Source organism: Juglans microcarpa x Juglans regia, chromosome 6D, assembly GCF_004785595.1.
Source record: "Juglans microcarpa x Juglans regia isolate MS1-56 chromosome 6D, Jm3101_v1.0, whole genome shotgun sequence".
Classification (NCBI taxonomy): domain Eukaryota; kingdom Viridiplantae; phylum Streptophyta; class Magnoliopsida; order Fagales; family Juglandaceae; genus Juglans; species Juglans microcarpa x Juglans regia.
Window position 1 is genome coordinate 30083379 of NC_054604.1, and position 51538 is coordinate 30134916.

General features: G+C 39.0%; 4 protein-coding genes across 5 annotated transcripts in view; 3 read left to right on the top strand and 1 right to left on the bottom strand.

Annotated features, from left to right (window-relative positions):
* LOC121268885 (ABC transporter C family member 10-like) overlaps nucleotides 1-303 on the top strand; it is a 10231-nt gene extending 9928 nt beyond the window's left edge. Inside the window, exon 12 of the mRNA XM_041173151.1 lies at nucleotides 25-303. Coding sequence (XP_041029085.1) covers nucleotides 25-152 — 128 coding nt within the window. The 3' untranslated portion in view covers nucleotides 153-303. The remainder of the gene's footprint in view (nucleotides 1-24) is intronic.
* Nucleotides 304-22289: 21986 nt separating this feature from the next.
* On the top strand, nucleotides 22290-24166 carry LOC121268887 (6-phosphogluconate dehydrogenase, decarboxylating 3, chloroplastic-like). The gene is given in 2 exon segments (XM_041173152.1): nucleotides 22290-23126; nucleotides 23129-24166. Coding segments are annotated over 2 exon segments (1485 nt in total). The 5' UTR covers nucleotides 22290-22483; the 3' UTR covers nucleotides 23971-24166.
* LOC121268888 lies at nucleotides 23195-26911 on the bottom strand. Its single transcript, XM_041173153.1, has 2 exons — nucleotides 25689-26911; nucleotides 23195-25639 (listed from the first exon to the last, which is right to left on the bottom strand). The coding sequence occupies exon 1, from the start codon at nucleotides 26642-26644 to the stop codon at nucleotides 25769-25771; it is 876 nt and encodes a 291-aa protein (XP_041029087.1). The 5' UTR covers nucleotides 26645-26911; the 3' UTR covers nucleotides 23195-25639; nucleotides 25689-25768.
* A 7775-nt stretch (nucleotides 26912-34686) lies between these two features.
* On the top strand, nucleotides 34687-40382 carry LOC121268889 (BTB/POZ domain-containing protein POB1-like). 2 transcript variants are annotated; one of them, XM_041173154.1, is made up of 5 exons: nucleotides 34691-35493; nucleotides 37730-37851; nucleotides 37932-37995; nucleotides 38110-38389; nucleotides 39290-40382. In XM_041173154.1, the coding sequence occupies exons 1-5, from the start codon at nucleotides 35370-35372 to the stop codon at nucleotides 40098-40100; spliced, it is 1401 nt and encodes a 466-aa protein (XP_041029088.1). In that variant the 5' UTR covers nucleotides 34691-35369; the 3' UTR covers nucleotides 40101-40382. The 2 variants fall into 2 exon arrangements, with proteins under 2 accessions (XP_041029089.1, XP_041029088.1); XM_041173155.1 differs by lacking the exons at nucleotides 37730-37851; nucleotides 37932-37995 and having other exon boundaries at nucleotides 34687-35493.
* The last annotated feature ends 11156 nt before the right edge of the window (nucleotides 40383-51538 follow it).

Below are 51538 nucleotides of genomic sequence, written 5' to 3' on the forward strand. Positions count from 1 at the left end.
ATATTTTTCTTTGACATTAAGCAGGTAAAATAGTAGAATATGATGATCCGCTGAAGCTGATGAACAAGGAGGACTCGCTGTTTGGGCAGCTTGTCAAGGAATACTGGTCTCATTCTGCAAATGCCAGCATGTTCTCAGAAGATCTGCAGTGAAAGCTAATTAGCATTGGGATTGGATTATGCAAATGCAAAGTCATAATTTGCATAATATCACATGAATTTACGTCTAGCTATTCATTCAAAACCAATTCCCAGATTATCCAATACTGTATATATAATAAAAAAATATTAATAATTTTTTTTTTTTTTTGTGTAATTTTTTTTGGTCATATTAAAGAGGGAGTGCGAAAAGTGAAAGGCTTTCTCCAGTCATTTACTCCTTGCAGGCTTGGCATCTGACCGGTCAGAGAAATCGTCGACGCCATGGATGAACGTTGTTGTGAGAAAGTTTTGAGTTTTTTTAGCTTTTTGATCAAGAGAATAATGTAAAAATCGGAGAGAAAATCGTCAAAATCCCTTGCTTTGGCAGCCAGCGGAGAGAAAATCAAAGAGAAGAGAGAGAGAAATGGTGTAGTACTTCCGTGACAGAGCGAAGGGGAAGCTCGAGCAATACGAGGGACAGGGGAGAGAGGCAGTTGGAGGGTATTTTTTTATTAAGTAAAATATTCATTTGGTTTATGAACAGTACTCTACCAATTGTGAGTCTGTGACCGGTGATAGAATATTATTATGGTTAAAAGTCAAAAAAATTATGAATTTAGCTAAGAGCCATGGTAATTGTTACGCGTTAGAGCATCTACATCGGTTTCTTTAAAGTGTATTTTATCTTTAAATTTAAATAATTTTATTGAAAGTTAACCTGCATTAAATTAGCCAAGCCCTTTTCAAATAAAATTTGATTTACAGTAATTTCATATTTCTTTTTAAATATGAAAAGAACTGTTTCAAATCTAAACGAATTGTTTATTAATTTCGGTCATCTCTCTCTCCCGCAATTCTTTCTCTTTCTTCTTCTCTCTTCCTCTCCCGCGTTTCTTCTTCTCTTCTTCCCAATTTCTCTCTCGCGCTTCGTTCTCTTCTTCTATTTTTTTTTCTCTTCTTCTCTTCTTCCCTCTCCCACGTCTCTTCCTTCGGCTAAGTCTTCTAGTTTTTTTTTTTCTCTTCTTCCCTCTTTCTCTTCTCCCCCATTTCTCTTCTTCCACAACCATTCTCTCCGGCAACCATTCTCTTCTGCGACAGCACTCTCCAACACGGCATAGCAGCAGCTTTTCTCTAGCACGACAAGCACACGGTAAGATTCGAAACTCTAGCCGAAATTTTACTCTTGATTTTTATTGTTTGGGTTTGATTTTATTGATTTTGTTGATGTTGTTTGAGTTCTCCGAACTGTCGATTGAATTATTTGGAGCGTGGGTTGAGCTTCTTGAATTCCCCTAAAGTTTGAAACATGGTCTCGAGTAGTTTGAAACATGTTTGTAATTATGATCTCGGTACTTTCTGAGATCTCGCTTGTCTTCATGTTTGTAAAAGAATAGGATACCAAAATGTGAGGAGTGTGTTAAAAGAAGCAAGGAAAAAAAAATGATATCACATGATATCAGCTTAAACCAGCCTTGCAGCAGAACAAATACTTCCAAAAACTCAAAAATAATGCTACCGTTTGTGTCCTTCAGCATTTTGTTTTCAGCAGGTTCAGTCTTCTCTCTTCTTAGTCTCCTTTGCTTTTATGTTTGTGATGGAAACTTGGTTTGGGTGGAGAGAGAGGCAAATAGCTCTTTACATAGTATGTCAAAGTAATCCTAACCATCAAGAGACAACTTATAGATTTTCTCTAAAAACCAATAATCTTTATGAATCCGTCAGTTACCAAACTCAAAAGGCATGAGTTGAGAAAATTATAGACTCTACCTAACTTTAAACGAAAACAAGCAACTTAATTAGACATTAATTTTCATTTAATAACTTTATTTAGTATGGAGGAGTTGATGATGTGGTTGACAGGAACAAAGCTTTGTGAACCCAAAATTATATCTTGTAATAAATATAATTTTCCAAAACTTTGTTGGCCTACGCAGGTTGACTATAAATGTTCACATATTGTTAAGACAGAAAAAGGAGACTCATTTTGAACTGTTTCCAATTGTCAGACCATGAACAGATCAAATAAATGGAATTTCCAATTTACAAACAGAAAGGGAAGAGGAGGAAAAAAGACCCATAAATCTTCTCTCTCACATTAACACGTGACCTTTCCCTACACATATCGGCACAACCTTCAACAGTTATTTATTTGTTGATCACTTGCCTAACGAAATTCTGAACTGTGGGAATAGGGTGGAAGAGTTATAAAATACACTTGATAAATAAAAAAATTTCCCTACCATCGAACTGACCATTATCACAGAGGAAACAAACAATCCACATAACCACAGATAAATTGCAAAAACTGAGATCAGTGAAGCATTAGCAAGAAACAATAGCTTGTGAATAAATTACAAGATCAGGAAGAGATATGATTGACTTCAACAAATTTTTTCTTGTATTCCATTTTTCTGAATAGTTGCTCAGCTCATTCGAACGTATTTCTTGTTTGTAAATGTTAGCCCTGTTTGTAATGTTTAATATACCTACTTTTTTGAAATCAAGTATTGTCTTTAAGAAATGGTTTGATTAGACCTGCTTGCTTGAGATTATGTGTGAATACTTGAGATTGTGGTTATTGTTCAGTAGCAATATGTGCTTGAGTCTAGTCTTGATTTTTTACAATTATACTTGAATCAAGGATAGACACCACATTTGATGAAGATCACTTCTTTACCACTCTATTGCAAAGTGGTAAACAAGGGAGATCCACAACCTTAATGACTAGAAGTCTGATAATGTTGGACTCCAAGCAACACTATTGGAAGGTGAAAAAAAGCCACCTAGTAAGAAAACACAATGAGGTGTCTTTCATCGTAGAGGAGGACAATCTCCTCATGTCGGCTTGGCTCAATATTAGCATGGATGCTATACGAGGGACGGATAAAAAATATTCTCAAATGTGGGATAGAATTAGCAATTATTACAATGAGCATAAAAATACTAGCATAGCAAATCATTCTGGGGGGTTATTGACCAATCAATGGTCGGTGATTCAAAAATGCACAAATAAATTTTGTGCTGTTGTGGCTCAAGTAGAATATTTGCATCCAAGTGGTGCGACAGAGCAGGATAAGGTATGAGTTTCTAACTAAATTTCATTTTAAATTTTCTTGCTAAAATTATATTCTCACATTCTTGTTACATTCGCATATTTAGATTGAAAGAGCTAAAATCATGTACAGAGAGACTGAGAAGGCCACATACAACATGGAACATTGTTGTTGTCTATTGAAACACCAACCAAAATAGCAGCATCACACGTCCATGTTGTCAACTAGAAGGAAACCACGTGGAAAACTCCCTGCTATGGCGAAGTCAACTCCACTAGGAGACGACACGATAGATGACAACGTAGAGGTCATTTTTTAGAGGCCTCCAGGCAAGAAGACTGAGAAAGAAATGGAGAGAAAAGGAAGGCTGCAGAATCTTACGATGCAGAATTTGTTGAGGCCTTAACTTGCATGAAAAATGATAGAGCTGTTTTTATGTCTGAAAGAAGACAAGCGACTAGTAAATTGGATGCTGATAGGGTTCAATTACTAGTGAAGAAAAAAATGAGAAATGATACAGAGAATAGGAAGATCGATATGGAGATAATGAAGATGGATCTTGCTAGCATGAATGGAATGCAACGAGAGTATTTCTTGAATATTCAAAAAGAGGTTTTTGAGAAATCAAGGAAGCGATTTTCATCTCCATCTCAATGTTCATCTTTTGAAGATGTGTAGCCTTTTGTTGGTGGGGAGTTTTGGGGTTGAAGCCTATGCTATTTTGTGGTTTTTTTTTTTTATTTTGGATCACATATATGGGTGTGATGTTCATAGCTTTATATGTTGGTTACCACCCTATTCATTACTCTTATTTTGCATTAGTTGGTGATGATGTTTGTGAGAATTGGCTTAGTTGCATTGAAGATCGATGTAATTATTTTGATAATATTGATATCGTGTGATGAAATTTTGTTTATTAAATTGTGAAAATGAAAATGAATTTAATTGTTAGAGATTATAGGAGGTTATGAAAATAGAATTAATTAAAATATAAAAATTAATTATAAAAATACAAAAATAAAAAATAATAATATTTTATTATTATAGAGAGTGTGATAACTAATCCAATGTAGATTTTAAGTTATGAATGGTTAGCTAAAAGTGAAAAAGTTACATATTCTTCAAATTTTAAGGAATAAAATAGCCAATCCAATGTCAATGCTCTTAGTCACTATTTTATAACACACATCATACTTTTTATTTTTTTTCAACTTTATGCACATCAAAGCATCACCTTCAACTTCTCTCTTCCCTTAATATCTCTATCCGACCTCTTTTTCTCATTCCTCAAGTTCTCCTCGACCTCTCTTTCTTCTCAAGCTCTCTCAAAGACCTCTCTCTCTCTCCTCAAGCTCTCTCTCTCTCTTCAACTTTTCTCTCTCCTCAAACTCTCTTCTACCCCTCTCTCTCTCCTCAAGCTCTCATTAGCCTCTCTCTCTCCGACCTATCTTTTTTAAGTTTTGTTAAAAGAAAGAGAAGAACAATAAAATAAAATCTCACATGTCAGGCGTGCTTCGACTGCTGCCAAACAGTGTCTGATCCGAAAATTATTTCTTGGACTAATCCAATGTAGATATTTTGTAGACAAATGATCCAAATATTTACAAATATTAGCATTTACATAATCCAATGCCAATACTTTATGTGTTATAATCTCTAGTAAGGTTGTGTGAGTATTGCTAAAAGTCTAGCCTGATTAGAATAACCCTCAATCTCCAAAATAGAGGTCTGAAATTCAAAATCTCCGTTCTCCAACTCAAAAAAAAAAAAAAATTACGTGAGTATTATATTCGGGTGTAATGTCTAGTACAAGTTGTAAATAGAAAATAATTACGCAGTTCTTTTCTTAAAAAAATGGATTATACAAGTAAAGAATAGATTTTATTGTTTTTTATTTTTTATTTTTTTTACTTTTCATTTTGAGGCTCATTTTTTTTACGGAGTTTATGTAAAGATCGTCTATTTGAGGCTTTACAAATCATTACTCTTAAATCCAATGGTATGAAAAATAATTTAGTATTTTGAGTATCAGGAAGGACGTGCATGTTACTCATTTTTATTATAAAATATCATTTTATTAAACTTAATTATAGAAATATTAATTTTTATGGCATGTGATTTTATGATAAGTTATGAGATGAGAATATTGGGTTTTGAGAAAGTTGAGAAAAAAAAAGAATAAAAATATTATAAAATTAAAATATACTTTTTTAATGTACTTTTTATTTTAAAATTTGAAAATGTTGAATTAATTTTTGTGTTTTGTTTGAAAAAGTTCTAATAATTAGGTGATGACTGGATGAAAATGATAAGATTTGAAATTGAAAATTATTTATATTGAGTGATGTTTAGACGTTAATATGAGATGAGATCATCTCATTATTCAAACGGAGTCTAATTTCAATTTCTTAGTGTCTTAAGACGAGGTTTGGATAGTGACTCAATGAGTTGAAATAATATGAAAGTTGAAAGTTGAATAAAATATTGTTAGAATATTATTTTTGTTTTGAAATTTGAAAAAGTTGAATTGTTTATTATATTTTGTTTAGAAATTTGAGAAAGTTGTAATGATTATATAATATGAGGTGCAAAAAAGTTGAGAAGCTTTATGAATCCAAGCCAAAATTGTGGCCTCATTTGTTTTTATTAACCATCTTATTTCATCTTATCTAATCATTATAATTTTTTTAAATTTCTAAATAAAATATAATAAATAATTCAACTTTTACAAATACAAAATAATATTAAAAAAATTATATTCTAATAATATTTTGTTTAACTTTTAATTTTTATCCTATCTCATTTCATCTATATAACAAAACGACGCCCTTTTAACACTGCAAGAACCGTAATCCTGAGAATTGAGTTTGTGAGGAGTTACTCCACAACTTTTACAAATATAAAATAATATTAAAAAAATTATATTCTAATAATATTTTATTTAACTTTTAATTTTTATCCTATCTCATTTCATTTATATAACAAAACGACGCCCTTTTAACACTGCAAGAACCGTAATGCTGAGAATTGAGTTTGTGAGGAGTTACTCCATTTAAAGTATTTTTTTGAGGTTTAAGTCAAAATTTTGGATTAATTATATATGGACCCCGAAAATAGTATATTATGCCACTGTACGACGATAAGTCACTATTTATTGAGGAAGTATTACTATTTATATATATTTTTTTCATCAATGATATTATATTAAATTAGAGTGGTGCCACTCTGCTTCTTAGAGTAGACAATTTCATGTGACCGTTAGGCCAAAATCATATATTTTTTTATCATTTTAAACATTTTTAAAAAATATAAAAAATATATATTAATATACTAATAATCACTTCTTTAACTATTAAATAAAAATATATTTTTTAAAAAAAATTAAAATATATGAGGTGTCAAAATGAGAGGACAAGTTGAGTGATCAAAGTAGCATTAATAATTAAATTATTAGAATTTTGGAAACTATTTGTTTATTTTTGCTTATTTGTTAATAATTTAATCATATATTAGAGGATGATGAAAATATTATAGTTAAAATGACGATGAAAATATTACTTGATGACCACAATACTCATATTTTTTAATGGCATCAAGTGCTTAGGACGAAAGTCCTTATTGATCTCCCAAATGCATAGGTTGTTAGTAAGTAATTTCTCGCAAATACTTATATTAAAAAACAAGAACTGAGATGTTAAAAAAAAAAAAAAAAAAAAAAAAAAAAGAACTGAGAGGTTAAATAATTATTTGATAAAACAAAATGATCTATATTAACACAATGTGAAATGTGAACCATGTCATATAAAATTTTCTCCTATGGATTAAAATTTTATAAAAATAATATGTACAGTTTTAAAGTGCATATTTTGAGCTTTGTTATTCATTATCCCACATACTACATACCACATATTTTTATTTGATTTTATTCCTATTAAACTAATTGAGTTCTTATACTCATATTCTCTATTTTATTTACTTGCTAAGAAAACAAATAAGAAAATAAAAAATTATGTATGATGTGTAATATGTATGATAATAAATAAATAGTTGTAATAATAAAATGAGATGAGATTAAACACTTCTTATATCCAAACGTAACCTAATAATCTCATATACAATATTATAGAAATGACTAAAAACGACGAGGTTAAGGGCTAGTTTCGATAGAATAGGGGGCATCTCAATAGGGCTCGGGCCCAAAGAGCTACAAGAACTATAGGCCCTCGAACGAGACCTTAACGTGGGCTCGAAGCCCAGACCAGGAGACCCCGCACCTCGCCCATAACTGTAAACCTATATGGAAAAACTTTGGCACCGAGCTCAGATATGCCAAGAGTCCCGTCTTGGGACTCGGTGACCTACTAAGCCCTGCCATAAGGTACCATGTAAACTATCCCACAATATGTAGACAGCAGGACGTGGGCACGTCAGACCCAAGGCACGTCGCATTCAATGCACTTGTTAGAAGACCCAGCACGCAACGACGCACTGTCAAAGTACGCAAGACGACTCGGCCATGACCTGACACCCTGGCTTGGCAGGATGATGGTAGCAGGTATGACCGAGCACGACCTGACATGCCACAACCTCCCACGACAGTCTGAGCCGTAGAGTGACACACTGACATAGTAGGGGGAGTGGTGGTAGGTTAGGTACGACCTGGCACCCCATGACCTCTCTTGGCAGAAGAGTCCGAATCAGGCATAAATAACAGCCATCCCTCTTACGGGAAGACTTTCTGAACTTTTTACCATTCTCTCTAGTTCCTTAAGCTTTTCTTATCAAACTCGGATTCTTCACTAATTTTGGCATTGGAGTGACCTCAGAAATCATCGAAGCCCATTCTCCCTCCTTGTTGTAGGTGGCGTAGGATTAGCAACTGTGGCACTGCTCAGGCTGTGAAACACGACCTCAACAGTAGCACCGTCTGTGAGATTTTTTCCATAAACAACGTGTACTTTGCATGCCGGCAGCAACATGGTCCCAAACCACGCAGGGAGAAGAGCACCAGGACGAAGGCATGGAGGCGAGACTAGCGGGCATGGAGGAGACGGTAAGGAAGCTAACGGAGGAGACAGGAGCGCTTCACGAAGAGAATGCAACACTCAAGCAGACCAGCGAGCAGTTGGTGGGAGGAAGAGAACCTAGCAAAACTGTGCATGTGGATTCACAGAGGGTCCCTGCGAACCCCACAGCGGAGGAGGAGAGATGCAAGATGCACCTTGTCAGCACCGATCTGCCATATAGCGCGGGACTCATGGCGGTATCTCTTCCACCCAAATTCAAAATCCCTCAGATTGAGGTGTACGATGGGACCGAAGATCATTTGGAACACCTGGAGACGTTCAAGGCCCACATGACCTTGCATGATTTCCCAGGTGAAATCACATGACAGGCCTTTCCTTTGACGTTGAAAGGACTCGCCCGGGCCTGATTCAGATCTCTATCACCGGGGACAGTAGATAGCTTTGACGAGCTGGCTCGCCTCTTCATGACACAATTCATGGCAAGTCGGAAGAGGAGGCACCTAGCCACCTACCTCCTCACTGTTAAACAGAGGGACGGAGAGAGCCTAAAGTCGATCTCTCCCGATTCAATCAAGAGCGCATGACCATGGACGACCAAGATGAGAAAATCACCTTGGCAGCCCTCTTAGGCAGGATCTGACTTGGGAACCCGTTTATGGCTAAAATAGCATGAAGAACTCCACCCACACTAAGGGCGTTCATGGACCGGGCAGATGGATTCATCAATGCCGAGGACACTCTCGAAGTCCTGACGGCTCCACGATGAACTGAGATGGAGTAAGCGAATTGGAAGGCGGCTGGGCAAAGGGGAAGTCACAACCACGAATGAGGGAAAAGAGGAGCAGCACCGAGTTTAGCGAACACAAGGAAAATGGGGGAAGTCCCGACCCTGCCTCATGCTCACACAGTTTAAAAGTGGAAAAGGGTCGAGAGCAAAGCCCACAGAGAGAGCCGCCATTACTGCGAGTATCACAAGACTGACTGGCACAACTCCATGGATTGTTATGCCTTGAAAAGGAGAAGGGAGGAAGATCAACAGAACTGGAGATGCCAGTCGGAAGACCAAGAAAACCATCGTAGGGGGGCTACCAGGGCCCCTAGCAGGGCATGACCCCAGAACGGCAAGTTGCGAGGAACGAGGCTCGGAGAAGTCTCCAGGAGGAGGATAGGCCAATCGGTGAAATCTACATAATCATTGGAGGACATGCAAGTGGGGGGTCACATCTTCAGCATGGAGAGCGCACACCCGAAGGGCCTGCTATGAAGAAGTGTTTACAACCCCAAGGACAACTACCTGGACACCACGATAATCTTTAGCGAGAAGGATGAAGAAGGCATCCTTCACCCACACGATGATGCGTTGGTGGTAATGATGTAAGTTGTGAACTTTACGACCCGAAGGGTCCTGATCGACAACGGCAATTCAGGCAACATCCTATTTTGCGAGGCCTTTTTCTGAATGGGAATCAGCCTAGACCGACTACGCCTGGCCCCGATGCCACTCAAAGGCTTCACATGCGACATTGTCCAACCAATGGGAGCCATCACCCTATCCGTCCTGGGAGGTAAGGCCCCCAGGAACGTTACGACCATGGCTGACTTCTTGGTCGTCGAAGCCCTGACCGCGTACAACGCAATACTGGGACGTCCAACCTTGAACAATTTAAGGGCAGTGACGTCCACTTTTCACCTCAAGATGAAGTTCCCAACCAACTAGTGAGTGGGTGAAGTCCGCGGCAAGTAGGTGTTAGCTCAGGAGTGTATGCTCGAGAGCTAAGGCACGAAGTCAAAGCCGTCATGACCGTGGAAAAAGCTGGGGAGACAACCAGGTCGAGTTCACCTCCAGCCTTAGCTGAATGGGATGAAGAAGTTTGTGATGAGAAAGCCCTTTGGCAGGCAAAGCCCAACGAACCCTTGGAACTGGTTCCGATCGACCCACAGAGACCGAAGCGCAAGGTCCGTATCTAAACTAAGCTGGGTCTGAAGTTGAGGGAGGCGTTGAAACGGATCCTTATCGAACACCAAGACGTGTTTGCCTGGAGTCACTAGGAGATGCCCGGGATTGATAACTTTGTCATTAAGCACAGGCTCTGCGTTGACCCTAGGGCTTGAAAAGACAAGCAGAAGCGGCAGAGCTTTAGTGCCGACAAGTACGTGGCGATGGCCGAGGAAGTGGACCGCCTCCAGTAGGGTTCATCCAGGAAATTCACTGCCCGGAATGGCTCTCTAACATAGTCTTGGTGAAAAAGGTCAACGGAAAATGGCTGATGTGCGTTGGCTTCACCGACCTAAATAAGGCTTGCAAGAACGACAACTTTCCATTACCGCGCATCGACCAAATTGTAGACTCAACGGTAGGACATCCCCTTCTCAGCTTCATGGACGCTTATTCAGGATACAACCAGATTAAGATGAATCCCGACGAAGAAAAGAAGACTGCGTTGGTCACGAATTAGGGGCTCTACTGCTACAAAGTGATGTCTTTCAGCCTCAAGAATGTCGAGGCAACCTACCAACGGCTTGTCAACCAGATGTTCAAGCAGCAGATCGGCTGGAATATGGAAGTGTACGTGGACTATCTGCTGGTAAAAATTAAGGAGCAGGGCAACATCTAGCAGATCTTTGAGAAGCCTTCTCTGTCCTCCGTAGATACCAGATGAAGCTCAACCCTTTGAAGTGCGCATTCTGAGTGGAGTCGGGAAAGTTCTTGGGATTCATGGTCTCCAATAGGGGAATCGAGGTAGACCCAGAAAAGGTGGAAGCAGTGATGGAGATGCCCTCCCCCTGCAACCTTCACGAAGTCCAGAGGCTGGTCGGCCGGGTGGCAGCCCTGAACCATTTCATCGCCCGATCAACCTACCGATGTCTCTCATTCTTCAAAATTTTGAGAAAAGCCCAAGGTTGGGATGCAACCTGCGAAAAGGCCTTTGCCAACCTCAAAAGGTATCTGAGTCACCCCCTGCTGAGCTAAACGAAACCAGGAGAGGATCTAACCGTGTACCTAGCTGTGTCCCCGCATGCCACATCAGCAGTACTGGTATGTGAAACGGATGGAGGATAACGACCCATCCACTACACAAGCCGAGCCTTCCGTGGAGCTGAATCTAGGTATCTACAGACCGAGATGTTGGTGTTTGCTCTAGTCATTGACGTGAGAAGATTGAGGCCATACTTTTAGGCCCACCCAGTAAAAGTACTCACCAACCTTCCCCTCAAGAAAGTCTTACACAAGCCAGATACCTCGGGACGCCTCGCCAAGTGGGCGATTGAGCTTAGTGAGTTCGACATGGAGTACCTGCCCCATGCCGCGATCAAAGGACAGGTGCTGGCGGACTTCGTTGCAGAGTTCACCAGCTTCTCGAAGGAAGTCCTAATTGCACCTCAAGTAAAGTTTTGGCAGGTCTATGTAGACGGCTCATTCTGCCAGGGTGGCGGGGGTGCATATAGTGACCGAGTAAGGAGAGGAGCACAATTATGTAGTCAAACTCGCTTTCAAAGTAACCAACAATTAGGCCTAGTATGAAGCGCTCTTGATTGGGATGTCAGTCGCACGGCTCTTAGGAGCAACGGAGATAGAAGTAAGGGCTGATTCCCAAGAGGTTGTCAGCCAGGTACTAGGTCAGTTTGCCACGAAAGGAGAAAGGCTGAAAAAGTATCTATAGATTGTTTGCAATAAGCGTGACTACTTCCAACAAATCCTGAGATGAGAGAATCAAAAGATAGACAAGCTGGCTAAGGCGGCATCCGGATAGGAAGAACTCCCCCTCCCGGAACACATCGTAGTCAAAACGGTCGACACCCCATCCATTGGAGGAAAGTTGTCCGTCACCACCCCAGCATGCCACGAATGGGCAATAGACATCAGGAATTTCTTGCAGGAGGGCAAACTACCAGGCAACCTGGAAGAAGTGCGGAAGGTCAGAAACAGAGCAGCTTGGTTCACCCTGTTGGAAGGGATCCTGTACAAAAGAGGCTTCTTTAAGCCACTCTGAGATGCCTCTCACCGGACGAGGTGCAATACATGCTGGCAGAAATCCAAGAAGGAATCTGGAGGAGTCACCTAGGAGGAAGAGCACTGGCCCGCAAGGGTGACTCGAGCTGGGTACTATTGGCCCCGCTCCCTTAAAATGTGGAGGATTTAGCGAAAAAATGCTTAAAGTGCCAAAAGCATAGGACAATACCACATTGCCCATCGGAGGAACTAACGTCGATCACTGCCCCCTGGCCCTTCGATCAGTAAGGTCTAGATCTCATCGGCCCGTTCCCAGCAACCCAGGAAGGGGCCAATTTTGTGGTTGTTGAGTCGATTACTTCACGAAGTGATCGAAGTGGAGGCCCTTGCAAGCATTACCTCTCGAACCATCACAAAATTCATGTGGAAGTCAATAGTCTGCAAGTTCAGCATACCCCAGAACACCATATCGGACAACTGAAGACAATTCGATTGTACGCATTATAGGAGTGGTGCGTAGAGCTTGGAATCAAGGCTAAATACTCCTCACCGGGACGCTCGCAAGCCAACGGCCAAGCCGAGACAACCAACAAGACCCTCATCTCCACCCTTAAGAAGAAGCTTGGGACTCACAAAGGAGAGTGGGCCGAAGAACTCCCGAGCGTGCTATGGGCTTACAGAACAACTGTCCGAACCCTCACCAGAGAGACACCCTTTGCCCTCACATATGAGAGTGAGGCTGTAATCCCCGTAGAGGTCGAAATGCCCATTTTTTGCGTTCAGCACTTCGACCCGGATGCCAATAGCAAGAGAATAGCCAAACAGTTGGACTGGTTGGAAGAAAAAGGGAAGAGGTGGCTACATGAACGGAAGGTAACAAGTGAAAGGCAGAGCAATACTTCAACAGATGAGTCAAGCCGCACTCCTTCAAAATGGGCGACTTGGTGCTACGATAAACTAGAGTAACTACCCAAGAAAAAGGAAATCTGGGACCGCAATAGGAAGGCCCATATGTGGTGACCACAAGTAATCAACCCTACTCCTACCGCCTCAAGGACAGTTAAGGAAACGAGGTCCCCCACCCCTGGAACGTCGAACATTTGAAGAAGTACTACTTATAAGGGCGTGATGCAATACTATGTATGAATGATGTAAACTTGCTTGATAAATGAGAATGTCCGAATGTTTATCTCAAATCCCTTGTCGTGAACTAACAAAGTTGAGTCCCTCGACTCGCTGCAGGGTAAGGCTAAGTCTCTTGACCTACCGACCGACCCTCCGTCCAGCAAAGCTGAATCCCTAGACTCGCTACAGGGTAAGGCTAAGTCTTTTGACTTGCCGACCCTCTGTCCAACAAAGCAGAGTCCCTAGACTCACAACAAAGCCGGGGGTTCCAGGTCGGACTCCAGATCCCATGCCCTCGACAAGGCCTGACTCACTGCGGGGTAAGGCCAAGTCTCTAGACTTGCAGACCAACCCTCCGTCCAACAAAGCCGAGTTCCTAACTCACCTCAGGGTCTAGGTCGGGCTTCAAATCCCAAGCCCTATACAAAGCCTGACTCGCAACTAAAGAAGTAAAGTCTTTATACTAACTACAGGGTAAGGCCAAGTCTTTTGACTTGCCAACCCCCCATCCAAAGTTGAATTCCTAAACTTGCAACGAAGTCAAGTCCTTATACTCGCTATAAGGTAAGGTCAAGTCTCTTGACTTGCCGACCCCCCGTCCAACAAAGTCAAGTCCCTAGACTTGCTGTCAAGACTGCGGGGTACGGCCAAGTCTCTAGACTTGCCGACTGACCCCACGCCAACAAAAACGTTGAGATTCATCATGAAGATGAAAAGTGGAACACAAGCTGTTGGGAGAAACATGTTTCCATTTCATTTCATCAACAAGTATACAACTCTTACAGAGACCAAAACAAAAAGCGCTATACAAAGGCCCTACAAAGCAATATATATATATATATATAGCCCGAGCCTGTCTCGAAATTCCTAACATAATTCTGCACTTGGGCATTCAGAGGAAGGGAGGCGAAGTCTAGAACGTGCAGGTCTAGCCTAGGATTCTAGAGCAAGTGCTCGCGCAGCCGGTCAAGGCCCTCCCTATAACCATAAGACCAGGCCATGTCCCAGATGGCATTGGCCTTTGAGATCTGAGACCTGATCTCCCCAGAACGCTACACAACGTGTCCAATTAGGACTTCAGGCCTGCAATCTCAATGTTGCAGGCCACGAGGTCGATGTTCAACCGAGTCCCCAAGCGAGAGAGTTCACCAACTCGTTCCTTCGTCCGGCGCAGTTGCTCCCTTAGGTGCTAGGCCGCTTGGGTAATTTTGAAGTGCCCAGCCAACAACTTTGAGTGTTGTCTGGCAACCGAGGCTTGACCTCGCTCAAACTCCTTCAGCTTCTCCCGAGTAGACTTCAGCTCCACTTCCAGGTGGACCACGTTCCGCTCGGCTGCGACACGGGCCTCTTTGATGCCTTAGTGCTCAGACTATCACCGTTGCATGTCTTCCTCAGCCTCGTGCAAAAGGAACCTTAGAGCCTTCTTTTTCTGCTCAAGCCTCGCAGCGACTGTCTGCAAAAGTCGGTGCTGCTCTTGCAAGAGCTGATTTTGCTCCTCCAAGAGTTGGTTCTGGTCCTTCAAGGACACCACCTTGCTAATCAACTCTTTGTGCTAGGTCCTGAGCTCCTTCATCTTTCGGGATGTTTGCTTCATTTTGTAGTACCCAAAATGCCCCAACATCCCAAGCTCCCGATGCTCTTCCCCGATCGTCGCGACCAACAGATCTGTGGCCTGCAATGAAAGAAATACCTATAAGTGTCAAGACAAGGGGGCCGAGAAGGATTGACAAAGCAAGCAAAGGAAGGGAAGGCCTACCTGGATGAAGAAAGGACACAGCTCGGGCTTTGTCCAGATTTGAGGCCTATGCTTGGTTCCCGTCGACCCTAAAGGAAGAGGAAGGTTCGGCGATTGCCAGCAATCAGGAGAAGTTTCGAGAGCGACCCCCAAGTCTCGTTTCACGGCCCAGGCACAACCGGGGATGAAGGCTCAGAATCGTCATCATCACTTAACTCCACAACAACATGAGGGATCATGGGAAGCCCCTTCATGCTTACCTCCGCTAGGCTTGGCGAAAGAAGGCGAGGAGGGGCGGCCCTTGTGTTGGGAGAGGTGGACTCAGCTACCGCCTCTGGGATTCCGGGTCGCAGGAGAAGGGATATCTCCTTGACCTCCCCCTGCCTCCATTTCTTCTTCTTCTTCTTCTTCTTTTTCTTCTTCTTCTTCTTCTTCTTTCGATTGAAAGAAGAAGTTGGGATGCTTTCCTTGGCCGGAGGGACCTTGCTCTTCTTCCCGGCGCTCGGTTACCGGACTTGTCTCTTCCTCCCAGGGAGCTACCTCCAGACTCAACTCTTCCTCTCGGCGCCAGGCCTATAGGGTCTGCTGAGGGACCTCGAGGGCCGCCACCTCTCCCAAAGTATCTTCAAAGGAACCAAAAGGCTCGAACGTGTTGGGCCTGCGAAGGGGGGTGAGTAAAGGAACTGAAGAAGTGCACCTAGAGGTCGCATACATCCTCCTCTTCCCCTGAAGGAAACAACGAGCCAGGAAGGGACCCAACAGAAGCGGGCCGAGGGCCTGCCGATGAAGAAGAAGGCTCAGTAACGGTGTGCAAACCGCTCAAAAATGATGTGGACCCCCATGTTGAAGGAACTGAGATCCCCGGATGCACAGACTACTGCTGCCTCTGTTCACCAATGTCACAGCCCCAGGGCGTCTCAGCATGGCTCCCAGATTCCCCAAGACAACCACGATAGGAACAAGAATCCCCCACCTCACTAATTGGCATCCTCCGAGGCAAATCATGACGCACTTTTGTTCGCTTTGTCTATCCACCAGAGGAGCTCAAGGTGCACTTCCGTTCTCGGGGAGAGGGAATATCACCTAGGAAGTTACTACCGATAGCATACGAGCAATTGGGCGTGGACAAGAAGTCGCGAATGTTCTCGTTAGAGAGAGCCTGATCAGTCTACGACTCGTAAGGATAGGCTCTCACCCAAGCTATCACCATCTCCAAGTGGGCCTCATCCCTCCAATTCAGGGTAAGTTCCAGACTCTTCAAGGAATGGAGAAACCCCCAGCACGCCTGAATGAGATACTCATTGTGGGCAGCCTCCTCCTCGAGGTACTCCCAGTCCAAGTCCAACACAAGAAAAACTTATGAGACCATTCCATTATGCTCGAGCGAAGCGATTTTCCGGCCAAGAGCTTGGGCTTGGAAATTGTAGATGCTCCTTGGTTGGTGATTGCACAGTACATTGACAAGAACTCCCGAACTGTCAAGTTGGGGTACTCCTCAGTGGTCCCTTTAAGTGCCATCCAGAAGATGACGCAGCTAGATATCAAGAGCCGCCATGCGTTAGTTTGAAGCTGCGTTGGGGCTAGCCCAAGGTAATTAAGAACCTCGCGAACAGGACATCAGAACTGAAGGCTGAGACCATTGACAAACATCAGTTGGAAAGGGCCACCTGAGCCTCAAGATTCACCGGGTGCTCACCCCCTCCCCAAAGGAATTTCCAAAACGATGGAGGGAGGAATCTTGTATTTGGCACGAAATGCCCTGAGGTCATCGCTAGAGACGAAGGAGACCTAGCGTGTCCCCTCGAAAAATAGAGCAACAGTGTTAGCTTTGAGTTCCATGGCAGTGATGAGAAATGACGGGACAATAAGAGGTGGGGGAAGGTTGCTATGGGGAAGAAGGGGACCGTGGCAGAAGAGGAACGAAAGGCCTGAGAATGAGACTAAGGCACAATGGCTGGAGAAGAAACTGGGCGAATGATTAGGACATGGAGAACGGTGGGGGAAAGAAATGGAAGAGGAAGAAGAAGGAGATGAGTGCTTTATATGGCAAAGGAAGGTTGGAGGGTGCGTGGGAAACAAAACAGTCCTGACAGCAATGACATCAGTAAACGCCATGCGGCACCCAGAAGCCGAAGCAACGATAGGCATGGCAGCCGTCGTGTCAGTAGAGTGAGCGGCACAGACCAATGAAGTCCTAGGACGTGAAGAAAGTGATAGGGTCCTCGGTCAAGACCCTAGACACCAAGCTGTCGTGCCCCTCCTTATGCCATGATGACCGAAGTGATCTCCCACTTGCTTAACTGTGATGGCTATGGATGATGTTGGATTAACTCGAATGAGTGTTCAAAGGGTTTTGCTGGGCGGAATGCTTGTGGGCGTGCATGCATGCATGCATGTGCAAAGCAGTTGGGCGGTTTAAAGCAGTTGAATGGGCGATTGGTTGTGGGTTGGCTAAATGGGTGGTTGGCTGGGGCAACTTGTGATGCTTGTGGTTATTCCCTACAAAGTAGGGAGACTGTTATAGCTGGATAAGTGTCTAAGGCTGGGCATGTGGCTTGGGCAGTTAGCAATAACTATCGAGTTTGTCCCTGTCCTTGCTCTAAATTCGACTATGGTGGCCTAGTGCAGGCCGAGTGCCCTTCAATGGCCACTAGTGGCTGCCTTATGTGTTGCCCCACTCGAGTAGTGCAAATTGATCAGCAAGGAAAGGAAAATGTAATGCAATAGACAACAAGCCAAAATACTGAAATACCTCATACTTGCATTAACATAAGGGAAACAAAGATAACAACGGGTTACCCTAATTCACCAATTGCACAGGGATAGCCTTCTCCTTTAGGATTCATGCATTGCATCCAATGGAGCCTAAGTGTCAGAGCACATGGGTGCCTTCAAAAGCTTACAAGTAAAATTATTCAAATGTTCCAAGATAAAAGATGCAATGGCCTAATGCCTTACTTATACTAGCTTTCAAATAACAATAATTACAAAGTAGATAATGGTTGCTGGGTCCACACCTCTTGGTTGAGGCCTCATGCCGTTGGTGAGCCATGGGTGGATTGGATGAGCCCATAGCATAGGCAGCTTGCTGGTGTGCGTGGGTCTTCAGGTTAGCCTGCTGGGCTGGCCCTACCTGGTCCTTGGTCCCTGCATATGTGGCCTAGGTTATGTGGGTTGGGCGTTGTTGGTGTGATGCTGGGTTGAACCGTGGTGGGTTTGAGCATGGCAGACTACTACATAGCCTAGGCCAGAAGGGCCTGAGTGTTGGTCTACATGGCCCAGGCTAATGGGGGCTTGGGCATTGAACAACATGACCCAAGTTGTGAGGCTTGGGCGTTGGTCAGCAACATCCTGGCCTTGGCCAGGGCGTTGAGCGGCATGCCAGCCTCCATAAGGGCAGCCTAGCCGTCAATTCCCAATAGGATGCACACGCGTTGCGCTGGCGTGTTAGGGACCTCGGTCTAGTCCCTAAACATTGGGTCGTCCTCGCCTTGGTTCTCCTTGTGATGACCGATTGCCTTAGCCCTATTGCTTGGACTTTGTACAATAATGGTAATGATGAGTTCCTAGGTTGATGAAGGTATGGTGTTCAGTGGCGAAATGGTAATGATGATGAGTTCGGGTGATCTAAGTGATGAATATGGGTGTTTGATGCTAAGTGAAACGGCTTGAAGGTTGCCCTTGATGTTGAGGCCTTTTGGATGATGATTAGGGTTGATATAGTGAAGTATAGCTAAGGTTTTGTGCGGTGGCTAAGGATGATTTCGAGATTGAAAAAGATGAACTAGGGTTGGAGTCTAGGATGGGATGCTAGGGTTTGGGAATGATGTGGAAGAATGAGGCTAGGGTTGGAAGGTGTTTGAATGAGTCTAGGATTGCTCCTTGACTTTAGGGATTGATTAAAGATAAGATGAGGAAGATAGGATTTGGATAAAGTAAGTGGATGAAGATGGATAATGCTTGAATGAGTCTACGGTTGTTTCTAGAGTTTAGAGATTTGGAGATGGAATTTGAATATGGTAAGATAGGATTGAGATATGGCAAGATGATGTTAGTCTTTGATTGACTTGAGTGATTCTAGGGAAGTTTCTAGAAGTAAGGGATTGGCTAGAATAAGATAAGGAAGATGAGATTTAAATATGGAAAGAGGTTGGAAGTCTTTAGTTGACTAGATGGATTCGAAAAATGGAGAAATTTTAGGGATGAAGTGATTCAAAGGAAGTTCCTAAAATTAAGAGATTGGCTAAGGTAATGGATGTATTTCGAATTTGGAGGACTTGGAAGATGGAAGATGAACTACTAACTTGTAAGAGATGATTTAGGGATTGGTAGGATTTTGAAAAGATAGAGATGATTGAGGGAAGATTCCTAAGTGGTAGGAATCTATCAAGGAAATATAGGGTTTCAGTTTTGGTAAGTGAAGAAGGTCTTAGTTGAATAGAGTAATTCTAAGGGATGAGTGATTTGTAGGATTGATTGAGTAATTAGATGGGTGGGAAGATTTAAGGGATAAGAGATGGAATGGAATTTCCTAGGATCAAGGGATTGAGTGATTTGAGTGATTAAGTGATTTTAGGGATGAGTCAACTTTCCTAAGATTAAGGAAGTTGCCAAGTGGGACTCTTGAGGGATGGTTAGGGTTTATGAAAAACAAGTGTTTTGGCTAGGGTTTATGAAGATGATGGGGGCTAGGTATGGTAAGTGACTAATATGGAAAGATGGTGGTAATGGAATTTTGGCTAGGTCAATGGATTGGATGAAGGGTGGCTAGGGTTAGGATTCCTAGAGTTTAGGAAATCCTTATGGAAGGCTAGGGTTACCAAATAAGGCAATATTTGTATATGACAAGACGGAGGCTAAGTGGATTTCGGCTAGAGCTAATGGCTATGATGGATGAAGGGTAAATATGAGATATGGACAGTTAGGACAAACACTATAGTGGTTGAATTATAGTGTATGGATTGATTGAATGGGGCAATGGGAATATATGGATGAACACGCATGAACAAGATGGATGAACAATATGGGTGAACAAGATGGATGAACAATATGGATTAACAAGATGGAAGAGTATGATCAAAGGATGAATGGACTCACCAAAGGAATATGAAGACTCTCTTTTTGGTTTATATGTATATTTTGATATACAAGAAAAGATATGAACATCAAGAAAAATGTATGAATACATATGGACATTCAAGAACACAATGATGAACACAAAGATAACAAACCAACTTTGATTCATGAATTTCACAAAGTTGAAAGGAAACAAGAAAGATTGAACTACACCTATTCACGTATTACAAGGTGATGATCCTCTACTAGGGATTCACGAATGTCACCTAAGTAGCCCAAGTGCAAAAGCACCGAAGTGTTCACAAGAACAAGTCAAACCGTTCTACATAGGGAAAAATGTCAAATGATCAAAGATTTTAAAATAAGGTGCTAAGGGTCTTATTTATAGAGAATACAAGGTGAAAATATTGGTCTATTGATAAATAAAATAAATAAATAAGTGATAGTAGTGTGGGGCCCATAGGGGCCCACGACATTGGCCCTTGGTGGCCTAAGCTGACCCATGGCATGTCAGCGGCTGTGTCAAGGGGTTGTCAGGGCTGAACCATGGCATGGTCAAGTGGGAAAATGTGAGCCATGTTCTAATTGACCCGTGTCATTCTTGCAATCTTCCTAGGGCATCCACTAGACCCCTAGGAAAGTCCTCTAATGTTAGTCTTGACTCTGGAAGTGGCTCAATCTTAGTTGTCAATGCATACCTAGGACCATGTCCTAGGGCGGTTTTTGATGGGGTCTTGACATGGCGCCCAGGTCATACATGTGCATTGTGCTTATGTACAGGTCATGCATGCGCGCAGGATGTGCGCGTAGTCCATGCGTGTGTGCTGCGCACGCGTATTAGGCATGCGTGAAATTTGGCCATACGCTGAGTAAGGTGTGACAACCTGCTTGAGGGTGGTCGTGGCCTAGCATTCTCCATGAGAGTCTGTGGGCAGTCAAGCCATGTCAATAGAGCACCCGATGGGTTGTCTGGGCACGACAGGGTGCTTGTCAAGGCATGGCCAGTGGCCTCCTGTCTTGAGGTTTTGACAGAAAGACAGCCGGCACGTCCAATAAAAAATCGGGAGACAGAATGATTGCAGGAAATGAGGAGAGGCATTCATTGAACGGGCAAATGGCCTTGGGAACCCAAATCGACAGAAGCCGAACAGGTGACCTTGAGAAATTCAATTGGCGGGCAGCCCACTAAAGACAAAAGATGGAGCTTGAAGCAACGAACGCCAAACGGGCGACACCATTATTGGGGGTGCTTTGAATTCTCGCCACATATCTGCGATAGGAATTTGCGGGGTATTGTGAGGAGGGCCCATCTCAGTAAGGTCCGGGCCCAAAGAGTTACAGGATCCCCATGCGCTTGAACGAGACCCTAACGTGGGCTAGAAGCCCAGATCGGGAGACCCCACACCGAGCCCATAACCATAAACCTATCTGGAAAAACTTTGGCACCGAGTTCGGATACACCAATAGTCTCATCTCGAGACTCAGTGACCTACCAAGCCCTACCATGAGGTACCATGCAAACTACCCTACAGTATGCAGACGTCAAGATGTGCCCAATCATGGGCACGTCAGACCCAAGGCACGTCGCATTCAATGCGCTTGTCAGAAGACCCCACACACAATGGTGCACTACTAGAGTACATAGGACGGCTCGACCACGACCTGACACCTTGGCTTGGCAAGATAGTGGTAGCGGGTCTGACCAAGCACGACCTAACACGCCAAGACCTTCCGCGGCAGTCTGAGCCGCAGACTGACACACTAACACAGTAGGGGGGAGTGGTGGCAGGTCAGGTACGACCTGGCACCTCACGACCTCCCTCGGCAGAAGAGTCTGAATCAAGTATAAATAACAGTCATCCCTCCTACGTGAAGGCTCTCTGAACTTTTTACTATTATCTCTAGTTCCTTATGATTTTTCTATCAAATTCGAATTATTCACTAACGTTGACATCAGAGTGATCCCGGAAGTCACTGGAACCCATTCTCCCTCCTTGTTGTAGGTGGCTTAGGATTGACAATTGTGGCATTGCTCGGACTGCGAAACACGACCTCAATAGAATATTTTACTTCTATTTATTATTTTTTACATATTTTTTAATTTTTTTTTTTATTATTTACTGAATATTTCAGATCTTCTCATTATCTAAACGCAACATAAAACAAAAATAAAATAAAATAATGGTCGGAGAGATCGAGATGCACTCCCGTCTCATCTGGTGGGTGATAGAGGCACTGTCACCGTCCCTTCGCCCACTCGAAGAGTCCGTCACTCCCATTTCCTCAAAGGCTCAAACAACACGCTCGCACTCAACGCATTGCCCAACCATTTCGAATCGCTTCTTGGCGGAATCTCTTATCTTCCCACAACAACCATGGAAGCCTCAGCTCTCTCCCGCATAGGTCTCGCCGGCCTCGCCGTCATGGGCCAAAACTTAGCTTTGAACATAGCCGATAAGGGCTTCCCCATCTCCGTCTACAACCGCACCGCCTCCAAGGTCGACGAAACAGTCAATCGGGCTCGGCAAGAGGGTCAACTCCCCTTAACTGGCCAGTATAACCCCAAAGACTTCGTCCTCTCTATCCAACGCCCCAGATCGGTCATCATCCTCGTCAAAGCCGGTTCGCCAGTTGACCAGACCATCGCCGCCCTTTCCTCGCACATGGAGCCCGGTGACACCATCATTGATGGCGGCAACGAGTGGTACGAGAACACCGAGCGCAGAATCCAAGAGGTCTCCGGAAAGGGTCTCCTGTATCTCGGGATGGGCGTATCGGGGGGCGAAGAAGGTGCCCGTAACGGGCCCTCTCTCATGCCCGGGGGATCTTATCAGGCCTACTCCAACATCCAAGAGATCCTCGAAAAGATCGCCGCTCAGGTCAAAGACGACGGGCCGTGCGTCACCTACATCGGCGAAGGCGGGTCTGGGAACTTCGTGAAAATGGTCCACAACGGAATTGAGTACGGCGACATGCAACTCATTTCGGAGGCGTACGACGTGTTGAAAAACGTTGGGGGTTATCGAACCAGGAACTCTCGGAGATATTCGCGGAGTGGAATAGAGGGGAATTAGAGAGTTTCTTGATTGAGATTACCGCCGATATATTCAGGGTTAAGGACGAGTATGGAGATGGGGGTTTGGTGGATAAGATTTTGGACAAGACGGGAATGAAAGGGACCGGGAAATGGACTGTCCAACAAGCAGCGGAGCTGTCCGTCGCTGCTCCGACTATTGCTGCATCTTTGGATTGCCGGTATCTGAGTGGGTTGAAAGAGGAGAGAGAGAATGCCGCGGAGGTTCTGAGAGAGGCTGGGTTGAACGAGGAGAAGGGGGTGAAGCTTGGTGGGATCGATAAGAAAAGGTTGATAGACGATGTGAGACAGGCATTGTACGCGTCGAAGATCTGTAGCTACGCGCAGGGGATGAACCTTTTGAGGGCGAAGAGTGTGGAGAGAGGGTGGGATTTGAATTTGGGTGAATTGGCGAGGATTTGGAAAGGTGGGTGTATTATACGGGCTGTGTTCTTGGATAGGATCAAGAAGGCCTATCAGAGGAACCCCAATTTGGCGAATTTGGTTGTGGACCCCGACTTTGCGAGGGAGATGGTGCAGAGACAGGCTGCATGGAGGAGGGTGGTGGGGCTGGCGATATCAGCCGGCATTAGCACGCCAGGGATGTGTGCCAGTCTTTCCTATTTCGATACATATAGACGGGCGCGACTGCCGGCGAACTTGGTGCAGGCACAGAGGGACTTGTTCGGGGCGCATACCTATGAGCGGATTGATCGACCAGGGTCGTTTCATACCGAGTGGACGAAACTTGCTCGGAATAGTGATGCCGGTGTTGGTGCTTTCAGCTGAGCTTTTTTCACTATTTGGTTGGTTACTTTCTTTGTTTGGATCCTGGTGATCCTGAATTTTATGTGGATGCCATTTGAATTGGGATTGTATGCCTTGTTTTGGATTCTCTGCTTGCTGGGAGCAATTATTGTTTAACCTTTGTTTTTTTGGGGGCTGTTAATAAGAAAATGCATGCCTTCTGAGTTTTTGAGCTAAACTCTCTCTTATGATTTTCTTTCCTTGCGGTAGACATGTTCTAGTTTTCTCTAATTTTGCTTCTGTGTAGATTCAGTTATTATCAGATTAGATATGTCCTAAGGTCGTATATCTAGAATTAAGATTAGATGAAGATGGCACTGGCTAATATCTGTGTAAAGATGCTGCCCTATCATCTTTAGTGTGATATCATGATGAACTAATCCCCACGAAGTTTGGTAAACATCTTCTCTTAGACTTATGAGGCAATGTTCTTCACCCTTTCACTGGGAGGGGATCAGGAAGGGGGTTTTTCGTTTAGTGCTTCAGGAGTTGGTATATTGTGTATTCCATGCGTCTGTTTGAAACGTCAATTTGGTGTTCTTCCAAGAGTAATAGCCGCTGATTAATTGATGGGTGACGTTGAAGCTACCGTAATAAGAGTGGAAGCCAAAGGGAGCGTTGTTATGCTGTTTTGCAACCTACTTAGTTCATATCTGTTGGATGTTTCTTTTACGTGGTAAGTGTTTTTAGAAAGAATAGAATCCTAAGTACTCAAAGAGACTACCAGGCTTAGTATCCATCGTGTTCATTGAATAAGAGGATGCCTTTTGAAAGTTTGTTGGATTAAAAACTAAAGGATTTTGGCGCCTTGCCATAGCTCACTTTTGGATTAGCTTGTCTGCAAGTTCTTCTCTTCATAATTGAATGTATATTTTGGTGGTGGGCTGTTTATTCCCTGCGCTAAATGTTTGGCCGTTTGCCAGGTATGGGGCCTGATTTGCAGTATATGAGATTCAATACTAATGAATTATCATGATGCTTGCTTTGGAATTCTCTTGCGTACTATTGATGGTCTTCATGGCTATAGAGGATTCGATTGTCCTACACTCCCCTGCCCCTGATATGCATGTTGCATGCACAAACACCACAACAAAACTTCTGATGTTGGAAAATGTAATCTGATAGAAAAACATACTCCTTACCTCCAGTGTAGGGCTGTTATTCCAAATCTTGTTTCGTTTTTGTAAATGTTGAAGATCCACTTTGTTGCAGTCCCCCATTTTAAACTATGAAGGTTCCCACAGTTTGGATTTCCCCCATCACATGAATTTGCTATGCGTATTTGTCCCTGCACCCACCATCTACACACTGATGCTTCTCAGAGTTCAAATCGTGTAGCTTTATACTAATGTTTATAGGATTTTTTATTCACAATATTAGCAAACATAGCAATCGCTATTTTCTGTTCAAGTAAATAGTAAGAGTGTGGTGGCCAAATATGATGTGATAATTGGAGCTAGTAGTTGTGTATTATGAATGTTATGAAGGTTCTGATTCAGCTTACAATGAGTTTCACAATGGATTCCAAGAGGACAGCTCTGCCAACAGTTTGAATTTGACTACTGTCTCAAATTGCGCATCGAAATTCACATTTAAAATCCAAACTGAGATGGGATATGATCCTAAAAAGTGTAGACTTTGGGGGGGGGGGGGGGGGGGGGGGGGGGGGGGGGGGGGGGGGGGGGGGGGGGGGGTGTTTGAATAAGTACAGATCATGGAGGAACAAAGTAAAAAAAAAAAAAAATCTTATCAAAGAAGGAAAATAAATCTGAAAGGAATATCAAACACCTCCATTCTCAAGGACAGGCTGAGTTCTCGTCCCAGCTGCAGAAGGCAGCTTACTACCACTCACCCATCTACTTTCAAGAATCGAATCTTCATCAGCTTGTGCTTGTCTCTCCACTTGAATCTTCTTTGTCTTCAAAGTCCTCGCAGACGCCATCCCAACATAAACCATCACTACCATCCCAGAAATCCCAAGCACAGACCCAACAACCCAAAGATACCACAACCTCTGCTTACTCTCCTTCGGAACAACAATGGCAAAATGACCTTGATCTCCTGAGTAACATATACCGGGCAAGCTCATTTCACTAAGGTAAAAACTCCCATTTCCACTAAAAGCGACGCACCTCGTCTTAGAGATCATTCCGTCAGGGAGGGCCAAAGTGGGGAAATGAATCGATATGGGCTTCCCCATTGTACTGAGACTCAGCTTTCTGATGCTTGTAGAACTAACATTTGATGCATCGAAAACCGTGAATCCAACGGCCGGAGTGATGAGTGAGTAACCCTTCAGGCCATAGAAGTGGGAAGACAAGTTGCCCAAGTTCTGATAGACTATGGCAAGCCTCTTTACGTGTGGCAAAGGCATAGTTCTTGATGGAATGTGGAAGAAGCTGAAGTTGGCACCCGTGTTCCACAACCTCCGACTTCTGAGCCGAACAATTGAAACGTCAATGCTTGAGAGATTAGCAGGAAGGAGGGCTTGGTATAGAGCTCCGGTGCGAGGTCGGTGCCGGAGCGGCGCTTTGAAGGCGAAATCTTCAAGAGAAGCATCCAAGGAATCAGTAGTAAAGTGGTCTGAACAACTGACATATGAGCAATAAATCAAGGTGAGTACTAACCAGATGCAGTTCCAGTTCCAGATGATCATGTTGGATGACAATCAAGACTTGCTCTGAAGTATAGAACAGCGTTGGATTATGTCAACTTTCTCATCATCAAGTGCTATGATCTTTTGCCAACATGTTTTGGTCATTCATGTATGTAAAGTTGTTCCACACCATTAGAGCCTTGAAAGAAAAGCTTTTCATGGTTCTTTAATCTTCTCTGTTGATACCTTTCGAGGAAGAGATCAGTAAGCATGCTTAGAATTGGGACCCATGCGCGGAGGACTAAGAAGCCAGAAGTTGTAAACATCTGTCAAGGTGGGGTGGGAGGGACTTGACTTTTCCCAGAGTGAATCACTACTCCAGGTGATTTAGCTGTAGCTTTGTACGTTTCTGGACCAACCCTGCTTTTCGAAAAACATTTCTTTACATAATGCTATTTGCAAAGACTCTGATTTAGCTTCTTTTTTTCAAAATTTTGAGTTTTTTTTTTTTTGGTAACTTTATCAACTTTAGTACAAATAAATTTATAAAAATATATAAAAATCTAAAAATCTTTAGTCCTAACATTTTTTTATAAAAATAAATTTATAAAAATACGTGATTTAATATAATACGTTAAATTATAAAATTATTTTTATTATGATATAAGTTCAACGTATCATATATAATCATGTCAATTTACAAGTTTATTTTTATAGATTTCTTAACTATTTTTATTGTGATAAAAGTTTAACGTATCATATGAAATCATGTCAATTTATAAATTTATTTTTATAGATTTTTTTATGACTACAATATTTTTCAAAGAAAAATTAAGGCTTGATTGGAGCGGATTTACAAAATAAAAAAAAAAAAAAGCGGAAATTAGAACTTTTCTTAAGATAAAATATAAATAGCATTACATTATGAACTATAAGTCTATGACATTAAAGTTAAAACACCATCAACTCGAGAAATGGGAGCGTTGATGATGAAAAGAAAGAAAGAGGGAATCTTTACACAAATTGCGGGCAGCGAAAGTGTGGAGCAGTAATAAGTGGTAAATAAACATGTGTTGATTGTTCATAATTGGTGGGGCTCCCTGCTGCCCTTGTAAATGGAGTAATATATAATACAACATAAGAACTACATCCATAAAAAGATTTTAAAATATAAATTTATAAATTGACGTTATTTGATATGATATATAAAATAGATTTAATATATCATATCAATAATTTTATAATCTAACCTAACACATCAAGCTAATCAGTCTATAAATTTATTTTTATAAAATTTCTTTATAATTAAAACATTTCTCATAATATAATATAATATCACCACCAAAGAGATCATTTCCATATCTCTCCCAAACCAAAAGAAAGCCGTTTGTCCCAACCAAGTGAATCCAAACTAGAGGTGGCCAAAAACTCTGGCGACTCCGACTCCAATCGACACCCACTCCATTTTTTACTCCGACAGAGTTGGAATAATCGAAATTTGAAGTAAGAATCAGAGTCCAAGTTATTTTAAAAAAAATTGTCAGAGTCGACATCGACTCCGACCTCCAAACTCCTATTGATATCTTTGCTCTTTGTTCGCTGTATTTCTTTCATTGCCTTAATGTTTACCATTCTCCTAATAAAGAAACAAAAGTCCTCGTTTTCTTATGAATGTTTCTCCTTTTTTTCACTTTTGTCAATCTTGCAGTTTGACTTTTAAATACTTTCCTTTATTCACTTAATTTATTGTTTCTGATCTTTATATTCTCATTCAACTGAAACAATTTTAGTTATAAAAAATAAAAATACTCTTGACACCATTTGTAAGGGGATTTTTTCCCTCTGTCTTAGTGGGCCTGAGAAGGGTAACAAAGAGAATAAGAAGTGAAGGTCTAGTCCAAAACAAATAAATTCTTCGACTCGGCCCAAGGGTAGGCCTCCCCTGGACGAAATCTCCTTGAGGGAGCGTACTGTAGAGGGATGGGATTCGCCGACCGAGAGATCCCTCGAACAATGTTCAGTACTTGGCTACCTATATGCATAAACGGGTGGGAAGTAAGGGGAACCGTCGATCCTCTAACACGAAGATATCAACGGACCACTAAGGACACTAGCAAGGCAAGGCTGATCAGGAAACTACATCGCATTAATGGCACCACTATCCAAGCCACACGTCATACCAATGACACTGTCGCAGAGGCACGTCACATTAAACAACTCTGACAGAAAGAACGGTAAAAGAACACAAACTTCATAGGGGCAGACATGATCTGTCCCCCAGACTCTTGGTATAAATAGCAAGTCCCAGATACGAGAGACTCTCTCACTTATTTACAAACTTCCAACAGACTTTACTGACTTTGGTATCGGAGACTCCCCGACCCCAAGGCCACCCTCTCCCAGCTGCCTTCTTCTCTATTTTTGCAAGCTCAGTTCTGAAGACCTGAGTTAATGCTAGAACCTGACCCAAAGGCTTACGAAACACGATGTTAACACCATCCATTCGCTTTACTACCTAATGGCTAATGATGAACCAACGTAACACTAACCCCATGCTTTATATCTGAAGTTCTGAAGCAATCAGTATTTATTTCACTTTTGGTTCCTTGGTAAGCATAACTTGAAAGATGGAAAGCACATTGAAAAGTTTTTAATTTTTTAATTACTCGGGTCTCGAGCCTCTCAGCCTTTGGCTTCAAATCACTATCGTTTTCTTTATTTATTTTTTTGTATTTTTGGTTCTGATACATGCATGTCTAGTTTTATAGTCAGTGTTAACTTCAAAATACCACTTCACTTTTTATAGTGTCCATGAAAACTAGTTTTTGAAAGATAGACTCGATAAAAGCAGAAAAGGAAATGAGAAGATTGAGAGGAGACTCGGTGTTGAGGCTTGGAGCAGTTCAGAGTCGTCTTGAGACTGACGACGAAGAATTGCCATGATTGAAAAGGAGGTGGGATTGCCACCGTTCGACGGCGACACAAACGAGATCGATCGAGATCTCTCTCTCTCTCTCTCTCTCTCTCTCTCTCTCTCTCTCCCCCCCCCAATGCTCTACCTCTTGAACTCCAACTCCAACAACTCCAATCAGAGTCGAAGTCCACTCCTGATCGGAGTCAGAATCGGAGGCCAACTTCAACTCCAACAAAAGTTAGAGTCGGAGTTCGGAATTGGGCTTTCCGACTCCATCGAAGTAGAAACCCAGCCCTAATCCAAATAGCCTAATGTCTCTCTTTTTTCATTAGGAGTCATGGAGTGCAAGCAAGAACAATAGAGTTTTAAATCCCTCCACAACTTCTCTCCTCCTCCTCCTCCTCCTCCTCTATATCCATTGATCCCAATTCATTTTCGATATATCATTTTTATAATTATTTTGGTGGTTGCTTGCTACAAAGGTCCTGGATAGTTTGTTAGATCACTAAATTAGCAATCCAAAATACTTATAGAATGACCCTTACTTTGGTCAGTAATAAAGTCTATTGACGAAGAAATATGCGATCAAAATCGATCCATTGGTCCTGATTTCTTTTCTATATATCATTTCTAGTCTTTTTTTGTTACATAGAAGAAACAAGTATTATTGAATCTCAACAGATTATTACATCTGGTTGTCAACCTAGACAACTTGTAAAATGCATTGTGGTATTTGATCCCACCACATTACAATATGATCTACATTCGATGTATGCCTAGCTAGTTGATGGGTTGCCTCATTCCCCATTGTGTTAACATGCTGAATGTTGCAGCTCTAAAGAGCCCTATCATGGATTTAACTTCCTTCACAACATTGCCTAGTATTGATGTAGAGTCCCTTTTAACTTCGATTTCCAGCACCATCAACAATGAATCACTCTCCACGATTAGGTCTGTTATTCCCATATGCATTCAAACCTCTAAGAGTAGCTAATAATTCAGTATCCTCTAATTCTTTTACATCATACTCTTTTTTGCTTGCCACCATAATGTTACACGCCGACATTGCAAAGAAGAGAACAAAAGGAGAGAAGTGTTGAGATGAAGTGTCGACACGATTAGGGTTCTTCCAGAAGGCATGTTTACTGAGTTAAGATGTGTACGTGCATGGGCTAGACTTTAAGGGCATGGGCCATAGCAACGGTCAAAGGATTAGAAAATGGAATGGATGCTTGTGGGCTTCGAATGGGCCAAGAAGGGCCTGATCCATGTTTATTTTATGCTAGTGAATTTCTTTTAAGTCTGTAACCAAAGGATCTAAGGGTAATTCTGTCTTTTCATATTACTAGTATATCTAGCATAGTAACTGCCTGAGGAACCATCCAGAACCTTGATAATCAATTTGTTATACTGTTCTATCTTGGAGGAGCTCCCCTGGAAGAGAGAATTATCATTTTCTACTGAATACATATGAAATTTTCATCTGATTGTTGCATTTCCATTATCTCTCTAGTTTGATCTATTACAAGTGGTATCCAAAGCCCCTTTCCTACCCTGTTGCAATGGCTTAAAACAGTTGCATGAAAGAATTACAGAAAGGACTCAATGCTCAACGAAAGACTATAGAACAACACATCAATAACACTAATAGCCAATTTAATACAATAGGAGTGGAGATGTTGGTTATGCGATGACAAATGGAAACGATTCTAAAGTAGTTTTCTAATATGCAGCAGACCTGCACAGTGTTAAGGCAACTCTGTCATGAGATTCCTCCAGTCAACAACAAAACAATCGGCATCCAGAAAACCAAGATTCACAAGTTGTACCTCACAATGCAGACATCCAGCCAAGACCCATTCAATTGGACTTTCCAATTTTTCACGGGGATAACCCCCATGGATGGCTATTTAAGGTTAACTATTTTTTTACCTATCATAATATCCTTTTTTGACATAAATTACGTTCAGTATCCCTCCACATGAAAGGAAAGGCACTGGTCTGGTTTCAAGACTTGGAAGAGTCTGGGAGAGTAAACAGTTGGGATGCATTTGTGAAAGTATTAATAGTCAGATTTGGTCCAACTACTTATGATGATCCAATGGAACAATTGGCTAAGTTGAGATAGAAGCGTAGTGTTGATGATTAGAAAATTGATTTTGAAGTCTTGTCTAACAGGCTACATGGGTTATCTAAGAATTACATTACAAGCATAGTTGCTTTCTCAGTAGCCTTAGGGATGATATAAGATTGACAGTTAAAATGTTTACTCCCACTGATATGTTCACAACTTATGGACTTGCAAAAATTCAAGAGGAAAAGATTTTTCTCCCAAAAAAAACCCACATACAGAACCTCACTGTACAATACAGCCACGCAAACCCATGAACCATCTTACATTAAACCTTTCCAACAACCTCAAACCATAGATGTCCACCAAAACCATCCCAAAGTCATAGTTCCAGTCCATAAAGTTCGTCAAAATAAGATGAGAGAGCGCGGGACTAAAGGCCTGTGTTATTCTTGTGACTCCAAGTGGGACCCAGGTCACAAATGTTCAAGTCCAAAGCTGTATTTAATTGAGGAAATAGAGGAGAATTATGAAGTAATAGACATTGACACTAAAAAGGAAGAGGGTCTGGTTGGCACACCTCAAATCTCAGTTTCTGGTAAAAATCCATAAATCGCTTTACATGCTATTATAGGGTCTTTGAACCTTAAAACTATGCGAGTTGTGGTCAAAATTGGTAACCAACCAGTGACTATTCTCATTGATTCAGGAAGTACTCACAACTTTCTGGACCCTTCTATACTATCCAAACTTTCCCTACATGTGTTAACTAATGACAAAGTTAGGGTAAAAGTTGCAAATAGGGACCAAGTTAAAAGTGAGGGTAGAATTAAAGATGTTCCAATGGTTGTCCAAGACATGAGATTCTCAGTGGATATGTATTTGCTAATGCTGGCAGGTTGCGATGTAGTGTTGGGTGTGCAATGGTTACAAGGGCTAGGGTCGATTTTATGGAATTTCCATAACCTCATTATGCAGTTTACCTACCAGGACACTTTGATCATCATAAAGGGGCTGCGAGAAGCACTTTAATGGAAGAAGGGGGATTTAATAGAGCTACTGCTCTAGAAAAAATAGGTGTGCTACTTCAACTCATTGAACAGATTCCTCAAGCCCAAACACCTACCACTATCCCTAAACCCATGCAGCACCTCCTTGACCTATATCCAGACATCTTTGCCCTTCATTCTGGACTTCCCCCAACCAGATCTCAAGACCACAGTATCACCTTACAACCTGGTACCCAACCAATTTCTGTGAGACCCTATCGCTACCCCTATTTCCAGAAAGATGAAATAGAAAAAATATAAAAGAGTTGTTGGAATCTGGTGTTATTCGACCTAGCCAAAACCCTTATTCCTTACCTGTTTTATTGGTAAGGAAAGTGGATGGCACATACATTTATGTGTTGACTATCGCGCCCTCAACGATGCCACAGTGAAGGATAAATATCAAATTCTAGTGGTGGAGGAATTGACCTATTTTTCTGAAATACTATTAACCTATTTTTCTTAAAAAATCTAAAATCTCGCAATTCTAAAATATCACCACTTCCCAATTTTATTGATATCCACTTAACAAAATTCCACCTTGATCGCAAGTCTATTTAAAAAAGACAAGCCGAAACCCACTCAAGATATTCTAGGTGTTTTGTAACCAATGCAATCGGGCCCAATATCCAACCTCGGCCCACTTGAAATAAAATAAAACAAATTCCATGACTTCCAACAAAAGGGCCAAGATGTAATTAACATAAAAAAGCTTAGAAAGTTAGAACTTTTCATTTTGAACTATCACGTGATCCTAGGGGCATTTAGGTAGTTATATATAATAAGTGGGTAGAGCTCAAGGGCTAGAACTTTGGAGAAAAACAAGCTTCAGAGGAGATGTAGTGAGGGAGGGACCATGCGAGGTAACTCACTGTAAGTGAGGCAACGAGCGGCGACCAGGTGGTTGGGCACGACAACAGAGCACTGGGAGAGGGAGAGAGAGGAAACCATTACTCACGATGGAGAGAGAGAGAGAGAGAGAGAGAGAGAGAACACGGCATGAGGGATAGAGAGAGGTTACCAAGAGAGAGAGCGGTGGCTTGGAGTGGTGTAGGTGTAGGTGCCCGGTGGCACTTCTATATAGGTGGAGACGACGTGGAGGGGTTGTTAAGGTCGTTAAGCTTCACCGACGTGTCACGAGGTTGCAAAACTGAGACGGGAGGAAGTTGTTTTATTGCTCTATTTTTGGTGTGGGAAACAGGGCCTCTTGGACGTGCAATGGTAGCTTGGGCGACGATGGTGTAGGGAGGAGCTAGGGTAGCACGTGGGTGAAAAATGGCAACAATTCTCTGGTTCAGCAGAGGCTTACCACGGCGTGGAGGTTCTACCGTGTAGGGGAGGTAGTTTTCGTTGCTTGGTTTCTTCCTGGACGTGGAATGGAGGCTTCTGGTACGTCGAGAACTGGGTGGCTCGAGTGGAGGAGCTTGGCAGTGGGGCTACCTTAAGGTGGTGCAACAGCAACTCTAGTATAAAGGTTAAAGATTATCACTACGTGCATGAGGACTGTGCGTGAAATGTGTAACGTATATTTATATAATGTTGTATGGCGTGGAACTAATCACTGTGTTCTCACGGCTTGGGCTTTTTGGGTTTATTTCAAAATATTTGGGCCCACATGTTGTGTATGAAATTAACAAATGGACTGAGTTGGGTGGTTAGAGCAGTTTGAAAATCTCTTTAGCTTGTCTGCAATTTTTCTCAGGAATCAGATGTTTTATCGATACTAATAGACTTCGACTCAAATTCTAAAACTAATACAACTTGTCCCATGAATTTCAGCTCATAACTAAAAGAATTTCACCTAATCCATAAAATATAAAATAATTTTAACCTAATTATCAGGCCTAATAAAAATCCATATCCTACAAAAATAAAATTTTAAACCCATAACCTATCTTAAAAATTAATTGTTAATCTCACATGAACTTTTCGTACGTGTAAACCCAAAAAACAAAATTTTAGAAAGCGGGATTGGTCCTTGGCCAGGTGTTACACTCGCAATATGTAATTTAATAATCGAGTTAATACAGCTACGAGTTCTCCTTTCCCTCATTCAAGATTCTCTGCATTCTTACTCTGTTCTTGTCATTCTTGGACCTAATTTAAGACGCAAGTCTGCTTCTAGCTTGATCTCTGATGTAGCTTTCCCCCAAAAAATCCCGTCAATAACTCTACGAATCCAAATCCACAAGACTCGTAACTTTTTTCCCAAGGTAATCAGTTTTCGTGATCTTCAGAGAAAACGTCCAAAATGAAAACACCTCTTTTCCTTTTTTTTAAATGAATTAAGATATCTCATTTACTATAGTTTGGGATTTGAGTTACTGGGATACTGTAGAATCCGAAATTTTCTAGGACCATGTTCAAGAAAGAATCTCCAACATCTCCCATTTAATATATATTTAAGATTAACCGTATTTATTTTATATTCTAAAACTGTATAAATTATTTAACCATCTCAATACTCAGAACTTGATCTTACTTTACCGTCTCATTTTGTCATGCTATTTATTACAATTTCACCATTAAAGTTCTGGATAGAATGAGAACTGAGAAAGTAACTACTTAAATGTTCTTAAATTTTCTTTCTTTATCCTCTGGACGTGTGAACTTAATGGATGTTTCAACCAATGAAGCAAACTATTGTCAACATGTTTAGCATTGGTTTCTTTGAGTACTTTTCAATCGAGGGTTTTCTAGGGTCTGGTCGTGCCGGCTTCGAACAAAGACCTGCTTGATCCCCAGATAATCATGGACTCAGACTCGACGGGTGGGCTCGCCACCGGCTCCGGCTCGAACTTCGCGTTCGCCTTTAACGATAGCAAATTCTCCGATCGGGTCCTGAGGATTGAGATAATTCGCTATAAAGAGACTGGTAAGAGAGTTTCTTTTATCTTTCCGCGATGTTCTGTGTGTGCATGTGGGTTAGTGGTTGTAAATTTATTGTTAATGCAAGTGGGTTCTGTTTGGTTGCCGATTAAATGAAGGATTTTGAAAGAATATTTGGGTTTTTCCGTTTCCTGTAGTTAGGCTATTAGATGAGTTTTGAGTTCTAGTTTGTAGTTTGATTGTGATAGTTCCCCGAGAAATTTCTATTTCAATATGTTTGGATATGACACTAACCACTTAGATATCATTTTAGAGGATTGTATGGTTCTTGATTGCAGTTTCATTTGATTCAAATGATAAAACAATTGTATCGATGTTATGATGATGTTGCTATTGAGAGAAGACAGACTGCTGTTGTAAATGTGCAACATTAGCACGTGTATCCACTGCCATACAACGTTGTAGAACCTTTGAGCCAATGGTATGCATGCTCAATATTGAAATGCGGTGGCTGGTGATAAGTTTTGAGCCAACAGTATCGCTGAACTGGGATGCATTTCCCGTTATTATTTCATGCTTTGGCACACATGATTTTAACTGTGGGATTTATCTGAAGTTGTGATTGTGATTACTACACAACAGACTAGTATTGTAAAATGGGCAGCATTTCCATTGGTGCCCAGGTAATATCGAAGAACCTTCTAGCCCATAGTATGCATTTTGAATTTAAAAATGCTGGGCTGGGGATCAAGTGAATGAACCAGGAGCCGAGCCTGATTTGGAATGAATACTCCCATAATCATCATTTTTTTTAATCTTGGATGGATCAGATTGCCTTGGGATCTGAATGTAGATGCTTTACTAAAAGTTTGATAATGTAGGGCAGTGTGCATGAGAACATGATGTTGTTGAAGTATTTTCTCTGTGACTTCAGTTGGTGGCATCTCTTTCACAGGCTTTGCATAGTTGTTTGAAGTATACACTAGGCTTTAATGCTTTCTTGCCGGCTCTTGGGATCATTATGCTTTGTATTCTTGTTGCTGTAAAGGCATTGTGTTTGGGGTAAAAAGGCTGCCAATGATCCTCCCTTCACCACCCCCGAATGTTGTAGTAACTGCTTAATTTACCATGTTAGGAAGTTAAATTATGCAGTTACACGCGTCTTACCACTTTATTGTGTTTGCTGACCTTATGAAACTGGTTTGAAGAAGTGGTAGAAGAATATTGTTGTCCCAAGCCAAGCCACATCTAGGCTTATACTCCAAAAAGACTAGTCAAGATTGTTATTGGAGTTCCTTAGAATCACGATACAACCTATTTCCATGTGAGGAACCTATGTGAAACTTGGCAGTAAATGCACTTTTACATACTCAAATTACCTCTATCAGACTTTACCCACCCAATGTGGGACTTAGTGCCCATGCAATGTGAAGAGCTGGTTTTAAACTGCAACATGCCAAATACAGAGGATAGTTTGGGCTATGGAATTCAAGATGAGGAAGCAATGATTGAGGAATTACCTTCAGGTGTTGGGATTAATTGGAATCACCATGGTACATCTTCTTCTTCTTCTTCTTCTTCTTCTTCTTCTTCTTCTTCTTTTTTTTTTTTTAAATGTTGGGGAACCTCTTCATGGTAGGGCCCTTCGGACCCACCCCTACTGAGTAAACCCCGGTCCCGTGCACCGTACCCTCGAAAGTTTTCCTACACGGAACTGGTTAAATCGCTGACTTTTCACCAGGGGGTGTGGCCCCAAATGATTGTTTGCACCCATGAGGTGTTGAACCTTGGACCTTGAAGGGAGTGATACCCCAAGACCAATGCCTTCACCACTTGGGCCAACCCCTTAGGGTTCACCATGGTACATCTTGTATCTTCAATTATCAGTTTCTAAAGAACTTATCAAAAACAAAAATGATCAGTTTCTTTATTTCTATTTAAGCTTGGAGACCTTCTATTGGTGTAATATGGAGAACTGACTAGGATTATTGTGCATATCTCATTATTCCTCGTACCAATTTTCTTCCTGTGTTGTTACTCGTCAGAAAGAAAAAATCATGTCTGTGTTATTCTCTTTATCTAGAAATCATCTTTCCAATCTTATTTAAGGAGAATATGAAGTGGTGTTTATCTCCTACTTATTAGCTGATGTAAATTTACATTTTTTTTTTTCACCAATTTGTATGCGTATATGGTGTTACATATGCAGTAATTGCAGCAGCATGTAATATCGAATATAAATAGATAGTCTTTTGGTTTTCACTCTGTTAGATCCTTTGTAGATGATGAAGCTGCACCTGGTAATGATTCATTGTGGAGCAAGGACCTCGCAACAGTTCTTAGAGTCAAAACCTTACACATAAGCTCTCCAATTTTAGCAGCAAAGAGTCCATTTTTTTATAAGGTGAAGGGAGTCTTTATCTGGTTTTGTTGCTTTTGTGCCTTGGATAATTTCACTCACTCGTTGATTCATGCCTCTTGTAGTTGTTTTCAAAGGACGTTAGAGAGTCAGAGCAGCAACATGTAACTCTACAGATTCATGCATCTAGTAATCACACAACTTTCGTTACGTTTTATTGTCTACTTGTGTGTATCAGCTTCTCCATATTACAAGTCAATACTAATTAATTACTGTTTCTTTCTTATTATGTCACTGGAGCAGAGGAAGCAGCCCTCATGGACCTTCTTAATTTCATGTACAGCAATACTTTGTCAACGACAACACCTCCTGCACTGTTGGATGTGCTGATGGCTGCTGACAAATTTGAGGTTGCATCATGCTTGAGATATTGTAGCCGGTTATTGCTGAACTTGCCAATGACTTGCGAGTCTGCATTGCTTTATTTAGATCTACCTTCTAGTGTTTCAATGGCTGATGGAGTTCAGCCATTGACTAATGCAGCAAAACAGTTTCTTGTTGCACGCTACAAAGACATAACCAAGTGAGTTTTTCCTGACATACTTTCTTTATGATTGCTTAAGCCGTGAAGCTCCTCTCTGGTTTATATTAGGGTTCATATGGTAAAATTTTGTTTGGGCCCATTATTACTTAGACTGTTAGACATATGATGTCTCTTTTCCTCTTTTCCTTTTTGTCAATGATTAGGATATTTGATCAGTCTTGTGTAACAGTGCCTGCATTTTATATAAGAGTAATGCTACTCACAAGTCCTTTTACCATCATCCTCCCACCATCTTATGATGTGGTAATAAATGATTGAAAACTTTTTGTTATGTTCCACTTGTGGGCTAATCATTTAATGCTCTACACAAAGGGATGCGAAGAGGATGATGATAAAAATGATGAAAAATATAATTTTTCTATATATAATATTCAAAGAGTAGTGCTAGAGAGCAGCCACTGTAGCTGTGCACACATTGCACATACTACGTGGCTACTTCTCATCCTTTTTTTTTTTTTTTCCTCAAAACGCAAACTCCATCGTCTCTCTCATCAGCGTCTCTCTCTCATCAGCTCTTTCTCTCTCATCTCACTCTCTCTCTCATCGTCTCTCTTGTCGTCACTCTCTCTCTCATCAGATCTCTCTCTCTCATCGTCTCTCTCCTCGACTCTCTCTCTCTCTCATCCTCTCTCTCCTCAACTCTCTCTCGCCTGCTCTCTCTCTCATCGTTTCTCTCTCTCATCAGCTCTCTCTTAGTCCACTAATTTCGAGTTTAAGAGATGTGAGATGTGTGGTTTAGATGATGCCACATAGTGTACAAAATGGCTGCCACCAAATAGTGGCTGCTCCATATTATTTCATATTCAAATTTCACTTGTAGCAACTTAAATTCAAATCACAGATATGAGAAAAATGTGATTGTTTTGCTGCATGTTCCAGGTTTCGCGATGAGGTGCTAAACTTTCCCCTGGCTGGCATTGAGGCAGTATTGTCCAGTGATGATCTCCAGGCGCCGTCAGAGGATGCTATTTTTGACTTTGTGCTGCAATGGGCTCGAACTCATTACCCAAAACTTGAGGATCGAAGAGAGATCCTTGGCTTGCGGCTTGCTCGCCTCATTCGTTTTCCATACATGACCTCCCGAAAGCTAAGGAAGGTTTTTACTTGCAATGACTTTGACGCTGACCTGTTGACAAAGCTTGTGCTTGAGGCTCTCTTTTTCAAGGCTGAGGCACCACACCAGCAGCGCTCCCTTGCTGCAGAGGAGGCCAGTTCCACCCTTCGGCAATATGTGGAGCGGGCATACAAATATCGCCCAATCAAGGTGGTCGAATTTGAACTGCCCCGTCAGCAATGTATTGTTTACCTGGACCTGAAGCGGGAGGAGTGTGAACATCTGTTTCCAGCTGGTGTTGCTTACTCACTGCCTTTTCAACTGGGTGGGCAGTGGTTTTTCTTGTCAGCCCACTGCAACTTGGACCAACGAGGCTTACACAGCTTTGGACTATTTTTGGTGATTCTAGAGAAGCGATCAGTAAATTTTACCGTTGACTATGAGTTTGCAGCGAGGTCCAAGCCAAATGAGGAGTTTGTAAGCAAGCACAAGGGAAATTGTAATTTCACAGGAGGGAAGGCCGTCGGGTATCAAAATATGTTTGGAATAACCTGGGCGGCATTCATGGCTGATGACAGCCTCTATTTTATCAATGGTGTTGTCCATTTAAGAGCTGGGCTTACCATCAGGCAATGAGCCCTCTGCCCTTTAATTTCAGGTCTCATTTTGGCTGTTAATAGTTGCATTGTCAGAATAATATATGTTCGTTCGTTCTCAAATGTAATGTTTTCCTTTGGAAGTCTGAAACGAATATTATGGCCAAATATACTCTCTCTGTAAAGAGACGTGGATGGGCTACTCACAAGTAAATACTAATAGGGTTGAAAGTTCACCTTAGAAAAGCAACTATTTCCAATAGAGTGCGGAAAAAGTATGTAAAAATGATTGTATATAGCAAAACTCTTATGAGTTTGTTTTCCTGAAGTTGGCTCAACATCTAAGTTCAGTACTAATTCATCACTTGGAACAAAGTCATATTTGGTTGCGGTTTATTTTAGGTTGTTTTTGAAAGAGTTTTCCATTCCCAAAACTTGGTTTTAACAATACATGACTTTCCATCCAAATGCCGCCTATTATATTTTGCACTTTTATAGTCAATGTTCACTCGTGGTCATGTGTTTTGTTTAGTAAAGCTTTGTTAGTTACAAGTCAGTATCTAAAGATCACAGCCACATCATTTAACGTGGGACAATTACAATTATTAAAAATAAAATATAAAATAAAATACAGCACTCTTTTATAACAAAGTTTTTAAATAAGTGACATGTTTGGTATGTCAATAAATATGATTAGAAATATAATTTTATTTTGTGTTCATGCTAACTTTGTAGATTATTTAACAATATTCACCCAATCAACTAAGATCAATATGCAACGTCTACAAACTCATATATGGAAAGAAAGAAATCATCTAGCAATGGCTACATGCACACCTATGGAAATAAACAATCCAACACATGTCCAATGGCTACAAATACAAAATATGGAAACTTCATCCTAAATACTGAATCCTCTTGTATTACATTTATAATTTTATATTCCGTAAATCCTTCTCTTTGTAATGTTCACTACTTTCTGTACATAGACTACATATTGTATATATATTAGAAGACTCTCAATAGACTCTCACATTATGTGAGATATTTCCACAAATAACTCGTTCACAATTTTCTTTATAGGTAACCAAAACTTCATATTTTATATGGCACTTTGCTAATCTCAACTAAATAAATTAGAGGAATTTGGTTATCAAACATCTCGTCACGTGCATATATGGTCTTTAATAATTTGGAGATCTTAACTCATAAGGCCTAAAAGTCTATGCATGCCCATTTTATAAAATAATTTTTATAATTTTTTTTTTTTATATATTAACCATTTCTCATCATTACGAAAATGAAAATGCATTTTACCAACGGAATGCCTAGCACACTATGAAAAAAGAGTACAAATATATTAGAATAAAGCTTGATGTATTAGATTGAAAAATATTTTTTTTATCACAATTATAAACTATATCTAATATAGAGTATTTTAAGTCGGTGTGCAGATTATATCAAATAATTTACTAGATGTCATGTAAGCATTTTACTAGATGTACTATATATATACACCGACTTGATAATATGATTTTTTTTTTTTCCTAACCGTCAGGTTATATCTAATATTTATTAGATAGGTAATTATTTGTTGTTTTTCTTTCCATACTCGTCTTAGACAATGCGACATTATAATAATGCATCCTAGCTATAACTCGGTGTTCCCTTTTCTTGGAACACGATTCATGCACATGAAATAAACATTTTCAAGATTATATTTTCACTCTATTCCCATCTGTTAAATCCTTAATTAAAAATGAGAAACAATAGCCATACATCACCATTATATAATATCAAATAATTCCTAATGCAAACTTTTAGTGGGAATAAATCATCCAATAATTAAAATATTGATTCTGATTTGACATCTAAGAAGGGGAAAAAAATAAAAAAAGAACAACACTTTTTTTTTTTTATGTGAATCCCTCCTTTATTGTATTACTTATTTTATTCATGATTTATAATAATTAATTATCATTATCAGTGGTTGAACATCACAAAGCTAAATTCTGTTTGATTTAATTCTTAAACAATATTGAGAAAGTACGTACCAACTCATGTAATGAATCATTAATTTTTGTTTATGTTCTGACATTCTTTTATACTATGCTACTTGTCTCCGGCATGAAGAATTCAAATGACGCACCATATATACCAAGTTTAATCGAGCTTTTTGTAGCATAATTAAGCAGCTAGCTTGGGCATCTTGACAAATGGTAACTGATTCCATGGATAATATTCATGTTCTGTCGATATAGATCAGCTTCTATGAACCTATACAGCTTGTTTAAGTTTTTTTTTTTTTTTTTTTTTTTTTTTTTAAGGAAACAGACTCGTTTCATTAATGAATTAATGAACTGAAGTTATAATTGTGACTTATCAATACATGAAAAAATCCAAACTATAAGTCAAACTACGCATCAGTTATGGGCTTCCCCACACATAAATTTATTTGTGACCGACTTTATCTTAACTTTTCAAGAAACTCTCTCCTAATAGAAAAAGCGTTCTGTAAAACAGAACTTGAAGGCCCCATTTGTCATTCCAATGAGGAAAAGTATGGGACACAGCTATGGACACTAAATCTAATAGCCTATTTCTATTTTATTAAATACTAAAATAAACAAAAAAATTACAAATAAAACTCATTAACAACTACTAACTAACAACTAAACTACAAAACCACAAGTACTGGTGTGACCCCGGACGTCATGCCTACCGCAAGCATCGGAATCTCAAGTCCTGACGGCATGAGTACCCAGCTCACGTACGGACAAAACAACCTCTATTGCACAGGCAACACCTACGCGCGAGCACTGATCATACGATCTCCAGCCATGACATCACCCACCACTCTCGAATATCTTGCCCCAGATTGCGTCTGATCCAAAGGCTCAACACCTCACTTGGGTCAACAAAAGAACAGAAAAACAAACACCAACAAAACACTGCACGCGCCACTGCCAACGCATCATGCACTGTTCATCAATTTTTTTTTTTCTGTTTGTTCAGCTTGTTTAAGTCAAACGTATATAGATGTGTTCATTCGAATTGCATCTTTAAAATATTCATCTAGCTTTTTCTCCGCTTTTCTTCTTTTTATTTTCTACGCAATATTGAAATATATTTATGAGTTACTCTATTAATAAATTGGTGTAGACAACATATCTTCCACACCACCTAGATGGCAAGATTTTATTTGCAATAGATTTGATTTTATAACTTCTCTTACAAATCAACTCATTTCAAGTCAATCATGTAAAGAATATGTTTTTCATACCGAATTATAAATATAGTTTTTCTATATTTATACAAGCAGTAAGGGCTTGTTTGGAGTTGCGTTAAGAATCTTAAAAAGTACTTAAATATCCTTAAAAATTCTTTAATAAAAAAATTAAGTTGTTTGAGTGTTATATATTAAAGTTCTTTTTTATTTTAATAAGCTAAAAAATACATTTGATTTTTTTTTTCTCAAAACACACTTTTCTAAATAATATGGAACGAAATTTGAATTTTAAAAATACTGTTAATGGGCAAAAATACCTATGTAACTTTAAGATAATTACTACTTTTAAACTTTTATAGATATAGTCATAATTTTTATAAAAGACCAAATGATCGTCTTTTCTATATCAAAAAGTAATTTTTTAATTTGTTTATAAACGAATGTATATAATATGTTTAAAAGTGTTTTAAATACATGGTTACCAAATAGTAAATAATTTTTTAATAGTATAATTTATCCTAAAATTATAAGTTATATTTTCTATCGAAATTCCAAACACACTACCATTCAAGTATTCTCATAATACTTCACTACTATTCATTACTTTATTTTTATTTTTTATTGACTTTTTACTATTATTCATTATTTTTCATTATTATGTAATATTTTATTATTATTTTTTATTACTATTCATAACACTTATCACTACACAAACCTACCCTAAAGGCTGACTTAGATATAATTATCTAATCGCCCTAAGTTAAGAGTTTGTTAACATCAAGATGCAAGAGGCTCAAAGCAAGTGATTCTCCCTTAAGCGAGAAATATGTACGTATTGAAGATAAAGTTGTTGGAGAGAATGAAAATCGCGTAGCCGACACCATGCCCCTTAATCCTTATGGACATCGAGTCCTGGTTTAGATAGTCTTTTATATTAGTTAAAAAGTTAAATTTATTAAATATTTAGTTATTATAAAGTAAAATATATTTATAATAGATTAATTAAATTTTAAATATTTAGAATTTAACTACAGTAATTTTTAAAAATATTTTTAAATTTGAAAGTTATTATATATATATATTAAATATATATTTTATTAATTATTTATCTCTCTATTTCTTTATATCACATATTTTATCATAATTAATATATTAATTTGAGTTAGTGATATATTAATTTAATAAGAATATAATTATTAATTAATATATAATAGGTAGAATAGTAAAATATGATAAAATAAAATAAATTAATAATTAAGAAAATTAAATATTTTTGAAATTATTAATTATTCATTATTATATAATAAATAAATATATAATCTAATGTGGAGATTTGATATGAATAATTAAAATTAAATTTATCTTATATTATTTTATAGTTATATAATAAAAAAAATAGTTATTTTAATATAAAGATTTATATAAATAAAAAAGTCAAAAATTAAAATTTTTTTATATTTATAAAAAATATCATTTAATTTTGAGTAATCCAACGCCTATTCATTTTATAAACGGCAAATAAAGGAGTCTTCAAGGCAATAGGCCCCTCTCAATTATTCACTAGGATATAGAACCTTTTTTTTCTTGTTTTGTAGGCCATCACTTCCCAGTTTTTGAGCCAAATTTCGTGAACATGATCAGACAATAAGATCGACGAATAAATAAGATCTTTATCCTGCTCAAAGATACAGGCATTATTGACCATTTGGCATTTATATATATATATATATATATATATATATAAATATATAATAAAAATAAATGTGATGTGTGGTGTGTATAATAATATAATAATGACTAATAAAACTTTTGGTATATATATATTTGAAATAGCATTATTAACTAATATTATACATATATTTAATTGATGTAAAGAAATATCTATTTTTATTAAAAATACTTATAAAATATTAGTATTTATATATCAATTCAAATAATTTAAAAGATAGTGATAAGGTTACTATTCTTTTATTATCTATTTACTACTTACAGTATATTTATTTTTTTATCATTTTTTTTAAGTATTTTTGTTAATATTCTTAATTATTAAGAAAAAATTAAAAAAATATATAATTTTATTAATAGTCATTTTCTCTACTATTAAATAAAATAAAAAATAAAATAAAAAAAAATAGTAAATAAATAGTAAGGAATAATATTCCTATCATTTTTAAATTTAAAATCACCTTGCAAATGACGTATAAAATAGAGATATATATTAATAATTTGTGCAAAACCAAATGCAACAACCAGATCAAAGCGCGCATAAATTGGACGTCGAAATTCGTGAACGTGATTGTGTATGAAATTGGGTTGTTAAATGAAAGAAAGAAACTGCAGACGATGATGAAGAAGGACGAGAGAGATCGAGACCCTGAGAGCAGATATTCAGGCGTAGGTACTAGCAGCTAGAAGTGCGAACAAATTAGAAAGGATGGAGATCTAGCTAGGACCATACATACACCATGTGGGCAAGCAGAGCTGGCTATACGGAGTATTCCGGCAAAGCCCCGTGATCATGATTCATGACAGGGATGGGTTTTACAAAAATAAAATGATAAATAATGGACAAAAAAAGGAACGTACAGCTGTGTAGAAACACAAGGTCATTTCATGGGACAACCCAATTTTGTCTTAAATATTTATCTTACCTCAGACTCTCGGTTTGGATTTGACTTGCTTTCGGTTTTCTGTTCTTCCCTCCTCACTTCTTAATTGCTTGCATCGGTAATTGTATTTCTGCTAATGCCTGACGCATCTTGTCCCTCTCCTCTCTGTCTTTGTTTTTCTTTTTCTGCACCCGTCTACAGGCCACAGCCAGGGGTATCCTGTGTTTTCCTTCGTATATAATTATATATCCTTGCAGTGAAAATGATTTACATACTATATTTTTTTTAATATTTTATATTATTTTAAATGAAGGATATTTTATAAAAATAATATTATTTTATAAAAATATTTTTATTTTATAATATTATTATACTAGATATTATATAATATGTTCTATATATATTATTACTCTTTTTACAATAATATTTTAATATATTAAAAGCAAATATGATTAGGCCTAGGAAATTATAACTGCAATGAATAAGATGCCATTTTTTTATGCGCTATCAAAAATATTGAATATTTTTTTTAATATGGCTTTTAGAATTTAAACTGAATTGAATTTTTTATAAATAATAATAAATTAAATAGTAAAGATAATTATGTGAAATTTATCTAAATTAAATTTAAAATATATTTTAATATTAAGATAAATTTAATATTTTTTATAAGAAATAAAAAAATTATAAATCTTACGTGTAAAAATATTTTAAATTAAAAAAATTATAAATCATATATATATAAAAAAATTTTAAATTAGAATGAATTTATTAATTTAATGGTTATGTATTTAAATATTAAATTCAAACTTTAAATTAAATTCAACCAAAATCTTTGCCCTAGCTAGCTTCCTTTAGCTAAGCCACGTACCTACAAATATTTACTTCTGAGGGAAAGGAGATATCGTAGAATCTGCTGGCCAAAATGTCTTTTCAACACGGCTCCATTGAAACTTTTTCCAGCTATATACGTACGTACTGAGAAAGTAAAGAACTAAATGATGAACACCATAGAAATTGGAATCTATGACAAGATAACATGATGATATTTTTGTTTTTGCGTATAAAATATTAATCCAAACACAAAGTAAAATAATTCTCAGATTTGCAGCATGATAAATTCGCTAATCGGACAAAAACAAAACATTTTTTTAGTCTGTAGTCATGTGCTTGAAGCCCGAATTTCTTTCTGGTGGCTTTTTTCTAAAGCTCATGCGTGAAAATCAGGATTACTATATCAAGTTCCTGCAATGAAAATAAAATAATATACAAATATATCAAAGATAAACGTATGGAGGGTCTAAGTTATCTAACAACGGAGTGCTAGAAAGATAGATTGACAGATGCGAGAAAAGATGTGATTGGACAAATGGAAATGATCAAAGGGTAATAAAGAAGGATGGAGATAAGGGGTTTCCATTTCTCTGCATAGAGTTCATAGGCAACGACGTCCTTTTGGCTTGATAGGACTTCGATTTGAGAATCTGATGAGATAATATATACATAACTTTCCCATTGCCATCATACTGCAATTGGCTCTTTCGTGGGTTACCCCATCCTTCTGTCTGTTTCCGACCGCCGTCCTTAATTATTTTGCTTTTTGAGTGAGTGTAATCTCTGCAACCTATATTCATTCATTAATATCCTTTGAAAAGACCTAATTCTGAAAGTGATCATATTGGGAGAAATGTTAGTTTAAATAGAATTTTTCACTGTCCAAGTAACAGTTTCGCTCAAAATGGAAAAAACAAAATCACAATTATGGTGGTGTTTGTATAATAAATTAAGATCAAATATATTGAGACAAAAATTAAATAAATTATTATTTTAAAAATTAAAAAATTATTATATTTTATATAAAAATTTAAAAAAATTATAATAATTATATAAGATAAAATAAAATAAGATGAAATATTTTTATTCTACGAGACCTAACGAGATGCTGTTTTTCAGATTCGGTGATACTAATGTTTTAAATTTCGTACCGTACTGGCCGGTGTGGCTGAAATTTTTCGTTTCAGTCGTCCGGCTGGTACAGGTACTATACCTGTTTTGTACCACTCAAAATACTGGCCGGTACCAATCGTACTGGCCTCAATTTCGATCTGTACCGGCCTATATTTCGGCCTGTGTTTTTTTTTTTTTCATTTTTTCAAATTACAAGCTTATTTTTTAAGCCTCAATTCAGACTAAATTATTTATAATTTTTATATATATATATATATGTATTTGTATATAATTTATTTATAGATTGACTATCTCGAAACATTATTCTAAAACACTATTTCGAAACGGTATCAATATTAAAATATTTCGTTCTAATTTTTTATTCGATACGGCGTTCAGTATAGTATTCAAAACATTGGGTGATACTCGTATATTTTGACCGAAGAAGTAACGCAATTTTACGTGATTTAATATCTTTAAAAATTGATATTTATATATTGATGTACTTTATGGCAAGGAAAATTTTACCATCTACACCACGTCAAACAACTTTAAATTTACTTTCGCGTAATAGCTGACGTATTTCTCTTCATCTTGTGCATGCACGGATACATTACCTATTTGTCTCGTGGGTTTTCTAGTGTTTTCCAGGTAACAAAAGAAACTCACCATCCTTATAATTACCCATTTAATAAATAATGATATTATGATAGGTTATTATTCTCTTATTATCTATTTTTTATTATTTTTTATTTTATTTAATAATTAAAGAAGTGGCTGTTAATAAAATTATATATTTTTTTAAATTTTTTTAATGATTAAAGATGTTAAAAACTATTTAAAAGAAAATAATAAAAAATTAAAAAATTTCAAATATATAATAAATAAAATAAATAGTAAAAAAGTAGTAACTCTACCCTAATAAAATTAAAAGTTATCAGATACAGTTTATACGGACTTTACTTTCTTTTTTTAAAAAAAAAATTAATAATAATAATAATAAGCACAAAAACTTGAATATGATTTATATTCATTGAGAAAAGTGGAACAGCGGAATTTAGTAAGCCTGGTTGGTTCGAGTGAAACCAATCACAATTATCTCATTATTATCGTTTTTTTAAAATTTTAAATAAAATTATATTAAAATATTATATTCTAATATATAATAATTTATTCAACTAACCTCTCATTTTACTCATTATATAAATTTAAATTGAACAGAGTGGGACATGCATGTTTCACACCAATTATATACGGTGCTTATTTGTAATTAATTTTGTAACACAATTACTGCTATCAATTAAAACTCTATCATTAAGATTGTAATATTAGATTTTTTTTTTAATTTTACATGAGATCTTGGTAAAAATTCATGTACGTAAATTTGTTAATTTAGGATGTCAGTTTCTAATTTAGATAGTTAAAGAAGTGATTTAAAAAACCGTGATAATTCGATTTTATTTCTTAAATAATTAATTAGCGGGCATATTCCAACTGTCTACAATTGTGGCAAGCCTTTACATATTTTTATGGACACTTGCATTGTGCTGGGTATTCATAATTATTTGATTCCCATTTGACTTGTCATTTATGCCTGCATATATATAGTTAAATTATATATATAATATAATTAATTATGAGAACTTTTATTTACAGTTTTGAATAGGGGATTGAATGTACAGTTTTATTGATAAATAGAGATAAAAAGAGTTATTTTAAAAAAAATATTATTATAATTTTATTTTTTTTTTAAATATAACTATATGAACTTATTTGATGACTGTACGTAGATTAATTCAATTAATAGTCTGGATACGAAAATTTTGAACTGCATGGGGGCGGGGATATGTTCCAGCCAGCACAAATGCATTTGATCTGGACTGTATTTGACAGGTTTCAGTGCATAGAATGTGACTAAAAACTGAACAAGTGTGCTCATAGATTATAAGTAATCACAAAAGATTGCCTTCTTATAGAGACACAACTTGTTCCGCTGGACAATCGTGCAAAGTTTTATATCGTAAAACACACAAAAATCTGAGTAGAGATCTCTATCTGTCCAATATGTTATATTATCGCTTTTGTTTTTTTTTTTTTCTTTTTCCTTCTGTCTTCCACCGTACGTAGCGTTCCTGATCAGCGCAAGCTGCTGAAACCCTAGGAATAGGGTTACCACAGGCCGGATGATCTCTAGCTAGGGTTTTATTCAGGAAAATTTTCACGGTTCGATATATGGTAAATATTATCATAGCAGTTCCATTCCAAACGTCAACTTTCTTTAATTTTAGTCAACAAAGGCATCTGATCTAGAAGAAAGCTATATACGGATGCAAAGATGTTTGCATGACAACTTTTATCATAAAATATGTAGCTTGTAATTAATTAAAGCATTTTCAATCCTATTCACAGCGCCTAGCTCATAATATCCTAAGTTGCCACCAACACGGAGGAGAGTGAACGCGCGGGGGATACCCTACGTACTTTGATAGATCACTTATATATACAGGAGGCCCAATGACGCAGAAAATATATTTGTCCCTTCACAATATGATCAACAGAGAACAGTGCTACTGGTTTGAAAGGAATTGCTATTAATTTGTCATTAATTTCACTGTGCATGTGCTCTATAACTGAGTAAATCGCTGCCTGGTCTTGTACTGAACGCCGTTAATTACGATTATTAATGCTGGCTTAGCATACACAAAGACCTATTTTATATAATTTCGCATGCTTATTGTAAGTTGGATAGAAATTAGGGCATATGCAAAGGAATTGATTATTTATACATATATAGGCAGAGAACTGTTGTACATGACAACGTGAAAGTAAAGAAGAACATGAATAATTCCATTTTGTTTTCCCCCAATATTTTATACCATTAGTTGTCTGATCCAAGGCTCTCTATGTTCACATATAGCTTATATATACATGGATCCATCCCTTTGCCGATGTATTCATAAAAGCTGCTCGCTTTGTTGGGTGAGTGATATCAGAAGCTCTCGACCCTTAAATCCTCAATCAACCTTTACATGAGAGCCTGTTCTTCTCTCGAACAGTCGCTTTCTTCTAGCCCTTCCATCAGCGTGCGTGCGTGTTTATTTATTCCTTCTGTATGTGGGTTTTCTAGCTATAATGTGTTGGCTAGGGTTAGGTTGTCATGGACATGGCCAATCTTCACTTTCCTGTAACCAGATGGATCGACCTGTACTGTATCCTGCATCTTGCATTCGAGGGAAGATTTACTTACTTTTTCGTTAAATTGCTACATGTTTTCTTGTCAATGATTAACGTTTAAGAGAGCTTTCTTCAGTCCACTCATGGGCGGTTGTAGGGTTTAATTAGCTGCCGATTCATTCATCCAAATACTGTGTTAGAAGGCGATTATACCCAGTAAATGAGTGAATGACGCGGGAGACAAATTAAATCTTAAGCTTCCTGTACTTGGACTGAAGGGAGCTCCCTTTCTCCTTTTCTCTGCTTAAACCTCTGTCGGTTCAAATTTATTTATTTTATCAAATTAATATTTAAATACGAGTGGTTTGCTTGGAACGTCGTTACTACTGCTAAAGATTAAGATCACCAGTTAGTTTTCATCTTTTGGAACACAAAGTACGCTTCTGGTGACGCTGAGGTAATGTCGCATACAACCAAATCTATTTGATAAGTTTCACATTAAGACTATCATCAATTAAG

Excerpts from the sequence above, each read along its gene's own strand:
- LOC121268889 (XM_041173154.1), top strand. The coding sequence starts at position 35,370 with ATGGACTCAGACTCGACGGGTGGGCTCGCCACCGGCTCCGGCTCGAAC. Across the intron at positions 35,494-37,729 it reads AATTCGCTATAAAGAGACTG|ATGATGAAGCTGCACCTGGT; the intron begins GTAAGAGAGTTT and ends GATCCTTTGTAG. Across the intron at positions 37,852-37,931 it reads AGAGTCCATTTTTTTATAAG|TTGTTTTCAAAGGACGTTAG; the intron begins GTGAAGGGAGTC and ends TGCCTCTTGTAG.
- LOC121268888 (XM_041173153.1), bottom strand. The coding sequence starts at position 26,644 with ATGATCATCTGGAACTGGAACTGCATCTGGTTAGTACTCACCTTGATT.